The 71,375-nt window shown below is 42.5% G+C and overlaps 4 protein-coding genes across 15 annotated transcripts; 3 read left to right on the top strand and 1 right to left on the bottom strand.

The window, feature by feature from the left end:
* Positions 1–2,783: 2,783 nt before the first annotated feature.
* zmynd8 (zinc finger, MYND-type containing 8) lies at positions 2,784–19,050 on the top strand. Of its 12 annotated transcripts, none has more exons than XM_080495807.1 (20): positions 2,784–2,881; positions 7,763–7,836; positions 7,990–8,141; positions 10,844–11,065; positions 11,268–11,381; positions 12,073–12,165; positions 12,247–12,334; positions 12,505–12,560; positions 12,663–12,740; positions 12,849–12,964; positions 13,614–14,113; positions 15,107–15,199; positions 15,361–15,516; positions 15,852–16,385; positions 16,477–16,977; positions 17,139–17,329; positions 17,508–17,588; positions 17,667–17,769; positions 17,838–18,089; positions 18,234–19,050. In XM_080495807.1, exons 1-20 carry the CDS (start codon positions 2,868–2,870, stop codon positions 18,407–18,409), a joined length of 3,594 nt encoding a protein of 1,197 aa, XP_080351933.1. In that variant the 5' UTR covers positions 2,784–2,867; the 3' UTR covers positions 18,410–19,050. The 12 variants fall into 12 exon arrangements, with proteins under 12 accessions (XP_080351933.1, XP_080351934.1, XP_080351935.1 ...); XM_080495808.1 differs by having other exon boundaries at positions 17,838–18,077; XM_080495809.1 differs by having other exon boundaries at positions 17,691–17,769.
* Positions 19,051–19,891: 841 nt separating this feature from the next.
* On the top strand, positions 19,892–39,048 carry dido1 (death inducer-obliterator 1). Its single transcript, XM_080495871.1, has 16 exons — positions 19,892–19,992; positions 23,169–24,175; positions 24,708–25,119; positions 25,952–26,293; positions 28,086–28,299; positions 30,596–31,151; positions 31,244–31,403; positions 31,506–31,622; positions 31,712–31,873; positions 32,094–32,247; positions 32,355–32,871; positions 33,122–33,269; positions 33,393–33,482; positions 33,568–33,763; positions 34,707–37,799; positions 38,067–39,048. Exons 2-16 carry the CDS (start codon positions 23,319–23,321, stop codon positions 38,519–38,521), a joined length of 7,473 nt encoding a protein of 2,490 aa, XP_080351997.1. The 5' UTR covers positions 19,892–19,992; positions 23,169–23,318; the 3' UTR covers positions 38,522–39,048.
* An 823-nt stretch (positions 39,049–39,871) lies between these two features.
* LOC308129008 (opioid growth factor receptor-like) lies at positions 39,872–43,777 on the bottom strand. Its single transcript, XM_080494750.1, has 8 exons — positions 43,256–43,777; positions 42,091–42,153; positions 41,909–41,947; positions 41,754–41,808; positions 41,431–41,509; positions 41,290–41,356; positions 41,049–41,197; positions 39,872–40,850 (listed from the first exon to the last, which is right to left on the bottom strand). Exons 1-8 carry the CDS (start codon positions 43,751–43,753, stop codon positions 40,469–40,471), a joined length of 1,332 nt encoding a protein of 443 aa, XP_080350876.1. The 5' UTR covers positions 43,754–43,777; the 3' UTR covers positions 39,872–40,468.
* An 8,593-nt stretch (positions 43,778–52,370) lies between these two features.
* Positions 52,371–56,788, top strand: LOC308128739 (potassium channel subfamily K member 15-like; the record flags this gene model as incomplete). The annotated part of the gene is made up of 2 exons (XM_080494405.1): positions 52,371–52,653; positions 55,857–56,788. The coding sequence occupies 2 exons, from the start codon at positions 52,371–52,373 to the stop codon at positions 56,786–56,788; spliced, it is 1,215 nt and encodes a 404-aa protein (XP_080350531.1).
* Between the last annotated feature and the right edge of the window lie 14,587 nt (positions 56,789–71,375).

Genomic DNA, 71,375 nt, shown 5'->3' on the forward strand with positions numbered 1-71,375 from the left:
GGACCCCCCACGGTACTGCGCAAAATACCACTTTTTACATTAAATACGTTTTTTACGGACAGTGCACTATGATGTGCAAAGCAATTTTTTTAAAGTCAACGTTTGTGTTGAAAGCTCATGAGGCTAATTAGATACGTTCCATAGCTTTTTAATGCTAAAGATACGCACACCAAAAGTCTGTATATTGTAAATAATTAACAGATGAAATTTGTAATATGATTGAAACATATGTTCAATAGTTTTGTGCTCGCTTTTTAATTCCCTTCCTTTCACAACTCAGCGGCAGAGAAACAAGCTAAATAAAGCTACCTTTAACTTTTCTCTTTTCCAGGGTAGAGACTGTGATTGGTAAGCATACTATTATTATATTATTAGTTATTGTGATAATGATAGCGAAAATACAAACTCTATCTATCTATCTATCTATCTATCTATCTATCTATCTATCTTCCATCCATTCATCAGTCCATCACAGCTGGAACACACAGAGACAGACAACCACACACACTTACACCTTGGGACAATTTAGCGTGTGTCGGTGGGTTTCCTCCAACTATTCCAGTTTCCTCTCAACCCAAAAACATACATATGAGTTTAATTGATGACCCTAAATGACCCCGAGATGTGAATGTGAGTGTGTGTGATTGTGGTTGTCAGTCTCTCTGTGTTTGCCCTACGATGGACTGACCTGTCCAGAGTGTACCCTATCTTCACCTATAGCAAGCTGGGATTGACTTCAGTGCCCTGAACAGGATAAAATGTGGGATGGAAGATGGATGGATGTTGCACATGTTGATTATGAGATAATGACAAGTTTGTGAGGCTCAAATCTGGAACAATTTGCAGCGTTTCAGCTGGGGGGAGTTTATGTACTTGGGGCCCAATTGTCCAAACTGTCTGAAAGAGAGCATCGGCAGGGAGGGCTGGATGTAGACAACACGGTTCTGGGAGACACAGGTCCTGGTTATCTTGATAAGGGATATTCCCCGGCAGTGAGATGGGAGAGACATTAGAGGAGCGCCGCACATTGAACAGTTTAGTGGGAAAGCTGGGACTGAGATGGTTTGATCATTTATGTAGGAGAGAGGATAGATGTGTAGGATGCTAAGGCTGGAGCTGTCAGAAGAATAGAGAAGGAAGGATGTTAATGGAGGGAGGGTACAGGGGACAGAAGGTATCTGGTTAAGATGATCTGCTGTGTGCATCCCTCAACAGGAAAGTGCAAACAGGAAGAGATTTTATCTTCGTCTTTCTGAGGCAGTCCAATCGAGATAGTATAGACTGTATAATTACCAGACAAAGAAGTACAGGCTACATTAAAGAACGGTACAATAAACTGGACAGATGAAGTAGTTTTCAGTCATATGGTTGCTCTCAACAACATGACACTATGCTGTGATAAAGTTCCCCCACAAGAGGCCAGTGCTGTCTTTTTCCCATTGTAGAGGAAGCCACAGAACGCTAAATAATAACAGGCAGGTGATTTAAGCAGCTAAACAATCTTCAGTGTATGAATGTAATGTGTGTTCCTCTCACGCACACTGTGAAGTCATAGAGTAATAAAGCATAACTGTACCAAGTGGCCAATACCCTTATGGTGGATGCTTTGTTGTCCACTGAGTTACGTATCTCAGGTTTGTATCGCCAAGTGACTTTGGCTTTACAACTTCACAAAGCTTCACTGCACAGGACTGTGGAGTCAAGTGTGTATCCACTGATGTTGAAAGTAGGGATGCCATGTGAATTTCCTCATTAAAAAGAAAAGAAAATCCCTCAGGGAGACAGAATACACGGGAATCTAACAGAGCGATTTAAAAAGTTGTAGACAATTTTATTACCCTACATTATTCTTGCAAGTAGAGACAATGTCACAGTACAAGCTTTGTACGACTGTCCAGGAGTTTGTCTGACGATGCAGTTAGATAGTGCCTTCTTGAAGGCTGAATTGTTTTGAGAATGATCCTTGTGCTTCCTGTATTGAAGGTTTCCAAAAGTCACGAATCATCCTTGAAACTCAGAGTGTGATTCATTTACGACTGTGTTAAATGTTTAAGGAAATCCTTTGCTAATAACCCCTCCCATCCTCAGTTTGAGACAAACACACACCATTTAAATACAATTTACAACAGTAAAGTCAGTGGTGAGTGTTACTGCAGCATCATACATTTGTGTCTTGTTGAGTCAAGCTGTGTGGTTGAACAAAGCTGGAGAAAATGGACGTCAGTTTTTGTTTTAATCTTGAAGCATGCTGGCAATGTGGAGTCATTCCGGTTCAAAAGGCCAAAGTCAAATGCGTCACATGACTGTAATGTAGTCCGCATGATTCACATTGTTGATAAACGGTTTGGTATCAAATCAAGGTCCAGCGGACTACATTTCATTGAATGTTGCTTTCATTTAGATAACCTTTCTCGAACGTCAGGGTGAGACCATGTGGGGACCTGTGAGAACACACAGGCCTGTCTATTATTGTATTTTGTTGAACAGTGTACGCCTCTCCAACTCTGTACCAGTGGTCTCCCAAACAAGTTTTTGAACTAACAACAGTACGCGGCGTTTCCGGGCAGCTGATGTGCACACACACACGGCCGGATCATTTCGACGTAGTCCTCGCTCTCCTTGCTTCAAGTACTGCCTTCCAGTCCGCCTGTACTGAACAAAAGACAAGCAGCCAGGAAATGCAGAGGCCAATCAGCAGCTGCCTTACATTTTGACAGCATGTGGGGCCAGTCTCAGCGTGGCTTTTATCAGAGCGGTGGAGTTGGACAGCCTGGAGAGCCGTGGCTGTGCTCTGAGCAGGCTCAGGGCTGACAGGGCTGTCCTCCATGTTTTAATAAGCATTGACATATCACACTGAGTTTTTAACCATGCATCCACACAGGTAAGCCTTATCTTTATTCTTTTCCACATGCTACAGTGTTGATAAGGCACCAGCCACCGTGGTTGATCCGTGCCTGACTAACAATACAGGTTTGTCTGATCAGGCTGAGGGGGAGGGGGGAGAGCATTTGTCAACCCATAGCACAGGAGAGGAGCTGGGGAAGAGAGCATAGCATGGCACAGTGCAGTGGCAGCCTCTTTTTACTTGGGAGGGAAGGGGGGGGGGTTCTCTGCCACAGGGGGTCGCAGGTCAAGTGCAAAGTCATTGTGTCTTCATGAGTATACTGTTTGAGAAGACCTGCTTCCCTGGGTAAAGTTCATAAGAGAAGTGTGTGTGTGTGTGTGTGTGTGTGTGTGTGTGTGTGTGTGTGTGTGTGTGTGTGTGTGTGTGTGTGTGTGTGTGTGTGTGTGTGTGTGTGTGTGTGTGTGTGTGTGTGTGTCCCAGGCCTGTGCTGCCAAGATGACAGGCCTGGTGAGGGAAACGGGCAGGATGGGAGCGACAGGGAGCAGCAGAGGGGAGACCCCAGAGGAATTAACAGATGGTAAACTGACAGCACAGCAAGTTTAATTTAGGCCTCAAACTGGAATGAGAGCAAGGCAGCAGAGGACTGTTGTTAATTGTATTTAGAGGCTGACATGGCAACAAGGAAAAGACTAGATGGTCTAATCACCTGTTTTATTTTCAATCTTTTTTTAAAATCAAAAACCCAGTTTGTCTGACTCTTTTTTTTTCATTCTTGGGATATAAACAAAATGCAATGAAAGGGTCTAATCTATTACTAACCTGTTCAGGAGTGTTGTGAAATACCCATGATCTGGAAACAAAATGTGTTGTAGCAGCGTATTTATCAGCGGATTGGAGAAACTGCCTCAGCCTCATGGAGTGCGCTGCCTCCCAGTGTTGTTCTCTGCTGCCGAGTGTCAGCCATTTTAGAGAGCTTCCCCTTTCTGTCCCTCTGCTCCAAGCACACTGGGTATTTGTGTGTGAGGGAGAAGGAAAGAAGAAGGGAAGCACTTCCTCTGAACAGGCTCTGCATAGAAACCTCATCTCCTCCAGAGAGGCTTAAAAAAACCCAGGTTAGATCCACTTCTGTTTATATGCAATATTGTTGGTTTTCTGTGTGCATGGATCATATGAAGAATGCTACATTTATTCAGTGACTGTGTCTTTCTCTGCTTGCTCATCCATAATGTATTTTACAATTGTCAGGGATTTCATGTCGAATTTGTGATTTCTTTTTTTTTTTATTACTGGATGATGCCTGACAGACTGTTTGAAATACAACCAAGGAAGCTGCGGCCTGGGTAGAATGGTGCACACAGTGTTGCTTGACCAAGGTTCAGGAGCAGTTTTCATTGACTGAAACAGCAAATCCACCACTCAGTGCTTTGTGAATGGGGCCTGGTAATGCGTTTAATCCTCTCATTCCACCACGGACCGAGGATTGGTGCGGACACACTTAAATCTACATTACTCCCACACACACACACATCCTCTTCAGTGTGCCGTCTGTCTTTAAATGTCTTCACAGGGTAGTTTATATCTTTAGAATGACCTTGTCCTGAGAGTTTTTCCATCAGGATATTCTAAGTTATGGCAGCAGGTAAACACCTTAAATTTGTATTTTACTTGACTGTAGAAAAACATCCAGTTTTAGCAGGAGATGCAGGAAAACATCCATCCATCCATCCATCCATCCATCCATCTTCTATACCACTTAAAATGTATATTGTAGTGTCCTCTTGAAATCCCCTTGTTGTAAGTGCAGTTTCTCTCTTTTCGCATTGGAAAGTAAATTTGCATGGATCGTCTGCCAATCTTTGAATCTTTCTTCCATTGAAATACAAAAGTACTGTATGTCCATCTGAGTGTTCTTCAACGACCCATATTCCATGCTTCCATGGCTTCTATTGGTATCGGTATGTGTGTGTTCGTGAAAGTGACCAACATTAAAGCTGCTTGAGACTGCTGAAATGGGGAAAAAAATGGCAATGAATTTACCATTTAATCGAGTGATTCACAGTCAACCATAGAACAGTGAAAGTCAAGGACAGCTTTGCGTAATAGAGAGGCGCTCAAAAACCAAATAGTTCTGACCTAACTGTCCAAAACCTGGTAGATAATCTACGTGGCGGTCTGGAATCAATACCTTTTTTTAAAAAAACATTTTAAAAGGTAAATTGTGCTTCAAAATGGGTCCATGGTTGGGTTTCATGCTGCAATATCTTAGACTGCTGTAAATAATTTTTAACAAATTAGCCATAACCATCTACAGTCTGATTCTACCAAACTCTTCATATCTAGCCATATATTTGAATGTGAGTGGAGCATTACAAGGAGTCATTTTTGGTCTTGTTTGGGAGGTCGGTGTCATTTCCAGCCTCATCTCTGTGTCCACTATCAGGGCCCAGTGCTGCAGATCAGCATGCTGGGGGACATAATAAGCTGCATGTGGTCCTGTACAACAGATTTGACTGGTGCCGTGTGTACGTGCTGTGTGCAGTGCGCACACTGGACAGAGAGAGAGAGAGAGAGAGAGAGAGAGGGAGAGAGAGAGAGACAGACAGACACACACAGAGAGAGAGAGAGAGAGAGAGAGAGGCTTCAAAATGGACGCCATGCACAGAGCTGAGTGCAGAGCGAGAGGAGGAATGTGATCCTCTCCCTGTCAAGCCTGCAGGGCTGCATCATCCATGTCTGATAGAAGGTGAACGGGCAGTGTCTGTCTGCTCGGGGTTTTATGGCAATGGGGGACTTGGTTTTGCGGGAGTTTTTCAGTAACAAACAAGGATCAGTCCTCTCTGCATTGCAGCACTGTGGTTGAGGAGAGCGGGGAGAAGAGAGCCTGTGTGGCACATCGAGCTCGGCACCCAATCAGGCACCTCCGTGTGGTGCCCGAACCAATCGGCAGCTCGCAGCCGAGGTTAAAGATTGACAATTGCAGGAGAGAGCAGCAGGGAGAGAAGGCCTTCTGGGAAACCTGGACCCATCTTTTTTTCCCTCATCCCCCAACGTCCTCAATAATTGATAGAGATTAAAGAGTAGGCTGAAGAATCTGTGTGTGAATAAGGTATGCTGTTGATTTCCTACATCGAGGCATGATCGTTATGGCAGTGGTGGGTGTGGAGAGGGATGTATCAGCAGGTTGCAGCAGTCTGTGTTTGGGTGTTCTGTGGTCTGTGATTGAGAGATGTGTTTTTGTCATTGATTCTGCCTGTGTCCCTCTGTCTCTGTGTATCATGTTGCCGTGTTTCCTGGCCTGAACAGGGCAGCATGTTGCTCTGCTAAACTGTCTGAGGTTGTCTTGACAGGTTATATATGAAGTAGCCAGGAAAGCCATTTTACTACCCTCCTGACTTTGTCTGCAGATGTGCTGTGTGTCTGTCTGTGGGTCTGTGCCATCTCGCCAGTCTGTTATGACAGAGGAGGACGAAAGGTGTGGGGGTTGGTGAGCAAGGAAATTGTAAAGGAAGCAGCATTTTAGTTTTCAGTGCCTGCAAGCAGCACATTGATATGCAGCGTTCCTCAAGTGTGAGGGGAGGGAAAATGGTCAGAACTGAAGCCCTCTGAGCGTCGAGGCCCCAGCGTCTGTTGTGGCTTCAGAGAATTTGGTAACAACAACAACAACAGGATCGACAACAGGACGCCTGAAAGCCAAGGTGAATCATGTTGAACTGATACTTAGACAAACCTGTTGGGCAGATTTAGCATACGAGGTTGTTCAGCGTATACTGAAGCTTGCGTTACAAAATCTCCCCTTCACCCAGCTGTGGTGTTGCAGTGCTTTGAGATCAGTTGTGGGGCTATTAGCAATGGAATAGGTTTAGTAATGTAACTGTTTGATCTACTCGTCTTGTTGGGTATCAGAATGTTGAGGCATTACAGAATGTACTGTTGTGTGTTTTCATGTTGACTATTTTTAGACCTGCAGGCCGGCGGAGAAAGATGCCGGCTTTTTATATTCGGAGAATGACTCTACACATTGAGCTGCTGTTGCTCCAGTGTCGGTTCATTTTTTTTTTCTAATGTTCTTATGTCAAAAGACATGCTACATTGTCTTTAGGTTGTTAGTGTTTACTTGTCTGATGTCATTGTAATATTTCCTGGTTGACAGTCTGGAAAATTGCAAAAACAGCTTCTTATTTAGAAAAATAAAAGATGGCTGATTTAAAACCTGACATTATTTAGATGCAGATTATTTTGTCTGTATTCTTTTGGTATCTTTGCTGAATTAATGAAACCAAACAGGTCAAACAGTGAGACTGTTTGTTTATTGACTTTGTGAGACAAACTACAGTTAAGCATTTTACCAAGCCAGTTTGAATAAACTCAAAAACACAAATTATATGAACTTTGATTAAAACATACATTTTGAGAGTCATTTTCAATAAATACTGGGTTAGAGCCTTAAAAGGTGGTTTAAACATACATTTGTGACAAACGTATTTCCCAACTCTCACCAGAGTGAGATTACTGTAAAGGCAAGCCTGTTGGCTGGATTAAAGGTTCTTGTTTTGAATAACTGCATTAGATTAAGATAAGAGGAATGTGTTGAAGAGGGAGGTTGGACTATTATATAACAAACCTCTGTTGCAATATTTTACAGTCTTAACACGGTCAGTCTGAGTATTTACAGGCTGCAAATGAAACGTATGAGTGGAAGTCACAAATGTGAATGAAGTATAGGTTCCCTTGATTTATGGGGTAAAAAAATAAAATAATGGTTGCATATGTTACACCCAATAGAACCGATATCATTCTCCATAGGGTTGTTTATTTCTGACCTTTTTCATGATTATCTTAAAAATAAACACGATAAACCTTCAGATAAAGCAAGGTTACATTTGGCATGCATTGACTCTTGATTCCTTTGTGTTTCAGTGTGGGGGAGGAGGAGGATAACACAGAAAAGCAAACAGTAACAGATCAAATGGAGATTTCAACACGATCCAAAGGTAAGTAGAGGTTGTAAATAAGCTTTTTCTTTTTTTGTTTTTGTTTCAGCAGGTTCTTTAGATCTGCGAATGTGGTCTGTTTCCATGGATTACTGTAATTCTGTTTACCGGCTTCACTAAAAGGCAAAGACAAACTTTGGTTCTTTTCTGCAGTTTCAGACACGGGATCAACAGAGCGGATGGCCCCGAAACGAAAGATGCCCAGTCCGTCTCACTCATCCAACGGCCACTCCTCGACTGAAACCTCACCCTGCCCAGTAAAAAGGAAGAAAAAACCAGGTGCTGTTGGCAGCAACAAAGATCAGGTATCAAACAAAGACCTGACTCACTTCAAACCTTTATTAAAGCTGTGATCTTTGAATTGTCAGTCAAAGACAATTGATGCCTTGGGAAATTATTCAATGGGAAATCGAGGAAGTCCTGCTTTGCTATATAAGATCTAACCTTTATATTCCTGGTCCGACAGGATTGAGTGTTTCATACCCATAACTTCAAGATCTTGATAATTCAAAAAGTACCAGAAAGTGGAGAAATAGAGCTTTGCTTCCATATACTAGTCATTATGTGATCACTAGAACTCCTGCAACCCCACCATCCAATCGCAACATAATGTTAAACACACAATGTTAAACACACAATAATATTGAATAACTACTGCAATAATGTCTAAATAAATCCCGGCACCCTGGTAAAAGCTATAGTCACAAGAAGATTATACAAATCCCACATTTTTACAGGTGTTTGACATGAACTGTTGTGAAACAATTTGACCACGTCATCAATAATGTATAGCGTTTACCCTGCTTTTTAAAAAAAAGAATTGCTCATAAAACTGGACTATATAACACAGGGCTCAAAATATCGCAATTTTGCACATTCAGCCCTTTAAATGTGAGCGACTCCTACAGCACATTACAGGACCTCTGACAAAGCTCATATACTTCTCCAGCAGAAGTATGTTTTACATTCCAGCGATGCTTTTAATGACACAAGCCTCTTCCGCAGTGGAGACGAAGCAGTTACTCATGATTGTGTTCAGTCAATATTCCAAGGCCTGTATTTATTCATCGAGAACGAATGCTCGCTTGCAGGAACGCCCTGTTCCACATGCCACGCAGTTTAAACACATCTCGGGCTGGAAGCCGTCCAGTGTAACCACAGTCACAGTTGTTAGCCACTTAGCAGCTTCACTGGAGCAAATTGCAATGAATGCATGTGAGTTTTGTGTACCGACATGCAGTTGAAAAACCATACGATTGCTTTTCACTTTGATCGCTACTCTGCTGTCTCTTTGCTTTGGGTGAAGTTAAATTTACTTCTGCGTTTACCTTCTTATAAAAACAACATCAGGCACACTATTTTGGTGAGAATGTGCTCCCGAGGCATACATTCTTCTTAAACTGCACTTGAGTCACTTCAGACTTCCTAACTGAGAATGTCTTTCTTGGGGGGGGGGGGGGGGGGGGGTTGTAAGCGTTCCAGTTTTTCCTCCACATTCCAAATAAGACAACATTGTGAACATGTCCAGCAAAGCCGTTCAAGTGCTAACTCTGTCTGAATACAAGTTAAAAACTTTACACAGACGACTCTGAGGCAGAACTGCACTGCATGTTCAAGTCATTCAAACAATGGCAAAATTTCTATGTGCCATAAAAACTCCATAAATTTCACATTTGTGCTAATGCATCATTTCTGAAAGCTGAACTCAGTGCCTGGAATGCTGCAATGGGACACTCACATAAAATGGGGGGGGGGGGGGGGGCTTTTGTTCACTGGAGCTTCGAAACACAAAAGACAAAGAAAGACCAGCTGTGGACTGAGCAGTAGCCAAAATGAAGAATGTAATGTTGCTTTTTTAATCAGAGATATAATCCTGTTGTACGTAACTGAGTAAACCCTCCTTGGTTGTGCTAGTTTTCCATCCACCTTTTGGACCGCCTTATTCAGCTTACAGCTGACTGGGTGAAAGCAGGGTAAACCTTGGACAAGACCGTCAGTCCACGACGGGACAAACACAATAGATAGTTAACGCCTTCACATTCACACCTTGGGGCAAAGATACCAAATTACCTCCAGTAACCTGTTTTTTTTTTTTTTTTTTTTTTAACTGAGAATTCTACCCATGCACAGGGAGAACATGATAATTTCATGCAGAGGCATGGCCGGGAATCAAATCCATATTATTCTCACCATTAGGTGAGAGACCATGAGGCCTGTCTTTGTGCATGTGACCGTTTCATTCAGATTGAGAGATTCTGTGTGATTTTGCTCTGTGAAGTGTTTTATTTCAGTTGTGCCATTTGAAGCTGTTGGACGTAATTGACTGTCGATTACAAACTCTCGATCGTGTTTGTTGTTGTTCACATTAAAGTAATTACACAATCTTATACAATGTTGCAATCAGTCAGATTCTCACTTTGCATTGATCTATTTTGTTTTCTTAATACTCAGTGCAAGTGCTGAGCTTGAAAAAATAATACACGTGCTCTTCCATTGAAATTGTAATGAATGTTTACATGGTTGCCGATACTTTGATAAAACTACCTGCAATCAGAATCTAATCGTGTCATTAATCCTGGCTGACAATTTAGACTGCGTTGAATCTGCTCACGCCTTGCTTGAGCCAGTCTAAATGACTTAACATATTATGTTGACCTTTTATTAAGAGGGATATTTTCCTGATTCATCCAAGCCGTCCACACTGTTTACCCTCCTGATGAGGGCTGTGTTATATCAGACAGACTGAATGGGCTAGATGGCTTCTTAGGGTAAACACTGAGATCTATTGTTTGTTTATTGTGATTTCTGTCTTATGTTTCAAAAGAATTATGCTGACGAATAAAACTAATGAACTATCAGTTACTCTGTACCACATGGTGGCTCAGGGGAGTCTGTGTTTTGACCAGGAATTGTGTGACTTGTGTTGATTCTTTGCATGTCTGCTTGGCTTCTCTAATCTCTAACGTTGACCTTCCCCAACTTTGTGTTTCTTTTGCCTGCATTCCAGTCAGAACTAAGACATGGTCCCTTTTACTATGTGAAGCAGCCAGCACTCACCACAGACCCTGTTGATGTTGTACCGCAGGACGGCAGGAATGACTTCTACTGCTGGCTGTGCCACCGCGAGGGCCAGGTGCTCTGCTGTGAGCTCTGCCCCAGGGTGTACCACGCCAAGTGTCTCAAACTACCAGCCGAGCCCGAGGGCGACTGGTTCTGTCCGGAGTGTGAGGTACTCACCCAGGAATCTGAATAGTGTCATGGTGTTGCAAGATACGTGTAGTCAAAAGATATATCGTGTATACGTATACATAGTTGTGTAGGGCCGGACAGTAAGTATGGACGTGAATGGTACGCGTATGTCAAAATCTTGGTATGTTGTGTGCAATGATGGGATATAAACAAAGTGTTCATCTCCTTCTGATGTCTTGTAGAAAATAACAGTTGCCGAGTGTATAGAGACTCAGAGCAAAGCCATGATGATGCTAACTATAGACCAGCTGTCTTACCTACTAAAGTTTGCCCTGCAGAAGATGAAACAGCCAGGCGTAAGTATCCAGTGACCTCTGTCAGTGTGAGGAATTTACCAAACTGATAACACTGTGATGAAGCATATGTACGCTGTGAAAATGAGCTTGTTTATTCTTATTTGGAGGTTCTTTTGAAATAGACGTCACTTTAATATTGGCATGAGTTCCTCGTGGCCAGTCCTGATTTTCTACATTGCTTACGCAGCCTGAAGACCTTGTTCTCCTGTCAGTCGTGCTAGATGTGAACTTCCATCTCCTGAAAGCACTAAATATTAACACATCAGCCCAGCATGACGTAATATTGATTTGCATGTTGAATACTTTCTAATAAATAACAAATCAGCGCTCATTGCATTACAATGGCCCGACTGTGGCTGGAAACCATGAAAGCAAACGTGCTAGCTGGTGGTGAGGATACAGCTGCCCCTCTCGCTCTCTTTCAGGATCATCCCCGCTTGTCATCTCGCTCCCCCCATGCAGCTTCCACGCAGAGAAAGACTTTTAATTGGGTAATCAATTACACCACTAACAAGACCCCGTCATGATTTCTTCCTCCACTGGTTTTCCTCCTTTTGTTTGAAGCGGCTTCTAGAGCTTTCAGTAGTAGCATGGTTGGTAGCATGTTGGTGTGCATTACAGGGGACAGTGGTGTTTGGAGAGCAGATTTTAAGTTTGTCTACATTAATTTTTTATTTTTTTATTTTTTTAGACTGAACCCTTCCAGAAACCTGTATCCCTGGAACAGCATCCCGATTATGCTGAGTACATTTTTCATCCTATGGACCTTTGCACACTGGAGAAGGTAGAACGTTATCACACGACTGTTTGACACTTAAAGGACGGACAAAATAGATGGTTACATTGTGTATGTCTTTTTCCACAGAATATTAAAAAGAAAATGTACGGATGCACAGAGGCCTTTTTGGCAGATGCAAAATGGATTTTGCACAACTGTATCATATACAACGGAGGTAAGTTGCATATCGTATTTACAAAGTCTTTAGTTTAATACTTTTTTGAATATTCCTATAAATACCCTTGAGAAAATTGAGCAATAGTGCAATTTTTTTAACAACTAATAGGAACATCACTAACAGGTTGATATAAATTGTCAATTGACAATCATGTGCTCACATTCCAGGAAATCACAAACTCACAGCAACAGCTAAAGTGATTGTGAAAATCTGTGAACATGAGGTCAGTATGGCAACATTTGACGTTTTACTATAACTGACACTTACACTCTGACACCGAAATACATCGTACACGTTGTTTGATTCATCTCGCTCTGTTTTGCAGATGAATGAGATTGAAGTTTGTCCCGAGTGTTATCTCTCTGCTTGCCAAAAGAGAGACAACTGGTTCTGTGAGCCTTGTGTAAGCTTGCTGAGTTACTTGTCACTTTCTGTGAAGATGATTCTATCGGTATTTTTTTTTTTTTTTAATTTTGATATAGTTGATGAGAATACAACCGTATCTCCACAGAGTAATCCGCACCCACTAGTGTGGGCCAAACTTAAAGGATTTCCATTCTGGCCCGCGAAAGCTCTGCGGGACAAAGATGGACAAGTTGATGCTCGCTTCTTTGGTCAGCATGACAGGTATCAAACCTTTTGTGTGTCACGAGCTGCATTTACATGGGCACTTTTTTGGTCTGTCTGGTTAAATTCTTTCAAATTGAGAAATCATATTGATATATGAATATTTGATGAAGTGATCAGATCAATGTGCAGGTTCCCCTGCACCAACAATATCATCCCATTAGCTGTGCGGCTGGCAAACATGATTTCTCATTCAGTATTTCTTGGGAGCCAGTATTGGTGGTGGACATGTGATAGGTGGACTACTCAAGCTTCTTTTGCAACTTTAACACCTAAGAAATACTGACTTTTTGTGTGTGTCACCTGCATTGACCTGTTGTACATTGGCACAGATATCTTTTAGAATAACATTGTGCATGATGTATCATCGAATTATGTTATGTAACAGACATGCACACAAAGCTCTGATCTGGTGTGCTGTTTACATGGACTCAGGTCAGATCCGATATAAAGTTACACCACATACATTGATCCCATAGCAATCTCAATGGGATGGGGCTAGTCCAGTCAGATACACTTGTTTACATGCTGTTATTTCAATTGGCTCTGTGTTTAATTGGATGCTCCATGTAACCAGGGCTAGTGACTTAAAGCTCTATTTAAAGCTCTATTTGTCACGGCCATGATTTTGTTGATCTTTATCTTTCAGGGCTTGGGTTCCTTTAAACAATTGCTACCTCATGTCCAAAGAGATTCCCTTCTCTGTGAAGAAAACCAAAAGTATCTTCAATAGCGCAATGCAAGAGATGGAAGTCTATGTGGAAAATATGAGAAAGAAGTTTGGGGTGTTTAATTACGCCCCCTTTAGGACACCGTACACTCCCGACAATAACTACCAGATGTTGCTGGATCCCTCCAACCCTTCATCTACACCCATCAAACCTGATAAGCAGGACAAGATTAAACTGAGCTTTGATATGACGGCATCGCCCAAGATCCCCTTGACCAGGGCTGTGTTGTCTGGGACGGGGTTGGGCGTGAGCGCCGCAGGGCGACGGGTCCCTCTCACTGACATGCCTCGCTCGCCCATGAGCACCAACTCCTCTGCCCACACAGGTTCGGATGGGGAACAGGAAACAGCAGATAAATCCCAAACAAAAGCAGCAAACAGCCAGTACAGTGCAGGAGAGGAGTCCATGGACTGCACAGGTACACAGCATTTCAGTGTGTCTGTTTTACTTGAGTAACTATTTATGAGTCAGTGTGTTGGCGTTATTCTCATCTGGGATTCTCATTTCATCTACGAGTAGTGAGTTTTCAGGATCCAAGCCTAATGAACATTATATAATACACAGTAGGGAGTCTCTAACTTATTCCTGCAAAGTAGCAAAACCAGTGATAGATACTGTTGGGTTCAGTAAACATTCAATGTGTTTTTTCAGTGCTCCAAGACAGGGTGCATGATAACAGTACAGACAAGGGTTAAAGAATGATTCAGTTTTTGCTATTGTGCTTCTATAGCATAACTAAACTTATGGTCCTGGTGTGCTGGAACTGAAAGGTGCAACTATTATATGTGCTTTGTAAATATTCTACTACAACAGTAATTCTGTTGAAGATAAAATTAACTATTAATAATTTGCAAGAAACAGGAGGAAATGTGGTAAAAGGTTAATATATTGAAGGTTTAGTATAGCTACTGCATGATCCTACACTTTAAGAGCACTAAATATCATTGAAAAGTAGATTAAGAATGAAAAGTATGAAAAAGTAACCCATTTTAAAGGTGAGCAAACATTTGTTATCATAAACAAACATTTGGATGAACAAATATTTACACCACAGCCAACATGTCTAAAAAAGTTTAAAAACAAAACATGAATACTCTGCATCACACAAGTAGGATCTCACGATCACAGTGATTTCACTGATGAGCTACTCCGACCCTATATAACCAATTTTTTTCAGCTTCTCTATTAAACAGAACATTGAAGATGGCTTTTGTATCGACTGCAAAGTAATGTCTTAATCCTGTAAACTCATGTAAATTCAGTTTTATGAATTATCTGCTTAAACTACCCAAGACTAATCGTCATTGCACTTGCATTGTTGCATCACTTTTGTTTGCAAGTGACAACTTTAAATGTATAAATTAATATTTCCATGTAACCTCACCTGCCCATTTTCAACATGGTCCTGCAGGCAGCTCCTTGGACAGCCCTAGAACATTCCACTCCCAAGGTCCAAAGCAGGAGAAAGCTCCACAGACAGGAAGCATTTTGAACCTTAATCTGGGTGATTTTTTTTTTTTTAACATCTTTTTAATAATAAACTGTAATATGTGCTTGCATGTGTTGAACAATGTTATTTTACTGTGAGAAGTAAAACAGATCTTCAATATTATAGTTATTTATCTTACGTGAACATCGATAGAGTTCTCCGTTTTGTCTTATCAGACAGGAGTAAAGCAGAAATGGACCTCAAGGAGCTCAGTGAAACAGTTCAGCAGAAACAAGGAGCCACACCAGTCCTCACTTCTCCAAAGAGACAGATCAAGAGCCGTTTCCAGCTGAACTTGGATAAAACCATTGAGAGCTGCAAGGCACAGCTGGGTGAGGACACAACCGACTTGTGACGTGTTTCTGATTGACATTCAGTCAATAGGGTTTGGGTGCAAATATTCTCCACTCACAGTGATGTACCTAGTTTGTTGCCCAGAGGTGTGTGTGTCGTTATGTTTCTCTGTACTGAGGGTCCCCGTTACCCTTTAGTGAAGAGAGTTTTCAGTCTATTTGACCCTAACTTAATAATGTTTGTATAGAGGATGGATGAATGCATGGACATTCAGCTATTCTCAGAAAGTTGTTGAATGAAACCCACAGTGCATGTATTTTGAAGACATTTTGGTCGTAAAACTACAATGAAACAGCTGCTGTCTGTTTTGCAGGTATCAATGACATCTCTGTGGATGTGTATAAGGGTGTGGAGCATAGCGACTCAGAGGACTCGGATAAATCTGACTCCAGTGACAGTGAGTACGCAAGTGATGAGGAACAAAAGACAAAAGACGGCCAAGACACTGCAGCCGGTGAAGAGCCCCAGAAAGAACCACAAAAAAGTAAAGTCAAAGGCCAGCCTTGCCCGAGCCCAGACGGGGAGACCAAAGCTGATTTTCTTGCATTGTCCGAGTCCGTAGCAAGCAATGCTGGTGCAACTGTGTCTGAGTCTCCGACTAAGGAGAAATTAAACAGCGATTCAGACAAAGAAATCCCAGAGAAGACCAAAGCACCACCAGAATCACCGGTATCGAGGGAGAAGTCTCACGGTAAACAGGAGACGAAGCAAACTGTGCCAGTGGAGGACTCTGATTCAGAGAGGGAGCTGGTGATAGACCTTGGAGAGGATCAAGGGAGCAAGGACAGGAAAAGGAGCAAAAAAGACAGTGCAGCAATTAAAGAATCAGCTGCTGCGAAACCTGAAGGTGAGAGTTATACTTTATCTGCTGATCCACTGAATTGAACTGTCATTTTTCATCTGATAAATGCCGGTGATCCCCCCCTCCCCCTTTGTAGGTAAATCTCAGACCACGTCGACACTCCAATCTCAAACCAGCACGGCGCCATCCACCCCCTCCAGTGTGTCCACACAGTCCTCTGTGGCCATTCCTGTCACCATGGTCTCCTTCACTGCTCCCTCTCCCGCCACCATTAGCCTTACATCGGTGTCCAGTGCCACCGCAACCCCACCCCCTTCCTCATCTGCCTCCCCCACTCCCGCTTTGAAGAAACAGCGCCCCCTGCTGCCCAGAGAGACAGTGCCAGTCGTACAAAGAGCCGTGGTTTGGAATCCCGCCGCCAAGTTTCAAACCTCCTCTCAGAAGTGGCACATGCAGAAGGTGCAGCGGCAGCAGGAGAATCAGGAGCCGGCTTCGGCCACGCAGACGCAGCCATCGTCTCCGAGGCAAGGCCAGGCTCAAGTCCCAACCCAGACGCAAGCGACTGGAAATGGTTCTGCAGGAGGCCCCTCTTCTTCTTCACAAAGCACACGCTATCAGACCAGACAGGCTGTCAAAGGTGAACAACATGGCTGTGTTATTGTTCCACTTATTTGGCACATGTCAGGACGTTTAGCAAGATGAGTTCATTTGAGTTCAAGTTTTATTACCGTTATTACTATTTTACACTAATATATTATTTCTCTCCCCCCCCCCCCCCCCCCCCCCCACCCCACCTAGCTGTTCAACAAAAAGATGTCCCACTCAGCACCACAACATCAGCTGTCACCCTGGTGTCCAGTAGCCCCGTTGCCATCATGGCTGCGTCGAGTTTAGGCACCTCTGCTACGACTTCTCCGGTGGCAGCAGACCTGTACATTCCCACCGCTTCAGCAGATGTAGCTGCAGACATCGCCAAGTACACAAACAAAGTTAGTCATTCTACTGTTACGTTTGCTTGTGATGCTGTGAAACAACTCGACTCGGCTCTCACTTGATGGCTTTGGTGGTGGAAAGGATTTTCTTGGATGCTCCATTTGTGTTGGTTGCCGCTGTGCTCCAGCAACGAAACGTTTGTATGGAATGACTTCATGGTCTTCTCTCTTTCAGATAATGGATGCAATCAAAGGTACAATGACTGAAATCTACAATGACCTTTCAAAGAGCACTTCAGGGAACACAATAGCAGAGGTAAGAGTTCACTCTTGGTACTTTATTGGCTGCAATGTGTTCGCATCAGCGTTGCCAATATTTATTTTCTTATTCTAGCCTCCCCATGTGCTTTCCTCACAGATACGACGTCTGAGGATCGAAATAGAAAAATTGCAGTGGTTGCATCAACAGGAGTTGTCAGAAATGAAGCACAATCTCGGTGAGAAATTTATCAGTGACAGATTAATCGGCAATCTCCCTGAGTTCCACGTGTGTTCTTCTCACCAGAATTGACGATGGCTGAGATGAGGCAGAGTCTGGAGCAAGAGAGGGAGAGGTTGGTGACTGAGGTGAAGAAGCAGATGGAGGGGGAGAAGCAGCAGGCTGTGGATGAGACGAAGAAGAAACAGTGGTGCGCCAACTGCAGAAAAGAGGCCATCTTCTACTGCTGCTGGAACACGAGCTACTGTGACTACCCCTGTCAGCAAGCCCACTGGCCAGAACACATGAAGTCTTGCACGCAGTCAGGTAACAGTGTAGGTCCGTAGCATGCTGCCAATAACGCGTCAGACCTCAAACACTCCTGTCTTTTAAGCTGGTGTGGACGTCTTCAGTGATGTTTAAATCAACATCGCTGATGAGAGTTTCTTAAATGTGAAGTCTTTTTCTTTGTTCTGTCTGTAGCCACAGCACCACAGCAGGAACCAGAGACTGAACCAACTGCAGACCTCCCAAACAAAGCTTTAGGTCAGACTAGCAGTGGCCCAAACTCTCTCAGAGACCCGCCAGCCTCTGCACCACCAGACAAAGACTGTGAAGTGGACAAGAGCACTGACAGTGTTGCTGTGACTTTGTCGTAACCAAGCCCACCAGACTTGAAAGTGTAAATGTGTATATTGTTTTTTTTTTTTTTTTTTGCCCACTATGATACATAGTGGAATGAGTCTATGTAAATTGTTGGGTTCTGGAGATTGTTACAAATTAATAATTGAAATACTTTTTTATTTATTTTTATTTGCCTGTCTGAGCTCACATGCAGTACCTGCAGTGCACAGTGGGATAAAAAAAAAAAAGAGAGACTGAAAGCAGGTAACACTAACCATATATAGAGGGCAGTTCAAATCCATCGCGCATATTCACACTTTACCGATCTGTATAGAAAGCTGTTCGTATATCAATCTGAAGAGCATGCGACAGTATCACAAAACATAAACACCGTGTAATGGGCAACAGTTTACGACGGGAGAAATGTAACCGATGTTAATGGACCATCTCTGATATAGATCAGAGAAAATCTGACAGAAATGTCTGTATATTACTCTTTTTGTATGTTGTGTTAATTTATTTGTAATTGTAGTGTTGCTGGTTGTATACTGCAAAGATAATAACAAATACACATGTTTAAAACAAGCTGTGCTATGATTACACTGACGCCAGATAACCATCATGAATTGTTTGGCACAAACAGTGACACGCAAAGTCTTGGTGCTGTCTTTATATACAGTAGACGTCTAAAGATTTACCAGGATATTGTGTCTCTTGGTTTGATTTTGGTATTTGCCCACTGACTTTATTATTATAGAGACAAAGTGACGTGGTGGTCACAGCGAGAAGGTCATGCGTTGAGCCTGAGCCTTTCCGAGTGGAGTTTGCACGTTCTCATAGTGTGTGCTTGGCTTTCCTCCGGGGACTCCAGTTTCCTCCTGCAGTCCAACAACATGCATGAAAGGTTTAATACACTACCCTAAATTGTCCATTGGTGATGGTGTGATGATGTGTGATTGTTGGTCTTTGTGTTTGCTCTATGATGGATTAGTGACCTGTCCTTGCCCATAGTTTGCTTTGATTGGCTCCAGTACTCCACGATCCTGCACAGGATAAATGTGTCCTTTATCCAATATAGAGAATGGATGAATGGATGGATTATTTTTAGTATAACAGTAGAGTTGCAAATTATCATAAGGAGTATTTTATACATCAGAAGTTTTGAGATTAAAAAAACACATTCATATTTCTTTATGTTGTCTTACTGTCTGCAAATTGAAGTTTTCTATGAAAAGTTCAATTTTATTGATATAGTGCCAAAGACAAACAGTCATCTCAAGGCACGTTTAAAGAAAAAAAAACCCTATTATTTCAGTTTTAAGTATCATGCTTGCAGAAGCTGATTTTTTTGTTTTTTAAATGTACTTACATTTCTTGTTAAATACATTCCTTTTTCTGGATTTTAAAAAATGCACTTTCGGCCCTCAAAGCAAACAAACCATGTGTAGTTATTGAGCCTGCTCATTATTCCTCCTGGCCAGCGGGGGCGCTGTGGAGCGGAACAGTTTAGTGTGGACGGTCAGCCATCTGCCGCAGTCAGTTGAGTTAACGCGAACGGAAAATGGAGGATTGACCGGAGAAAGAGCGAGGGCATACCGTCGGTATTTCTAGTTATTCGGTGGGTAAAGTGCAAGTAGTTAATATTTCAAATGCATAGTGTTGTCCATTTGTTGTCAGTAATGCTGATGGTGTTGTTCCCGAGCAGGTAACTCAAGCAACTTATCTTAGTAATAACGTATCTCCTGTTACGTGAAACTAGACTTATTTTTCTTTTGGGCAAAAAAAGTTTCGTATTGGCACATATCACTTTCACATTGGTTTTATGTGCGAGGGATGCGTAAGAATTGCATTCAGGTCGGGATTGTCTTTAGCTTGCTCTCCGCATTTAACCATCGTTAGCTCTCGTGGGTTAGCTAGCTGCGCTGCAAGCTAACGAAGTCAGCTCAGCTCCTCGATAAAATGCTACATTTTTCACTAAAGACGGAAAATTTTGAGTTTTGATAGCTCTTCGTGGTTATATGACGTTCTCCGTTGGGCTTTTTAATCGACAATTTACCCGCTTGAGGAGGCACAGGGTTGAAATAAAGGGAATTGGCGCAATGTTGATTCGCGGTGTTTCGGATCAAGTGGCTTCCCTGTTACCTGGTGACCCGACTTACTTTTGTGGCCGTCGTTGTTGCGTCTCGAAATTGCGGATGTGTAAAACTCAGCAGAATTCCATAGCTTCTCCTGGCAACGACGTTTAAAACGCCTTTATACTGTAGCTTCGAAGCGTAGCCCCATTCGCAAGTGATATTTTAGCGTACGCTCCTACCGGACGCTAAATGATGTCGGTCACCAGTTACCAGGGAAGCCAGTTAATCCGAAACAGCGGCCATCGTCGACGGAGTCGGGAGTGCTTGAGGTACACTAACGCTATGCTGCCATTAGCTTCAGCTAACGTCAGATATTGGTATCGAGCGGGCTTTATTGCAAAACAATGATAGTTTAGATATGCAAAGTGTGGCTCGATCGTGCCCATAAAGGCCCATTTGTTGCTCCCCGGTTCAGATTTTAAGCTGCAACAACTGGGCCCGATTACGCCCCTTTCGCTCCGCTAACATGCGCATTCTGATATTAACCTTTGTTTTTACGGCGGCGAATCTACGTGTTTAGAAACAAGGAATGTGTTGCCCGCTTTTGATCTTCGTCGCGGCCTTCTTCCTTATTTCTTTGGCAACAGTTATCCTTTCATTCACGTGGCACGTTGTCGTGACTGCACTCACGTTGTTGGCGGTCCTCGTGCGTTTTCCCTCGATGTTGTCGGTGAAGATACCCCGCGTGCGCTATTTTAGCAATATCGCTTCACTAAATGATTTAAACCATTCTCGGATTTGCTTATGTACAGTCTGGATTTAGTGGAAACGCTCCGCCCGTGTGTTCTCAAGTCCATTTCATTTGTGCGTTGGTGTTTATGTAAAGCGCTTTTGGGCGATTTGCGCGAATAATGGATCAGGCATTTCCGCAAAGGTCCATCAATCGCTAATCCTAACCGACCCACGAGCTGCGCAATCAGCCAATATGTGCGCTAAATAAGATAAATTATTTGCGCAGCGCAATCGGTAGATCACGCCCATCACCCCAAAACCCCAGACATTTATTTAGATCCTTGTCTGCATTAATTTCCCGATGCTTAAGAAGCTTAAAACTTTGGTTAGGATGAGCAAACTGATGAATTGACACTCCTTTTATTTCTATAATAATTTCAATACATTTATTTTGTGTTCTTCTAAAGTGCAGAGTACTTTGATCTTAACTTGCATTTTCGTCTTTCTGGCAGAGCCTTTAACCTGTACCAAAACTGATGAGAGGTCTTTGTTTTTTCTAAGGAAGAGCTAAGCTTCAGGTACAAATGTTGTCTTTTTTCAGTATGTTTTGCATGAATGAATGGCAGCTAAACTGAGGAGATGCATTTGATTAAAACCCAAGACTGATTCTGCATCTTGGGCCACAAAAGACGACGTAATCCTGGATACAGATAAAGGTCATTTGGCAGGGATTCTTGATTCGCATGACAAATTTTAAGCATAATTTGAGGCGTCTTTATTCAAGCTTGTTGTTTGGGTTCAGGAGATGCGTTTACACACAAAATTTCAACGTAGGAACTTTATTTTTTCAGTTTGTCTTTTTCAATCATCACAATATTGTTGCTGTATTCATTTTGCCAAGAAGCTCAGTGCTATTGGGATCAGATGAAATGAGGCCACTGTATACCTTCGCAGAGAATGTATAGCATTTCAATATAAAACACTTTTTAGTCAGTGGTGTTATCTATCCTGAGGGTATTGGATATGATTGAAGTCGACCCGGACACAGTAACCTTCAATTATTATTATTTGAAATAAAGACTCAGTCTTTCTCTTGTACGTTTAAATGTACACAATCTGTTTTCTCAAAGTATCTTGAATGAGCTTTACCCACACCACCAGATAAGACTTACGTTTTGGGCAACAATTCAGATGAAGGTTCTCAATTGGTTTTTTTTAAGGGATTCATAATGAGTGAAGCGTTGGTCAAGGATCGATGTATGTCGAGCTGGTCTTTTTTAATGTATTTTATTGAAAAACCATACGAACCTGATCTTTGGTGTTGGTATTGTTGGTGTAGATCTGTTAGATCGGTTTTGTTGCATTATTTGGTCACTTTGTGGCTGTAATTTGACACATGCAGAGGGCATAGGTGACAGGAAGGGGGCTGCACACATTGTCAACAGACCAGCAGACAAAGATGTACATGTGTATGGGAAACCCCGAGAATTTTCATCTGTGCTATCATGAACTGAACTGCAAGTAGGTTGGGCTGTAAATTTAGTTTTTTGAGTTTGCCTGGATTACTCTTGCTCCACCTGTGCAGTCATGGCAATAACCACACATTGGGATATCAAACAATTGTCATTATAGCTAGTTTGGTCACTGTCCCATTAGAAAGTTGATTTTACCTCACTTTTATTTGCTCTTTGCTGCACCTGTCAGAATTATTACTTTTGACGACGCTATTCAGTCCGATATGGAAAAGAATCATTAGTTGAATTTCTAGTTCTCAGTATCATCACATGCATTTATGACTGCTTTCTGATTCTTTATGCTGGCGTATTAGCTGTTAATTATTGCATTTTCTAGCCACACATACAGCCCTGAAAAACCTTTTCAACACACTATAATGTACTTGTATTCATTTTAGAAATATTTGTCACTCCATTTTTACTGGAAGTTTAATCCTAAATGGATCAATCTCGATGTTCTTGTATGTTTCCAGGATTTGGCAAGGACAATGGGCATAAGGACCAGTCTGAAACTGATGTGAAACAGAAGAATGTGCCTAAAACGTTTCTAGAGGAAGCAGAAAAATCTTCAAAATCCGTGAAGACAACTTGGGTTTTCTGTCCGTCTGCTGTTGCAAACAGAGATGCCCGTGGAAGTGACAGACAACTCAGAAAGCCGCTGTCCTGTCCGACGAAGTGGCAGACAGCCCAAGCGTACTGACAAGCTCGAAGAATTTCTCTTGACCACCAAGAGGGGGACGAGACGAAGCGCCCCGCCCAGCATTGAAAGTGGAGATCCACCTTCCCAAACCCCAACTGATGCAGAAACCGCCTCGGAGGCCAGCTTTGATGGGGACGCCGCGGTTTCAGATGACAAAGTAGATTACCCAGCAGAGAGGAGGACGAGAAGTAGCACACGAAGTCAGACTCAAATGAAAACCCGAGGTGGTAGGCTGACCAGGGGACGCAGTCGAGCTGCTGCCAAAGATGATGGGAGTTCCGAGAACGAGGACGACGGCAGAAATGTTGTCAAAAAGGAGATCGGCAAGGGGAATGAAGACATGGAGGGTGACCCCAGTTCTGAAGAAGGCAACGACGCCCCACAGACTCGGTTAGAAAAGAACTCGGAGAAGAAAGAAGCCGCCGAGGAGGAGAACCAATGTGAAAGTAATGATAAAGACGACGTGAAGGTGGAGCCTGATGATCAGACGAGGGCTGCCACAACGCCGGTGAAAAGTGGACCAATAAAGACGTACATTAACAAAAAAAGAGTACTGAGGAACACCACCCCAGCGGCTTCGTCTCCGGTTACGGAAACAAAACATAGGGCTAACCAGAGTTCTGTCAAGATGCGCAAGCCGCAGGCCCAAGACGACGAAGACGATGAAGACGACGATGACGATTCTTCAACGTCTTCCTCTTCCTCTTCAACCGAGTCCGATGATGGAGGCTACGACCCCAATGCACTTTACTGCATCTGTCGTCAGAAACACAACAAACGGTATGTTCCACTGTGCTTTATGGATTATGAAGAGGTGATGGGACTTCACAGATGTGTCTTATTGTGTCATTCAGTGGATGGGAAATGTGGGGGAAATATTGGGCAAATTTGTTAGAAAACGGGGGAAAAGGGCATTTTGAATTGACTTCAGGGCAGGTTGCAGCTCGTGTGGGGGGGTTTCCCAGTCTGCAGGCGTTTCTTTATCAAAAGTGGTCTAAAGACAAAACAGGTGGTGACTTGGCGGCTTTTAGCTCACCCACTCATTCATGTGTGAAGTTGAGGCAAGCCTCTGGTAAAATCCAGTAGAAAAGCCACCGTAGCTCCAATTAGTGTCCCTAGTTTTAAGTAAGAAAAGTGCCGAAATGCACAGTGTGTCAGTTTGCTGCTGAACACTCATGATTGTAAGAGCTTCCACTAAACTATGACCGCTGTTGGATACGTTGGGATTTCGTGCTCGAGTGTAAATGTAAAAGTCGTGCTGGCCAAAAAAGTTTGATGACCATTACATGTGTGAAATTCCTGCACTTTGTAGGTTCATGATCTGCTGTGACCGCTGTGAGGAATGGTTCCACGGCGACTGTGTGGGCATCACCGAGGCTCGAGGACGTCTGATGGAGAGAAATGGGGAAGACTACGTCTGCCCCAACTGCACCGCTAAGAAAAACCAGGTGGTCAGGCCCGCCACGTCTTTCCTCTCCACCAACTCGGACGTTGGGAAGCCCAAAGCTGATTCCACAGGCAGTGCTGCTGCTTCTGTAGTCGCTCCTTCTACTGCTGAGAAGACAAGCGGAGCGGGGTCCAGTTTGTCGGCTGTTCAGGTCGTAGCAGCTGCCTTGACGTCGGCCGGACCTGAAGAGAAGACTTCCGAGGACATGGGCATCAAAGGCAGGATAGAGAAAGCGACCAATCCAACTGGGAAAAAGAAGATCAAGATCTTTCAGCCGGTAGGTCTTAGCAACTGGTATGAAATCTCTTTCTATTCATTTCACAGTTGTTCTCTCACTCGCCATTTAATAGCTGTTACATGTCTTCGTAACAGCCAAAAGGATTTATACGGTTGTTGTGCTTCGGGTCTGTTCAGAACATGGATAATGGTACAAAACTTTGTGACCCTATTGGCTCCTTAACACACATTTAGAGATAAACTATCAGTCAGAACAGTTTTCAACATACCATAACCGGTATGGTAATTTGTGGGGGGAAATGGATCAGATTTGGTATCATATCGAACTTTATGCCACCGATAAGTGGTTGCAGATGGAAGGGAAATATCTGCTTTTACTTGTGTGCAAAGAGCATTTCCTGTAGCCGCTTCACAATAAAAGCCTCTGGCTAGTTTTGTTTTCAGCAAGTGTTTAATATGACAGAGACCAGTTTGTTTCGTCATTGACCACTGTGATTTTTGATGTTCACAGTATTTGGTACATGCTGACAAAGTATACATGTGTGTAATAAATTACTAGCTTGTGCTGCGTCAGCTTTTTTTTTTTTTTTGATTATTCTCTTCAAATGTTGGTGAAGATATTTCCTAATAAATGCAAAGCTTGAGGAACCGAATCTCTATAAGGTGAAGCAAATTGATACAATGCAGGGCAAAAGATGGTCGACCACTCCTTGAACCTGAAAGCTTCACCAGTAAAGTTGTGTCCATTTGACAATGAGTAGAAGGGAACAGTGAAGTCAGTCGAATATTGTGAATCGGGGCAGTGCTGCTGCAGTCAGCAAAATGACCGTGATAAGCAGTAGCTGTTAATGTTATTTTGTACCGACTTGAAGCAGGCAATGCAGCAGCCAGCTGAGCCTCCTGCAGACCCGAAGGCTGCGGCGGCAGCGGAAAAGAAGCCCACGTCTTCGTCGGAGCAGAGACCCGCGGCAGACGCGGAGCAGAAGATCGCTTCCGACGTGGAGGTGAAAACCACGTCGGGGGAAGTCGCCGAGGAGGAGTCCTCTCTCCCCAAGTGCATCGGGCCCGGCTGCGACAACGACGCCCAGCCCGACTCGGTGTACTGTGGAAATGACTGCATCTTGAGACACGCCGCAGCAGCCATGAAGTCCATCACTGATGTCAAAGAGCCTCAGCAGAAGACCAGCGCTCAGAAAAACAAGTCCACATCACAGGTAACATGGACGCCTGAAACGATTTCATAACGTGACTTGACACCGTTCACCCCATGTGCAAACTTGTACAATGTCGCGCGCACAGAACATTTAGCATGTAGCATTTTGTCTTAAGAACGGGTCAGTCAGTATTTAATTTGTTACAAAGTGTAGGCAGGTGGACAAAAAAGGCTAAAGCGAAATGTAAATTGGTCAAAAAGATAAAGGTGTTACCGAGAGTTACATAGAATGTCTCCATAGAAGCAATGGACGAAATTAGAGTAGAATATTTTCTTTTGTGGCGAAGAACTGGTAAATGAAAGTTTGAACCTGCGAGCTGAAGCGCCACCAGACGACCGGAGACGGTGTGTAACCCCGGAGAGGTTATCCCCAGAGAAAAACAACTTTTGGTTACGGACTATAACAAGGGAACGTCCATTTCACGTGGAGCGTAACCAGGCTACTTCAACTTTATTCTTGTGTGTAATTGTACATGCTGTGGTGGAGGGGTCACCTGAGTCTACAGTGGTACAAAAAAAATTGAAGCCCTCAACAGAGTTGTAAACCACTGGGTCAGAGGTTCCCCTGCTCTAATGCACCTAAATCAGACGAAGGACCGAATCTTTGCCCAAAGTCTTGACAACAAGCCGTTCATTTCAATCTGGCATGTCGGACCAGGAAACGACGCGACTCCTGCTGTGCAGGTTTGACGTCACTGCTCGGCTTCCTCCTCAGCTCACTGCATACTGTAACCACAAATGTGAGTCAATTAAGGCTAATGACGAGCCCCAGCATTCTTAGATTTGAGGTGAGTTGTTCCAGTGATGGATTTTGCAAATGCTGCTCTAAAAATAAAACATGTCGATTGTTTGTCATGGGTTCCCATGCTTGCTCAACAATGTGGCGATAGTTGTGCTTTTCTTGACGGCAGTGGAGCGGGACATCTTAATGGGTTTATTTTATAATTTTTTTTCCCCATTCAAAGACTCCCTGTGCCAGATTTAGAAATGACAGAGCATCAGAAAATGTTAATGGTGCATCATAGCCTAAACTGTTATGTTGTTTTGATTCCTTCACGTATCCACAGTGAGCACATTTTCTGTTCACAGCCCACCACAGAACACAAGCTTAACATAGACTCAGCATGAGGCACTTTGACCTCAGTCCCAATCAGGGGTCTGATAGATTTCTAGTTGGCTTGTTTGCCTTCTTTTTTTTTTTTTCCAATGGTCATTTTAGAAGTTTGTGTCGTGTTAGCCTGAAGAGTCTTTTTTTTAAAAAAACAAACTGATATAAATGGGTATTAAAATAAAAAAAAATCATTTTAATGTAATGAGATGAAAATTGTTGTAACAGCCAATATTCAGGAAGCTTCACCGAGCCAATATTGAATAACGGAAGCATGTGTTTCCAGACCCCTGGCCTGAACATTTGAATACAGATGATTTGCAGCACAGTTTTGGGTGAAAGGTCCACCAAGTTCCACATTTTCCAAGTTGTCTGATATTTCATTGTTGAGGGCAATGATTTTCATTGGGCTGAAAAGTGACCTGGTTAACGCTGGGTACTGCAGTGCTGTTGAACTCATTTAAAGGGCTGCCAAGAACGGCTCCGATAAGGTTTATAGAAATTCAATGGGGCCGAGAGTCCCCCAGATGAAGACTGCTGCAAAAGCGATGATTTGTTTGCTGTCCGCACTGCAAACAGCCCTGAAAATAGAAGACTGTTGGAGGTATTGATTTGTTTGACAATTGTCCAACTTCAATACTTGAAGTCACCGAAAGGCCTCAATTTCCCTCGCTTCTTTCCCCAGAGGAGTGGTGCTGGCGGCAAGAGGGCACAGAAGACGGCCCGGGAGGAGTCGGACAGCGAGGAAGACCAGAGTCCCGACGAGGACGACGAAGACGAGCACGCCGTGGAACACCCGCCCCCGCCGGCCACTGCATCCTGGTCCAGCGACCATAATTACATTGCAGTAACACCAGAAAAGACTACACCCATATCATCAACCGTGTTAAACAAAAAGTGTATGTATCTCTTTGAAGGTTTTGAGCAGTTCCTACCACAGTGCTGCCCTTGTGCTTATAAATGTAGTTCTCTGTCATCGCTAACACTCTTGGGGGAGGAAAAAGCTTGATGAACTTTTTGTGCACACTAGTTTTTTTCCACCTCATCTGCGAAGGTTTGTGAACATTGCAGAAAGTGAATGTTAATGAGTTCCTGGCAGCTGGAGGAAAAAGGTAAGTTTGGTAAGTATTCAGCGGTTCATAGAGCTTTTATGTTGAGCGCTCTGTCGACGACACACAAGATCATTTCATTTGTGCTTTTATGTGGCTCCAGATCAAGAACGACATTCATTGTTCTTTTAAATAAGGATCATCTCTGCACCTTTAAACTTGGGAGACTTTTCTGGCAGCGGTTAATAAGGTGTATGATATTCTAGCGGCCAGCAGATGACTGAAATAAGCAGTTTAAGTCAATCGGGAGCCACAGTGTGGCGTCAAAGCCTGAAGTGAATGTCTTTGAATCCAGAAAGTTTTAAATCCAGTGCTCATGAAAAAAAACCCAAAACAAAATTGAAAGCTGTGTGGACGGATCCGAATGGAATGGGCTTGTGTGCGCGTGTGTCTGGGGCAAAAAAATGACCTGCTTCATTTACTTGCACGAGTTCCTCAACTTCCCGGGTTCATCACCTCAGCTGTTGGTGACAGAAAAGACCCCCCCCTCCCCTCCCCCACATTTCTTCAGCAGGTAGGTGTCCGAGTCTAATGTTCATGAGGGTGATGGACATGGATCATTTCTGCTGTTCATTTTAAGATGCCCTTCATTTTGTCGCTGTCAAAGCTGTTTTTGACGCACACTGAAAATGATTCATCACTTAAAACGAAACTGGCTTTTTAAATAAAAGGTGATAAACAGATTTTTGGATGGCTCAATTGATTGTCAGCAGTGTTGGCTTGCTGTGGGACATCCTTATCAGTTCAGTGCGACATACAGAAGTGTTAGACGTGCACATATACCCGGACGCGTGGCGGCCTCTCGAGTGGCGAGAAGAACCCTCTGCTGTGAAGACCTGAATGCAGCAGATGTCCAGAAGGCCACCGCTGGATAAAGAGGCTGAAGAGCTGAACTTGGGAGACGACAACCAGAGAGGAGATCCAGTTTCAGATTTTTTTTCACTACACATTTGGCACCTGATGAGTTTGGGAACTGGGATTAGTGGAATTAGGTTTAAGTGGATGATTTGATTTCTTACAGCTCTAATTTTGAAGAAGGAAAAAAAGAGCAATTGAAGAAAAGTCCAGATGTTCTCTCTGATAAGTTAAATAGGGAAATCCTTGTTATTTCAAATCTCTTAACTTCTGGTCATTTGGGACTTTGAGTGATAGTTTGATACTTGCTCCTTTTTTTTTTTTTTTTAGATTATATTGATTGCTTTTGCTGCCTTGTTGCTTTGCACAACCTGTGGCTTAGACATTAAGCGGAGTTAATGCAACCATAATGAGTGAAGCTTTGAGCGTTTGCAAGTGATTGTTTCAAAGATCTTTGCCAGGTGTTATGTGAAGAGAGTTGCAATTGATTTTACTGTTGCTGTTGAAGTCGGAGCAGATGAGACCTTTTTTTTTTTTTGCTCTTTAGGTCAGAGATCATCCCATTAGTGAGTGTTCCTGTATCTTGTTTGAAAAAGACAAGTACTCTACATGACATGAAAAATTATAGTGCTAAATTGAAATTACTTGCATGTTGAATTTTTTTTAAACTGTCCATTGTTTAATGATGCATAGTTGTGGCATTAAGGCAGCTTTTTTAGCTGTCATCTCTTGCATTCAGATGAAATGGACTCACTATGTACCCTCCACCCCCAGGTTATTATTACTAATGGGTTCATTGGGAGTTTCCACAAGGTGGCTTGTGGCTGAGTAGATGTAAAAGAATGCAAATCGGTCAACCTGTCGTACATGGTGGTTCTGTGTTCTTCTGGAGGGGGAGACGGAGGCTCCTCAAAGAGCCCGAATGAGCAGCGCAATATATCTGCGGTCATGGATTCCTATAAAGAAGAGTGCTTTCCATTTGTTAACTGTTTATTCTACACTGCATAACTACGACTGTCACTGTTCTGGTTTTGATAAACGTTGCATTGCAAACTTTCCTCAGCAGGTGCTGCTTTTCCCTCAGACATGCGGGCAGTGATATGTGGCTGCTATTTTAAGTGACATTACTGATGGTGTCTAATCCAGCAACATGATACCAGCCCGTCTGTCATTGCTGATATAGGAAAAGCTGGCATTTCCCTAAATGTTGGCTCTCGTTTTTCCTTTCCAGCATCTCCCAAAGAAGAGAAGCCAAGTGAGAAGGAGAAGGACCCAACCCCGCCCCCTGGAAGGCCCTCCTTGAGATCTTCATCACAGGCCAAAGCAAACAAGAAGCCCCCACCTGTGAAGCCAGCCAAGGTTTCTCCAAAGGGCAAGAAGCCCCCCCCTCAAACCGCCCCCTCGAAGACACCCCCCAAAAAACCTGCTTCAGCTTCGACTCCAAACGCAGCGAAGTCTAAAAAAACAGCCCCGGCACCGGCCCATGCCTCATCCCCCTTCCCTGCTGGCCCCATCCATGCCACAGGAGCACTCAGGGTCCAGAAGTCCAACTTCACCATTCCGAAGAAGCAGCCCCAACCAAAAGAATCAAGCAGCACCAGCCAGTCCGGTTCATCACCTCGGGTACCGTCGGCTCCAGTTTCCTCGGCTCCCCCCAGCCACTCCTCTTCCTCCAGACCTTCACATCCAGCAGTTTCAGTACCTCACGTTCCCCCTATGCCGCCTCCACACAACAAACAGATGAGGACAAACATCCGTCGCTCACTGACAGACATCCTCTACAAAAGGTAAGCGCCCCACAAAGCACACCTTACAAAAACGTGGCAAGTAGAATATCGGCTGAATATCTTTATAAATGCTTTTTTGTTTTTGCCTCAAGGGTGAGTGACAGTGATGATCTGAAAATGACAGAGAATGAGGTGGCAAAGCTGGCATTCGCCATTGAGAAGGAGATGTTTAACCTCTGCCTCAGCACAGACAGCAAGTACAAGAACAAATACCGATCCCTCATGTTCAACCTGAAGGATCCCAAAAACAAAGTGAGTCAATGCAGATGCGAAAGCGCTCAAATGAGCAGTTAAGTGGTGTTATGAAGCTTGTTTTGGTGATCTTAATAGACGTTCCCTTGTGTTTCTGTGTAGGGCTTGTTCTACAGGGTTATAGGTGGGGAGGTTAGTCCCTTCAGACTCGTGAGACTAAGCGCCGAGGAGTTGCTTTCCAAAGAGATCTCCGAGTGGAAAAAACCTGAAGCCGCTGAGGTAAGTGTCGCGAGTGCAAGTCAGAGTGATGACTGAAACTTTGGGATCTTCTGCATGGTAGCAATTGTTGACATCCTCTCCGTGTGCAGACTCAGTCTCCTGGCACCAGGGCCCATGCAGGCCAGGCAAAAATTGGCAACAGGAACGATTTCAGCTCCCACAGTGTTGATATGGACGATGCTCCACCAACGTCTGATGCTGATGTATGTATCACTGGCACTACTTCGTCTTCTCACGTGGCTTCTGCTACAGTAAGTTGTGGCAAGCTGCTTTTTCCGAACTTTCTCATCTTTCTTTCCAAATCTGCATGGAGCTCTAATTTTAGTAATGCTGCCGGCATGCAATCTAACCTGTCCTTTACACTTCCTTTCTTTCTTAAACTTTAATCTTGGGTTGTGGTTGTTCCACTGCAGATTGCTATCCATTGTAAGATTAGCTCATGTGTAAAATCTGAAATCTTTGTGTTCACAGGACCAGGATGACTCCGGCTCCACACCTTCAGCTCAGTCCTCCACTGAGCCAAAGAGTGGAAACAGCATGCCAGACATTTTCAGCAACATGCTTAAAGACACCACTTCTGAGCACAAAGCTCATCTGTTTGACCTTAACTGTAAAATATGCACAGGTAAGTGACTTGCTGGTTTGAGGTGTCTGACCAAAACACTTCCGGGGTATTTAAATCTCTTTTGTACCTACTTAAATGTTGTATTAAATGCTTATCTTGCACTTTAGGGCAGAAAATGGAAGATGATCCTGCAGCTAAGAAAGCCAGAGTCGTTAAAAAGCCCGAATCCAAGCCTTCAGGACAAGACTCCCTTTCATCCAGGTCAGGGGACGTTTCTCCTGTCAGCCATTCCCAAGTTTCTGCAGCATACCAGCACCAAGAGCCATCTGCACACCCGGCTTCAGCCTCATCACCCTACCAGTCCAATGTGGAGCCGGCTGTTCCAGAATCCCAGCCACAGCATTTTCAGGAGAACCTCAACATGATGGCTCCTCCAGCTCAGGCCCCTGCGCTCGTCGCCCCCGCCGTCTCCTCTGTCACCATCACCCGCAGAGATCCTCGAATGGCTCGGCACAGTTCCGCCGTGACCGTCAGCTTCCCTGCCCCAGAAAAACCCACCAGCACTGCAGCCGAGGCGCCTCCAGCTGCAGTGACGGCTTCACCTGAGGTTGGACCAAAAGGCCCCTTGCCGTTGCCCCCGGCTCCTCCGCCTCCAGCGGCCACAACCAAACTATCAAAATCAAGGTGCTTAATCTTCTCCTAGTTAGATCTTTCTAACAGTTGTAGAAAACTAGCACTTTTCTCAGTTTTTTTTTTTAACACTAGAGTACAAATCCATTGGATATCACTTATGACATGGTTGAAAAACACACTGTTGGGTTCATTCATGCTCTGCTCTTGACAGAAACCTACTGCACATGAGTCAGTTATGCATCGATTGTTAGGATTTAGTGTCAGTGCATGTCTAAAATGAAAACGATTGTGCTTTCCTCAGTTCATCTGAGCCTCCTCCCGAGGGGGAAACCGCAATCTTCCTCCATGGTCAAGAGAAAATCTGGAAAGGTTTCATCAACATGCCGTTAGTCGCAAAGTTTGTGACTAAGGCGTACCTCGTCTCCGGATCCTTTGAATACCTGAAAGAGGTAACTTTTTTGCCAACGCATCCAGAGTTTCCTTTTCCAGTTTGAAGTTCAGCCGTAGACTTTGTCAATAGCAAAGCTTTTAGATATAAATACATGACTTAAAGTCTTCTTGATGTCCTACAGGACTTGCCCGACACGATTCAAGTCGGAGGGAGGATTCCGCCGAACACAGTGTGGGACTACGTTGGGAAGCTAAAAACATCTCTTTCCAAGGTTCGTTTTCACAAATGTGACTGGGTGGTTTACATTTAAATGCCTTATGTTGCCTAAATACATTTTTTCCCCCTCCACCTTGCAGGAGCTATGTTTGATCCGTTTCCACCCAGCGACAGAGGAAGAGGAGGTGGCATATGTCTCTCTTTTTTCATACTTTAGCAGCAGGAAGCGATTTGGTGTGGTGGAAAAAAACAACCGCCGTATCAAAGACCTCTATCTCATCCCACTGGGCTCAAAGGACCCATTACCCTCCAAATTATTACCATTTGATGGGCCAGGTAAGGATTTAGATGATTACACAAAAGCAAATTCTTACTTTAGTGTAATTTGGTTTGTTTGGTTGTTTTTGTCTCTACTTGTGGTGAGTATGACTATCATGAGGTTATTAAGGAGTTGAACTGTAGAGGGCGCTGGTGCCCCTTGTTCTGACTGCATGTAACAGCTCCTTTGTCCTGTGTTATGTATCTGACTTGTATCACACATTTCTAATAAATAAAGTTTGAATAGAAGGTTGGTGCCATTTCAGTCCGGTCTCAGCCTGTTGTTTCTCCAGACTTGACCAATAGAAATGTTGAATGCATTTTTAGTCAATACATCTCTCTGAATTAAGTTGTCAGTCACTGAGCTGCTGTTCATGAAGGAACTTACTGCACCACTAAGGTATAAACCAATGTTCCTCCACCTTTCCTCGCACCTGAAGTGTCAAGGACCACTCTGTAGCCTACAATTTACAGACCCACATCACCAGTGCAGCTGTGGAAGGTTAAAAGGTTGTTCATCGCTCAGAATGGCAAATACCACGAGATGTCTGCCTAAGAAGATCCCTACGTTTATGTCCGGGCAGGATGATTGCGAGATCCCACAGTTGCAGTCTGTCTTCAATGCACTGTTTCTCAGTTGATGTTTTGGTGCAGCGTCATTAGCATTTGGCTACATTTGCGCAAAAAACGCAAGCCTTTGGGTGTAACGGATCTTGGCAAATTTCAACAACTGCATACTTATTATTTTTAAAGGAAACATAGAAACTTACTGCACTGTCATTGTATTGGTGAATGAGGTAATTGGTTAGATAGTTGAAATGGCAGCAAAATTTTGATTTCCCCCCCATGTACCTGAATTCTTTGTCCTCTCTTCACAACGCTGCCATTTTTTTAAATGAAAAAAATGGTTTCTATTTTCAAAATGTTACTCAATATTTTTTCACTTCTTTTCTGTTTACAGGACTCGAACCAGCTCGTCCCAACCTCCTCCTGGGGCTGCTGATCTGCCAGAAGGACAGAAAGCGGGCAGGTGCTCCCATCGAAACTGAGGAAAAGCGGTCCAGGATTCTGACAATGGATGTAGATGAAACTGGTCTTCCAAAAGTTCCTCTCTCACTCAAAGCAGAAAGAAGCTCAAGGCAGAGCCTTGAAGTCCCCTTCAGTACGACTCCTCCAGGGTCGCCTCCATCCAGCTCCTCTGAGATTTCTAGCAGCACTGTCGGCACCGCCTCTGTTCTTTCCCTGTTATCCTCTATCAAAGCTCCAGTCTCATCCGCTGCCACAGGAAAGGACTCCCCAACAACGTCCACCTCGTCCGTGGCCTCTTCTGCAGCCAATGCCAGTCCTCTTCAGACCATTCTCAAGACTCTTTTTTGGAAGAAAAACTCAGATGCTTCCAACTCTCCGTCCGATCAAGGTGCAGAACAATCTGCTCCAACCTCTACATTGTTAGATCCCATTGTGAGACAGTTTGCACAGATTTCTAAAGAGACGTCAGTGGATGAAGATGAAGATGATAGACCATACGACCCAGAAGAGGAATATGATCCCAGCCGGGGCTATAATGAGCCGAAGAGGTCTACTGAAACAGTAACCAAAGCTACAGTTTCTCTGCAGCCTGAGGTTGGAGCAAGTGAAGCAGACGATGTGGCATATGACCCAGAAGATGACTCTATATTTGAAGAGGTCAAAATGATAGTTCCAGGTCAAGTCAAGGAGGCACCAGAATTAATAAGCGATCCACAAAAAATTCTAGAGCGCCTTAAACAGATTGGGGACCAAACTTCACAGAAACAAGGAGAGCAGCAAATCTCTTCCACCCAACCCACTAAATCCCTTTTGGTGAACACTCAGCTACTACAGCTCGGCAAAAAGGTTGAAGAACTCGTTAAATCCTCATCAGTTGCGCCCATAATCAGCCAACGGAGAGATCCCAGGCAGACCAGGGATCCTCGCCAGACTGACGACAGCAGGAAGTCATCTGAGGAGAAAGACGAGACATCTGTTTCGTCAACAGAACCCGTTTCTCTGTCGCAGCCTGTGGTTGAAGAGTCCAAGCTGCCTGACACAGCTGAAGTGACAGAGGTGTCACAAGACATGGAGACATCACTGACTCAAGAGGAAAAGAAAAGCGAGACGTCACTGTTCCTGGACTCGGACAAGACGGAGGTCTCCATTCCTTTATTAGGAGAGGAGGTAGATCCTGATATGGAGGTCAGCTATATGGATGAAAAAGAAGTAAAAGCTGAGAAAGATGAGCCAGTTGAAGCTGAAACAGAGCTGGATAAGTACAGTATTTGGCCTAATGCTGCCAGTATTTTAAAAGTTGCGGAAGACTCTGAGTATGATGAGAACAGCCAAGATACACCAGCTAAAAGCTATTTTAATGAACCTATAAATACTTCCACAATAACGTCTACAATCCCAGTACTTGCTCAGAGCACGATAGCCGACATCCATTCACATCACATGACACATCAAATGTCAGCGTCAGGCTATGACAAGGAGTACAGGCCATCAGTTGACATTCCTTCACACTCCAACTTCCCCCCTTCCCATTCCATGCAGGGACAAGCCCTGAGAATGAGGCCTCCACTAGCATCTATGGTGCCACGCATGCAGGGTCTTCCCCCAATGTCAGCCCCCGTTTCAATGCAGGGTCCTCCCCCACCCATACGTGTCCCTCTCCCTGGACACGGTCGTCCTCCCATGCATGGTGACGGCAGTCAGCAGTATGGCTCACTTCCTTCTTCATACACTCCTTATCAGAATCAGTGGCCAGGAACTCAACCACAGCTGCAGCAGCCTCCTGGACCATCACCTCAGAATATTGTGCCACCCAGAGGGCCACCCCCATTCTCTTCAATAGCTCAAAGAGGTCCCCCTCCTCAAATGTTTGAACCTTCCATTCCCCCACAGCACATTGGACAACAAGGGCCACATCCATCCCTTCCCCTACCTCCTAGTCTGGCCGGACAGGCCAACTTGCGTCCTCCAAGATTCGGTAGTCCACTGCCACCTTTTAATTTTCCGGCCAACCGAGGCCCTCCACCACATTTTACAGCACTGCCACCTGGTCACTTTGATAATAAGCTTCCCCCTCCAACCCTTTTCCCTGGTTCCAGAGGTCCCCCTCCATCCATCTATGGTGACCATGGGACTCGGCCTCCTATGGGTGATCAATCTCAAGGACCTGCAGACCAATATAACAAAGATTCCCCAAATATCTCCTTGCAGATGAACATGGATCAGAATCCTAACGCTCCCCATATCTTTAAAGATAGTCAGGGTGATCCACCAGGTCAACTCTATCGGGTACCTCTACCTAACCAGTATGAGGAAAGAAGAGGGCCACCTCACAGTGGGGAGGTAACTGGACAGCTCTTCAGTCCTCATAATCAGTACGGGGCCTCCAGATTGTCATCCTCGCCTCCACACCGAGGATTGTACGAGGAGCACAGAGGTCTTCTGCCTCAGGAAAACAGACCTCTCTCTTCTCAGCCCTTCAGAGGATCGGAGGTATATCGCTTCGATAGACACCCTGATGAGAATAGACCAGTCCGTCACAGTGGGCCACTGCTGCCAACCCCAGCAGATTCTCCACTTGGTCCCCCGAGTCGCATTGGCACCCATAGCTCAGACCTACACAGGGAGGACCGCTGGCGTCGCCACTCTCCTGAAATGAGGAGAAGGAGTAGCTCTACCGGTGTGGACTCTGAACCTCGCAGTGGAGAGCGTTTCAGCCGCTTTGACGTAGGAAACCGCGAATTGGGTCCTGGTTCCTTGCAGCCTTCTGAAGAGAGACAGAGGGAGGTATCTGAGGACCGCCATAGAGACAAAGAGAGGGAAGGCCCTCATGGAGTAAGGCCCTCATGGGACAGGGGGCAGGGGACGCGCTGGAGCCGAGAGCGAGAGTGGGACAGAGGCAGAGAGCGTGAAAGGGAACGGGATCAGGAGCGGAGTCGAGAGAGAGACCGCAGCCGGGGTCGGGATGGTGAGAGGCGCAGGGAGGGTGAGGGCGAGCGGCGGAGGGAGACAGAGAGCGAGCGACGGCGTGAGACGGAGGGCGAGCGACGGCGTGAGACGGACGGTGAGCGACGGAGGGAGCCGGAGGGCGAGCGGCCCAGGGAGGCGGAGGGCGAGCGGCGCAGGGATGGCGATGGCGAGAGGCGCAGGGAGGGCGATAGCGAGAGGCGGAGGGAGGGCGAGAGGCGGAGGGAGGGCGAGGGTGAGGGCGAGAGGCGCAGGGAGGGTGAGGGCGAGCGGCGCAAGGAGACCGAGGTAGAGCGGCACAAGGATCAGGACACAGACAAAAGGAGAGACAATCGGGACAGAGATAGGGAAAGAACAAGGGACTCGGACAGGAGAGACAGCGACCGTGACAGAGCCAGGAATCGTGACCGAGATCGGGAACGCGATCGCGACAGGAAACGAGACCGATCCAGAAGCAGAGAACGAGACCGTGACAGGGACCGTGGGAAAGACCGAGGTAGGGATAGGGACAGGGACAGGGACAGGGACCGAGAAAGAGATCGGGACAGAGACAAGGAGAAGGAGAAGGAGAAAGAGAAGGAGAAGGAGAAGGAGCGAGATCGGGACAAAGACCGGGAGAGGGACAGAGACAGGAACAGAGACAGGGAGAGAGATCGAGACAAAAACAAAGATCGTCGAGAAAAAAGCAGAAGCAGGGAAAAGAAAGAAGAGAAAAAGGACCATAAACACGATACCCACAAGGAGAGTGGCAAACCTGCAGAGAATGTGAAAAAGGACTCATAGCTGCTCTTCTTGGACATTGTGGCTATAAAACATTTTTTCCAGTTGAAAACAATATTGTAAATGTGGACGTTCAGTATTTGGTAAAATGTCACACGTGTTCCTACCAGAACAAAACACATTTTGACTGTATTTTTTTTTGTCACTTGAGGCTTTCTAAGTTAATCATAGTTTGAAGCGCAAAGAACCACAAGATTTTAGTTGCTTGTGTTCAAACTTATGGGCTACTCAGTCCAAATTTGTCTGTTGCTGCATCATTTTTTTTTAAGAAAACGGCAATCTAATTGATTAACACACTATTTGCTATGTGTAAATATGATTGTATTTGTGTATATACTGATGTTTTTAATAATACTTTTCTAAGTAGAGAAAAAAAGCCATATATCTCAAATGCGATGGTTAAGGCAACACTGTCAAGACACACGTGTTTGTGTGTGTGTGTATGTTGAGGAGTTTTGAGTTGAAGGACTTCTACATATTTACAGAATACACCCCGTAAATGGTTGTTGATGAATCTCTTAATTTTGTTTCGGCTCAAACGATTAAACCTGTTTGATGAAGTTCTTTGCTTTTTTTTGTACGTGGTTCTATATTACTGTGCTTCCCAACCTTTTCACCCAAAGAAACCACTGCGATTTTCTGTTTTTGGAATGGCTGCAGACGTTACAGTAAAGCCAATTATGTTTATACCGACCGTCACCAATCTACTAACAATTAAGCAGTGTCCCGTATCTGCTCTATGTTCTTGTGTCCGATTATAATTGTTGGTGCTCCTTGATGGGTACAGGCTTGAAACCAGTTGTCTAATTCAATGGCTTTTATATTGTTTTGATCCTAGAATTTTCAAGAAAACTGGGTGTTTAATAAACGCTTCCAAAATACTTATATTACGCCTAATTTCAAAATAAAAGACTCTGTTGGCAATTTCAACGTGTTAAGTCTTGAAAAATTATGTTGTGATAATACAAGGCTCAAAAGCAAAATGTTGATAAGTATGAAATGTTGCCAATAGTTTCGCCCAGTTAAATTGATCCGATGTGGGAATGTCAAATTGGCAGTTATCTGAGGAATTTTATTAAATCTCCACATACTTCCTTTATCCAAGTTAGGCTTGTAGTGGAAGCTCGCCACACTCACTTATACCAACATGTCATTTAGAACCATCAGTCACAACTTTGACAGTTTTGTATCGTCACACTTCCAGGATGATCCCAAGCTGTAAATCTGTTGTTCGATAACAGCAACACAGTCTGGTTGGTAAAAGTATCGAAATAAATAATAAAAACACAAATTTCAAAATAAAAGGACAAACAAATTAAAAGTTGTGTACAATTTTCTTTTTTAATTGTCAATTTCTACGAATCGCTCAGACAATCTGCCACTTTTGACTTGAAAACCAAAAAATGCAATATTGAAATACAACTTGAAGTTCAAGACTCAAACAGAATACTGGGGTGTGAATAGATTTTTTTTTCATAGCTTACTGTGCTACTTGAAGTGCTAACCTGATAAGGCAGGGTTTAAACTACAGTAGGGCTTTGAATGCACAGAAGCACAAAAAAATTTTTTTTTAATTAAAATACATTTGGACTAGACTCTCAAGATGTGTACGACAAACTGACTTAGCTTGTAAACTGACTCGCTTGTTCGGGCCAAATTATTATTAAAAATATTTTTTATTATTCCTTATTTCGAACATACAAGTAGGAAGAAAACCAAACAAACAACACAGCACACTTGATCTACATTTGCATGATCGAGAAGGAGTCGGAAGAAATAAAACACTTGTTTAATTCTTCCCCTCAAACAATACAAAATAAACCCAAAAAAGACTTTTTGGATGAAAAACTCAAAACGGTCTGATCTTGATCTGGTTACAACTCACTCATGAATCGAAACTGACTGTGGCTGCAGGCATCAATCACCAAGCTACTAATGTCCTCCTCAGATTTATGACAAAGATTTAGTGTCGTCCTCACCTGGACCTTTAGTGTTTTGGCTCAATGAGCCCCGTGAGGGACTGGCCTCACGGGCACCTCCAACATTTGTTTGCTTTTGCGACCACGTGGTCTGAATTTTCTTTGGGCACCACACAAACTCATCTCTATGATCGTATTTGGAAAAGGCAAACTTGATGAGCTCCCTGCGCTCTCTCTTATCAAGGACGGCAAACACAAAGTAGCTGAGGACACTCTCCTTGACCCTCGGAAGCTCTCCTTTGATGAGCGTCTCTTCCAGGAAGAAGCGGACCAGGGGGACCTGATAGTCCTTGAATCCCAGGGTTCCCAGGCACTTCAGTATGCGGGTGATGCGCAGGTTGTTGTGTGTGTGGCTGCCACGTGATAAAAGGGAGAGGTGACAGGATTATTACTCAACGTCGCGGGTGTCAAAGTCCTTTCAGTTCAGAGTTTAGCGTCTTGGATTTAAGCAGTGAGAAAATAAAACCGTGCCACTGGATCAGTCGCGCTGCACCAAATAAGAAAAATACATATTTAGAAACTTTAAGCTGTCCATGAACTTTGTTACCAACCGGTTCAAGTTGTCGAATCTGTCTTTCCAGTTTTTAGCTCTTTTCACTTTCCCCGTTTTCAGGTTGCACAACTCGATACCGTAGAAGTCCAACATGAGCTTGTAGGAGTTCAGCAGATTTGCCTTTGCCTCCTCACTTTTACAAAATTCCTGGAAATAAAAACACGACTCCCGTCAAGAGGGGGGAGAAAAAAAAACTTTCTCCAGGAGCTTTGCCTCAGGAGATTTTTTTACCACTTTACCTCAACTTCTTCTGGTGTGAGTGGACGAGCCTGGAAGTTCATCCCTGGCTCCTGCAGAGGGAACAACCTTCGACAGACACATCTGGTTACACATCTGGAGTGAAGGCTTTCCAATGGCTTTCAGATGAGCAGACGACTTACCATTGAATGAAGGTGTGCACACGTTCCAGTTGTTCATACCTTCCTCTCCATTGAGTGTGGAAGTCCGAAATGAAAATATCTAGTTCATAAGAAAATTGAGAGTCATATTTGCTTCGGTGGAGCTGAAGTTATAATATTATTCTTCTATGGTCATGTATGTTCTTTTACAGAACACATAAACTTCTTAAGAACCTTAAAGTTGTACCTTGAACCATCAAACAGGGGACGACACACAGCCATCCCCTTTGTACAACCTCACGTACAACCCCCCAAAAACCTAAAACGATCGACTCCTTGATATCATTATAGTGTTTAAAACCTACTATCTGGTTGCGAGGCTGCCTCTCCACGATAAAACTTCAGATTCGGCATGTCGTCCTATTCCAGGTAAAAAAAAAAAAAAAAGAAAATTAAATAGGACAGATTTTTCATTTTTGGAGAACGCAGTCATAGAAATGGCTCACTGCTGTTTACTCACGTGCTTGCTGCTTCTCCAGTGCCTCTCCCTGCCTAGATTCTGTTGGAGAACACAAAGATGAAGATCTGCAGTGTACACAGGCTGTGTGTGTGTGTGTGTGTGTGTGTGTGTGTGTGTGTGTGTGTGTGTGTGTGTGTGTGTGTGTGTGTGTGTGTGTGTGTGTGTGTGTGTGTGTGTCTTACAAGGTACTTGTGCCTGAAATTCTGCATGTCTTTTGCAGCTCTCTCAAAATCCCTGAACCTGTACTGAAAAACAAAAACAAAAAAACAAAACCTTTCAGAATGAGACAATTAATTAAAGGGAAAGTTGCAGTTTGAGACGACCTCAGTACAGGTGTTACTGTGAATTTCTGTTTTAGAAGAATTTCGCATTTACACGGAAACGGTGAATGTCCACTATAAAACTACCAAGTCCCAGAAGAATCTGGACTGGGAGTCACGACACTCTTGTTGTTACTGCCCGTCTTCTCCTCCTGCATGTGCAGAGGCACTATTTGCTACGGCCGTGGTCGTGCAGAGTCGCAGACTTTCAGAAAAGTTGCTTTTCTCCCATTTACACAAAGATGTACTCAGAGCAATAAAAAAAAAAAACTGTTTTAAAAACTGCAAAGAAGCATTTTCTTTGAAATGTTGACACTTTGCTTGGTGGTTTAGCCGGATTGGAGCATCTGGTGGGCTGGTTTTGGCCGATGGGCCTTATGTTTGACACCCCTGCTTTAGGCACAGTTTGAATAATAACTTCAGTATTTATATATTGACATCATCCTGTGTCTTCACTCATACAGTAGTTCATTTAGGAAAGAACTGGAGAACTATATTCTATATAAAACAACACATAAAGTCAGTGTTGGAGGGAAAAACATTCTTGCTTATTTTGAATCTAATACCAACAAACTATGTATAGTTGTCAATCTGTATATTTTATTCGGGATATTTTAAATACATTAATGTACATTTCAAATTCTACTTAAGTTAATTACAAATAAAAACAATGTACATCAATGATCAATATCCACCCATAGGAATTCAACAATTAAGACTGTCGCTGACATAATTCTCATTTTACAAGAAATATAACAAGGAACCCTGCCACGCCAATATATTCTCGTATTATTTTTTGAGGTATTTCCTTTATCTCTATTTTACTGTCATAACATTTATTAGAAACCGTGTTTACGTTTGTATGTCACAAACTCCAAATAAAGTAAAACAAAAAAAAACATTTAATCGCGCGCGCGCACGCACTCTCCCCCGAAGGCCATGCAGAACTCTCCATAACACCTGTTGTTCAGAACCGAAAGTATCCACGTCGGACGGTGCGGCCCTCGGTCAGAGCTCTTCAACTCACGCTCCTGGGGCTCCTCCGTGGTCTGGACCTCCTGCGCGGTTTCTCCTCACTCTCATCCTCCCACGTTGAGTCGTAGTCGCAGTAAAACTCGTCGCTGGGGTCCACTTCTCCCGGGTGCTCTTCGTCCTCGGCCCACGTTAAGACTTCGTCCCCGTGGGGGGCCGCGGCCCTCTTCACCGCCGCAGCCCCGCTGTGAGAGGCCTCCACGTCCTCCACGACCTCCACGACTGGTTCGGTATCCGAGTCTCGGTCGCCCGTCTCGGGCTCACTTCCTCCTTGCTCTTTCCGGTCGGGCAGCGCCGGTCTGACGACCAGGCCCAATGCACTGAAGCAGAACCGGGTGAGGCAGCGCCACAGCAGTCCCAGTACGCGGCAGGTCCAGGTCCACGAGCGACACAGCACCGTGGAGCCGAACCAGGCCATCTCCCGCGTGCCCAGGCGATACAGCGCGCACACTGGTCTCATGACGGGGCGAAGGAGCCCCGCGAGAGTCACCATGTTTTACTTTCACTTCGAGGCACTCCATGAAAACGAAACCTCACCGACCACAACTGACTCGCACTTGTTCCGTGAAAGGATACCTGGCCTGAAATAAATAAACTCGGCTTAAAGATGCCTTTTGGAAGTGTAATTATAAAACCTGCCCCGTGTGTATGTGTAGAAATAAAGCTAGAGCTGTACTATCCTATTCAACATTAACCTCCTCATGTTCAAACTGAGCAGCTCCACCAAGCACTGTCCTGTGTGGCTGCTGGAGTTGGGTCAATTTGGGAAGGAATTTCACCTCTGGGAATTAATACAGTATAAAACAGCTGTTAAATAAATATATTTTAAAAAAAATCACGTTTCTTTGGGAATTAATACAGTATAAAATGCTATAAAAATAAGTTTTTTTTTACGATTCTTTACACACTAAAATAAAAATCTGCACACAATTTTCGAAATTCTACTCCAAGGAGCAAAACACCTCCACAGATTTGCACAACATTACACACAATGTCTGCTTCACCCTTTTTGCAAAACATTACACACAGTGATTTGTAAAACTCTACACACATTTTCACACCTTAGACACAGATAAGGATTGTGAGGTTACTTCCTTGTCATTACAAAGCCCCGGATTGCCAATGACCACACAAATGAACAAATTGGATAATCACATCCACCAGGTGTGGAAGCACACTTGTGCTAATTTGAAAACGCAGCACTCAGGCCAAGTGTATGTACTTTATGCAGTCGTTTTTATTTGTCTACAGATTTCATTTGTTTCATTGATTTCATTGTTGGTTGATTACTGTAACTGATTATGATAAGAAATACTGTAAAAGTATTGAAATAAACACTTGAAATATTCAGTCTGCAGCATCAGTGTTGTGCAGTGCCTGGTAAGTTTATAGTAGGCCTATTTGTGTACATTCTCCCTATATCTCAAACTACTCATGAAGAATGTTGTGGGTTTGTCACTATTTTTTTTGACATCTCAATTATCCGTTACATAACAATGTCTGGCCAAAAATCTAGCACATGCTATTTCCTAAAATTAGCTTTTTTACAAATGTGTTTTTTATTTATCCCAGCAGTGTGAAACTGGCTGCAATAGTGTCTAATCATTGAGGACTGTTTGGTTAAATGAAAACTAATAGCATTTTCACAAATATGTGTATATGTTTTGACCGAAGTGTGTATGTTTTGACTGAAGTGTGTCATTTTGCAAACAATCTAGGAATTATGCAAATTGAGTGTGGTGTTTTGATAATTGTGATCATATTTTGAAAAAAAGAACCCGGTTTTCAAAATTGCATGTAAACAATTGGAAAAAAACTGTAAAACTGCTAATAAAATCCCTGTCAGGATTAATACAGTGTAAACAGCTGTAAAAATTACAATCAAATAAAAAAAATGGGACTTGGCCATGAATTCACCGTCAGTGCTAATGCATATTCTCCTGGGACTTGGTAGTTTTATAGTTGAGAGTCACCTGGAGCAACAATCCAATTGGGTTGTCTGTCCATACAAATGACTGTGCATTCGCCATTATTAATGTTTGTCGCGTATGGTTTCATTACAGAAATAAACAACGGCACCCACTGGTGGCCCAACATCAAGATGACTTCATTTTCATCGTTTCTGCCTTTTATGTAAATGGAATCGCTTTCAAAACGTTGTCATCTCAAAGCGAGATGTTTACGAAATGAAAATGGAACAATGATGCATTTTCACTGGAAACACTGTCATGTAAATGGAGCCTAATACAAAGACTAAAAATGTATTGTTGATTACACGCTCATATGAACACGACACGGTTCAGGGTGTTATCAGATGCAGTACAAAAACAAATCAGCCTGAAAATGATCATATTCCAGTTCGTTCTATTCACAGCTGTGATTCTACCGTGTATCTTTCTGTGGCTGTGACATATCACAATTAGTCAAAAGGGTATGGACATTGTTAAGAAGGCTCAGAGGACTTTTCACATTATCTATAAAGTCACAGCCACAAAAGTTACACTGTTTACATAAAACTTTCCTTTTCCATATTGTAAGGTTTTTTTTTTTTTTTTTTTAAATCCATACAACACCAATCTGCTGAATCTCTGAGGTATATGATCGGTATAACCACCCTCCTAATCTCCATCACTGCCAGCCGCTCTTATCAGGGCGGCGATAGCATCATATTTGCTGTATATTTCTCGGGCTCATTTCAAACAGGAACGGCACTTAGACAGATGAGTGTCTCAACTTCATGCAGTCCGCGAACATCCTGCTCTTAATGTCTTCCTGTGGAAGATAAAGAGATGCCTGAAACATCCTGCAGGGCAAAGAGATATGAGATGAGTACATCAGATAGGGCAGCGACATTATCTCATTGAGAAGACTTGTTAAAACCACAGGCGCTTTTACATAAGAGTCGCGTCTATTGCGGCGGCGGCACACTGAGCTTCTAAATTGATGCATCTGTTCATGACTGTATGCAGTCATTATTTGTTTTCTACAATGCAAAACCTACACAGGAAATTGATCTTGAATAGCGGTGATGTAAAGACTCTGCACTCCCTAAGATATGTCTGGCAAAACTCTTGTCTCTCAGGGAATCCTTTCAAAAGCAGATAATTACTCTAAATGCTTGTGCGAGGAAATCGAGGCCTGCTTATATTCTGCTTTGTTCACATCTTCTCAGCAATACATCCACTTGTGCTTGCTAAGGCAGGTTAAAGTCCTGTACTGTCTGTGGAAGATAACAGCGCAGCATAAAGATAGCCATATGTTCTGCGGGGAATGAAGGCCGTAAATGTGGGTTTTAATGACAGATTTCAGGCTCTTTATGGCCTCCTTCAGCGCATGAATAGTTTCCACAAATTGGAATGCCCTCGTGAAATGGATGGGAACTTCACGCGGAATATGAAACTGAAATAACCTGCAGCACGGAGCCATACAGCAGTCAGCCTATTTTCTGGTTGCACTGCCTTGAACCCAATTAGTGCGACGCTGAGCGAAAACCCAGCAGATGCCACAGGAAAAAAAAAAAAAAAAACACAAACTCAGCCAGACTCCAGGAGAGCGGCCTCCACACTCTTTGACTGATGCGTGCACACACACGTCGTCTCACTCCCTCGCTCGATCTGCACATTGGGACTTTTAGTTAAATGACGATGGCTCGGTGGTGGATCACCCAGCAACTAAGTGTGCTTGATAAAGGTCACTGCGGCCGCCAGCTAATGCTTCACCGCTCTGAGTAATACTTTAGCCGAGCGTAGTGTGAACGCTCTGCACATGAACGCTTCGCGGGGCAAAGCAATCAGGAGAGTAGAGTCTGGAGAGGCCAGCTGTTTCTGCTGTGAGGCCGACAGAGACACAACGCTCGCAGGCGCCTCTGCAAACACACAGCGTCCGTGATGAACGGCTACTAATGTTTCCAGAAAAAAGATTTTCACGAACTGGGACAATATGAAAAAAACCCCCCCAAAAACTGGCACATATTTCTTTTGCAGAAAATATGTTGCAGTACAAACAGTACATCATACAAATATGACTGCACTTGTAGATTATTCTTCCTGATGGCATTGATCTTGTAGTTTTGGTTGATGTTGATGTTCACGTACGGCTGAGTTTGATCTCAATGGGCTTGAAGCAGCCATACGAAGAGGATTAAAGGAAGTGAAAATACAGACAATGCTCCACACTCACACCCATGGTTTGCTGATGCTATTTCACAAGTATGGTTTGGGCAGTGCAACTATTTGTATTCAGTTCTGTATTGAATCGCCACCCCCAGTGGACAACTCGGGAATAGCAGGCTCTATGTGCTCGCTTTATATGGCCTTATGTTTGACACAAGTGCTTTCCATGAAGAGAGATATTTTGGGTATCTGACACTCAAACAAACAAACAAACAAACACAAAGTTTTTTGTTTATACAAGTGTCTCAACAGTGTTTTTTTTAGTCTTTTCTATAATCTTGTGAAGACTTTCAAAGAGTTAAATAAACAGTCTGGGCTGCCTCGTGGTGGATTGGAGCTGTCCCCTCAGTATGACATCTCCAGCATGTGTGGATTTCCGAGGGGAGTCTTCATTTTCTCCCCGTCCATACATGGGTTTTCTCTTGTCTTTCCGGCTAAATCTGAAAACATACAGTGGCTGGCAAAAGTATTCATACTTGAACTTTTCCACATGTTGTCACATTGCAACCACACGTGTTTATGTATTTTATTGGGATTTTATGTGATAAACCAACACAACATGCTGAATAATTGTGAAGTGGAAGGAAAATGATGCATGAGTTAATTGTTATCTTTTAAATAGAAAAACTGAAAAGTGTGGTAGGTAAAAGTATTGAAAGTAAAAGTATTGTCTTCAAGTACTTTGCAGAACCACCTTTACCTGTATTCACAGCCACAGGTCTTTTGGGGTTCGTCTCTGCCAGCATTGCTCATGGAGAGATCGGAATTTCTCCCCATTCTTATTTTCAAAATAGATTAAATTCAGTCAGATTGGATGGAGAGTGTCTATGAACAGCGATTTGTACGTCCTGGCAGAGAATTTCAAATGTATGAAGGTCTGGACTCTGACTTGTCCATTCTATCACATGAAGGTACGTTGATTGAACCAGTCCATTGTCGCTCTGGCTGGACGTTTAGGCTCATTGTCCTGCTGGAAGGGGAACCTCTATCCCAATCTCAATTCTTTTACATACTTTACAGGTTTTCCTCCAACATTGCCCTGTATTTGGCCCAATAACTCTGAGCAGCCTCCCGGTGCCTCTCATGAAGTAAAGGATCCCGACAGCATGATTCTGCCACCACCATACGCAGTGGGGATGGTGTGTTCAGCTTTATGTGCAGTGCTGATTTTCTGCCACACATAGTACTTTGCATTCAGTCCAAAAAGTTACATTTGGTCTCATCTGACCAAACCATGTTCCTCCACATAACCCTGCTTTCACTTCTCCACAACTTTCTCCCCAACCTGTCCGGTGTGTTCCGCAGTCTTCAGGATGCAGTTTGTTCACAAAGGTTCACCAATGAATGTCTGAGGCCTTCACAGAGCAGCTGGATTTATACTGAGATTAGATTGCACAATTAGCTGACTTCTGAACGAACTTGGTTGCACTGGAAAAAAGAGGGGATGAATATTTTGCATGACACACTTAGTTTTTTAAAAAAATGTATATAAAAAAAACAGAACACTATATATAATTGTCCTTCCACTTCATGCTATGTTTGCCCATCACACAAAATCCCAATCAAAAACATTTACATTTATGGTTGTAATGTGAGAAAAAGTGGAAAAGTTGAAGGTGTATCAATACTATTGTAAGCCACTGTAGATGTTAAGTTGACTATAGGGCACTTACGAAAATACCTAAAGAATGAGAACATACAATGATGATTTTTAACAAATTGAAGATAATCATTTGTTTGATATAACTTGATATAGGTTTAATGTGTTCATTGGAAAAAAAATACTAAACATGTATTACCTTTTGGAGGATTCGGATGTTTGTTTGGAAGATAAACATACTGCAACTTCAACTAGTTTTATGAGCATAAATAAGGTGTCAAAGGGACCAAACACAGGAGTCTTAACGTTATGAGAATTGTTTAAGGAAAAGTATTATCACAATACTATTATCTCAGTGTGCAACACTTTAATGAGCGTATTGTTCATTGTAAGGTTATAGGAAGAAGTGTGGGATATATATGGTCACTTGTCCGATAAGGGGTTAATTGGCAACTCTATATTGTGGTGTGATTGTGTGCGTGATAGACTGGCGACCTTTCCAAAGTGTGCTCTGCCTTCCACCCACAGTCAGCTCTGATGAGCTTCAGCCTCACAGAAAGTTGTGGGTGGGTGCAGATGATGAATGACCTATGGTTTCCAATTGTAGTCATTTCCCACAGTGGCTCACTAGTTCTGCCTGCGTGCTACCACATGCCATCCAAGGTTTTTGCACAAGTATAATCATTAAAAATTAATATAAACTGCAGGCAAGAACAGTTAGACTAAATAAAAACTGAATGCAATACAAGTATTTGAGGTCGACTGATTGCTTTATAAAGAGGCAGCAGCAAATGTTGAAAACTATGGATAAAATGCTAATATATATATATATATATATATATATATATATATATATATATATATATATATATATATATATATATATATATATATATAGGTGCACTTTAGCTATGACAGGGTCCGTGTTCACAGGAGTTTTTACACAAGTTTTATTCTGTTTATTGTGTTTTAAGTTGGTGGGTTGCCCCTGAAGGCAACACTGACACTGAGCAAACCCAAGCAGCAGTCAACCAATTAACCAACAAGCAGCAGGTGTCACTCCAGAAGATTAAAGGAGGGAGCAGGATGCCACAAACGGAGATTCTGGGGAACAGAGGCAGAGAAGGAGGGCAGTGCAGCACGGTAGACGAAAGGGCAGCCGGCATCGATTGACTCACCAACATTGACCTCAAGGACTTGTCAGACTCCTTTTTTTTTTTTTTAAATGATCATTTCTTGCAAGAAACTTGTAATTGTTTATCCTTGTTTTTTTATTTATTTTTTAAAACTCTGCTCCCTTGATTGTTAACGACCGCATGATGTTTGAGGGTCTTAGGCCTCTGTGAATCCAGAAATGGTGCCGTTGGCCTTTAAAACCTTTTATATCCATTAAAACATTTTGATTATCTTAGAGTGCCTTTTAAGTGATAGTCTTTATTGTTATTTTTAAGGAGCCGAGCATGCGGGTTCAGATTATCTCAAGGCCACGTAGCCTTTTGAGCAATGTGACACTCTGGAGTGTACTGTTGCGCTGAAATTGAGTTGGAGACAAGCTCAGTGCCAAAGATTATTACAGACAGCTGTGGTGTTATTCAGTACGATACTTTTGGTGGACAGCAATAAAAAAAAAAAAACTATGATTCATTTGTTTTAATTGTGTGTTATCACAAAAGAAATAAATTAAAAGATCCTGGGGGATTTTTCTTGCACAAAGCTTCATGGATACTGTAACTTCAACATTATTCACTGCTCTAACAAAAATACAGAACACAAATAAAACATCCTCGATCTCAATTAATGAATTATTGAGATGAAAGTTGAAAGTCTTTATTCAATATATAGCAGAGTGTGTTGAGAACAAAATAACATAAAAATTATCAATGCAAATCAAAATCATTATTCAATGGAGGTCTGGATTTGGAACGAATACTCAAAACACAAGTGGACAATCACATTAGAGGCTGATCCAACGTCAGTGAAAATTCCTCAAGACAAGTCAAAATGAGGCTCAGTCGTGTGTGTGTGTGTGTGTGTGTGTGTGTGTGTGTGTGTGTGTGTGTGTGTGTGTGTGTGTGTATGGCCTCCAACGTGTCACATGAGGCCTGGCATTGTCCTGCATCAGAAGGAACCCAGGTTCCAAAGCACCAGCATCTGGTTTCACAATGGGTCTGAGGATCTCTGTCTCCTGGTATCTCCTCCATGCTCTGGGAGACACAGTTCAGGGAGATACAGCAAACCTTCTTGCCACAAGAGCTGCACAACCTGAGCAACTTGTGTTGGTTGTCGACACGCGACATCTTTTTTTGTAAAAGATGTGGCAAATATGACTCCCTGGAGAAGATGCTTGACCCCCATCAGCTCCATGGAGTGCCTTGATATTAGTGGTAGAAATATGTATATTTGGATCAATCCAAATATAGATAATATCAATACCTACATTGTTATGGAAATGGTACGATACCAGTGCAATGACATAAATATTTAGTTTCAGTTTCTCTCATGCACGCTGCTCCACCCTGAAGTCTGTAACTTAAATAATGATTTGTTCAGGAGGGACTTTGTTTAGTTCAGAACAATCCATACATTACAATGTATGGGAGAAAATTGTTTTGTTACTGTTGTTTGAACAAAAGTTTTTATCATGAAAGTATTTGAAGTATATGAAGTATTTTCTGTTTATTTATAAATTTTCCCAAATTCTGTTCTCGTTTTTAACAAATTAATAAACCACAGGGGGAAAAAACCCCACATTATAACACTTAATGGTCATGAAAATGCATCCAGATCTAGCAGTTTGATGATGATGCATTGACTTTGAATATTAGAAAGTGTCAGTGTCTGATATGCGCCCGGTATTTTCTGGGTATCAGAGACAAAATCTTGCTGCACCTCTGCAACCATGGAAATATTATTGCTCAATGTGGAAAAAAATTGAATGAGATTAATAAAGTATGATTAGTTTAGTGAGTGCCATGGATGGATTTCAAACCAGGAGGTGTTCAGGTGTCAGAATGAATGCACACGAGTGAGCGAGCACCTTTTACAAATCATGTGAGCATCCTGTAGTGGAGGTGGTGCGAGATGATGCCGTTTTTTTTTTTTTTTGGTGCTATTCGATCTCACTACTGCAGTCTTCAATTTCAACCCACTGACACTGGAATCCAAGCAGGCCTGAGGGGCCACCAGTCAGACAGAATGCTTCTGTGTCCACCTCTTGGAGTGTGTCCCTCAGAGGATCAGGAGCAGGAGCAGGAGCAGGAGCAGGAGCATCCTCCTCCTCCTCCTCCTCCTCCTCCTCCTCCCACCCCCTGCTCCCTCTCGGCGCCCCGGACTCGAGGATGAAGCTGCAGAACATCAGGACCCTCTCGCTGATCCTCTCCACCGTTTTCTACCTGCTGGTCGGAGCCGCGGTCTTCGACGCGCTGGAGTCTGAGAGCGAGTCCTCCAGGAGGGAGTCGCTGGAGCAGACGCTGGACGAGCTGAAGAGAAAGTACGGCCTGGACGAGACGGATTACGCAGCGATCGAGCGGGCGGTCGTGCAGTCCGAGCCGCACCGCGCCGGGACGCAGTGGAAGTTCGCCGGATCGTTTTACTTTGCCATCACTGTTATCACCACCATTGGCAAGTAGTACACACGATAGGTGACAGTTTCTCACTGACTTGGTTACAAAAGCACCGTCATTATTGCGCGTTAAGTGTGCGTAAACCCTGTGCGTAAGAGACAATTAACCCATTAAGTGGCACTTCTGGAAACGTAAAACCGGGGGAAAAAGTAACAACCAGTATGGTAATGCCTGCCAATAATGTCATAATGTTGGCCCTTTTCAATGATATGAAGCCAATGAACTTGTCAATAGTGTAATAAAAATATTTGATCTATTATCAAATCAAATATGATCATGTCAAGAATGTAATGATGAGCATGCTATTGCACTAAAAATCAGCCAATACTGTAATAATACATAAATATAGGAAATAAACGCCTTTGTGCAGTTTGCCTTAGAATAATAGGATTAAGTAGACGGGATGGTCATTCATTCAATACATACACTCTCTCAATCATGGTTCTAAAACATCTATTATATTCTTAAATTATTTGCAAGTTATTACTTGCAAATAATACAATACATAATACAAACAATACAGGACTGATTGTCCTGTATTGTCCACTTATGTATGATGTAACCTGTCAAAGAGTATCTAGACCAGGATCACACTTAATTGCCAATTCAAGTTAAAATAAACTCTAAATTTAAATTTTGTCCACCTATTACAGACCACTGTCCTGCTTTAAAACGTGAAATAAAATATAGTAAATATAACCTGACAGAAGCACTGGGCATATATTTGGAAAATTGCCATACTGTTATTGCATCAGTTTATGTGGATCGCATTTATGTTCAAACCTACTTTTTGGATTTAATCTCAAAATTTGAGTTGCTTTTCCAAAGCAGGGGGCAAAACACAACATACCAGCTTTTATCTCCGTGCCCAGCTGTTTTTATATGAACACATTATATGAAGTTAATCAATTTACTGGAAGAAACAAGAAGAAATGTGGAATTGACTTTCCCAATAAAGGGTTAAGCTGTATCCATCACGTCTGTTCATTAAAAAAGACCTAGCACCATTGAAAGGTTAAGTATAACTTTCCCACCTGTAAAAAACATTTTTAGCATAGTTATAGAAGTAACACACACTCTGAGGTGGAATGTTGCAGTTTGATTGCTTCAGTTGTACTCAGTCACAAGTAAATGTGCATTTAAATATGAATAAAGAAAAAGTAATCTTTTCAAATACAATTCTTTAAATGCATTTTATTGCAGTGACAATAGCACAACAATAGAATTAGATTTTTAAAAAGATAAAGCTGGAATTTCCTCTGTTACAATTTTCAACTTGTTGGCTCCAAAATGCAGAACTAAAGTTTGAATATTCAAACAGTAAGAGTGTGAAGTAGAAACATTTACTTCCGAATTCAAGTAATTTACTTCATATAGATTGTACTCAAATATGCATTTTCTTGGCACTTAAGCTAAACCTGCACACCTCAGCGTATAAAATAGTATAGAACTATTCCACCATACATGCTGATTTCATCAAGGTGACATTGCATAGTTTCTTTTGATTTGTTTATAAGCTAAATGTTTTTTAGAGGGCGATGATGTATTTTCTCTGTATGGCTTCACTGCAATGTTTTGTCACGTCATACAATGAAGAGGGATTCACAGTTTACTTGACATAAACAGCTTAAGATTTAAAGTAAAATCTGCCAAGTGATTCATATCCAGCTCTGCTTTTCTTCCCCGAGACAGCAGTTTACATCTCATTTTACAGCATGTCGGACATGTATCTGTCTTAAATTGGACACTGCTGCTATGCACTTAATGGAAAAGGCGACTCACCATGTTCTATGAACATATTTGACACTATAAATGCACTTATGCATTCTGTGGCTAAAGCAAGTGTGGAGGTGTGTTGTGACACAATACGAGTGTCCACAAACCAGTGACTGAGTGATGGAGGTGACAGTGTTGTTTAGCCAAAAGCCATGACTTCCTGTTTGAGTCTTAGATTAAACCCCCCCCCAAAACCTGGTCAAGTTCCATCCATCCATCCATCCATCCATCCATAATTTCCCAAAATTGAGCTGCTATTGTGTTGGCTGACAACATGATTTTGTCACGACATTTGACATTATTGCTTTGATAATGTTTTTATAAACTCTTTCAAATCTATCCCAAAGTTACATAACATGCGGTGCAATTGGGGCAAATAATGTTTATAGTTTCACATATGTGCATAAGGTGGTGTATCCCCCAGATTTCTCTGTGTAGTTTGCATGTTCTCATGCATTTTAAGCTTGTTTTTCACATTAACTGTTCTCTCCAGACTTCCCATAAGCTTCCTCCACAGTCAGCTGGTATCGACTCTCGTCTCCGATTAGTTTAAGTCAGATCTCGCAGTAAAGAGGACATGGCTGAAGACACCTTCACACCCCCAAACTAACAAACAAACTAAAAAAAAACTATCATGCTGCCTATCAAGCCCATAATAACAGTAACCTTAAGTAAAACAGATTCTCCGGTAATTCCTGCTGCTTCAGTCATACTTTTTGCAATATAAAACAATTCATAACTAGATTTTTAAATATAAAAAAAGCCAATAATATAATAACATTTTGCCAATAATTAAATAAGTTATTACATTGCTGGCTAGTTTGTTATATTAAGTCGCATTATTAAAAAATCATTTGAAAAATAGTTTAATAACTGGAACCAATAATATTCATGTTTCGATGAAGCGCAAATCTTGGAATTAGAACTTTTTTGCAGGTTTTGCGCAGTTTGCTTATCAAAACTCAGCATAGTGGAGGGTATAATTGTCATATTAATTCATTGCATACATAATATGCAGCTCTCGCTCAGTTACTATTTATAGCTCCTTGTCAAGTTATTACATTCTTGGCTTTATCACAACAAAACATATTATGTTATTTGGCAGGCATTATGGTATTGTTCTTTAGCACACATGGATTTGCTACAACATATGTGACTATTTTCACTGAGCACATTGTCATTTCACCTTAATGGTGAAATTTTGATTTGTGCAGCTAAAGCGATAAACAGCCACATTCAATTTTGCAGGCGTTGTGTGGTGATTCTTCTAAAAAACAAACATTGGTGCTGCACTCCTCAGTGATACATTACTGTAATATGTTCTGATTCTTTGATGTTTGATGCATCTTTATAGATGGAGATAAAGCTCACAGTGTGGTGCATTTGTTTTATACATCATGTCACCTTTAATATATGTCTGCGTAGGTTATGGCCACGTGGTTCCTCGCACCGATGCTGGAAAAGCCTTCTGTATGTGTTATGCAGTCCTGGGAATCCCTCTGACACTGGTCATGTTCCAGAGCCTGGGCGAAAGGATAAATACCTTCGTCCGATACCTCCTTCACAGAGCCAGGCAGAGCCTGGGCTTAAGGAAGACGGAGGTGTCCATGGGGAACATGGTCCTCATGGGTCTGCTGTCCTGCATGAGCACCCTCTGCCTTGGAGCTGCAGCCTTCTCCCATTTTGAGGACTGGACCTTCTTCAATGCCTACTACTACTGCTTCATCACGCTCACCACCATTGGCTTTGGGGATTTTGTGGCCTTGCAGAAGAAAGGTGCCCTGCAGAGGCGACCCCCATACGTGGCCTTTAGCTTCATGTACATTTTGGTTGGTCTGACAGTCATTGGAGCTTTTCTTAATTTGCTGGTGTTGCGGTTTCTGACTGTGAGCTCCAATGAGTCTGATGTGAGGGCCGAGGGAGAAGGAGAGCAAGGATCGCCGCCCGGAGAGGACAGAGAGGTGTCGGACACTGAGGCCAGGAGTAAAGTCACGACCGACGGACACAGCAGCTGGAGCAATGTCACGCTTCACATTGACGAAGGCACCAGCTGCCTCAGCCTCCTCCCTTCTCCTGCAGAGGAACGCAGACTCATTAAGTCTGAGCGTGGAGAACCCAGCAGACTCAGAACATTGCTTTCTTGCATGTGCTGCAGCGCGGACACGTACAGCAGGACTGATGAGCGTTGCTGCAATCAAACGAATGGCCTTAGTAACCCTGTCTTTTACAACTCCATCTCCTACCGGGTGGAGCGGGCCTCTTGTAGCTCCTGCACTCTGTCGTCGCAGGCCTCGCCCGCCAGCACAGCTCCATGTCTGGGCAAGAACAGTCTGCACATCAGGCGGAAGTCTCTCTGACCGTGAAAATGTTGATTCTTTGTAAATAGGACTAAAGGGATTGTAGTGTCCCGATGTCGGAAGAGGACGAAACGATTCACCTTACAGCCTAAAATGCCACCAAGTGAGATAAAAGTCTTCTGATTTTCTGTTTGACGGGACAGTTTAGCCACGACTCAATGAGGTGTGACTGCAGCACATATCCACATTTTTATCTAGTTTAGTTACATTTTCTAAATACAGCAAAGGAAGGGAATGTTGGTTGACAGGTGTTGCGACAATAAATGATTAACTATTAGAAATGTGTATTTTCCTTGTCAATTGGGCCACATTTGTATGGAGTCTGCAAGTGTGGGATGAGTCGCAGAGCTGAATGTGTGTGTAAATCTACTTTGCCAATCTCAAACAGCTTATTTAGATTGAGTATTAACATACAGTATATCATGTGCATAGCCAACACATATAGCTTTGCTGCGCACCCCACAAATGCATGTTTTTCACAAAATGTCTCAAATTGAAAGAGAAAGAAAGACATTTTCTGTAAAAAAAAAAAAAGTTTAATTTGGCAAGAAGCATGCGCAGGTAAACAACCAAATACAACTTTCCTTCGATTTGTGCTATGATTAAATGGCATAAAAGTAAGTTCAGATCCTTCAGCATCAGCAAGCTATAGAATCTTCAATATTGCTGCCCATTGTGTGAAACTTGTAAAAAAAAAAAAAAAGTGTGATCATGCGGCAGAATGTGTTCTCTGACCGGTGCCTAAGTGAGGTGGGGGTCACCTGCATGAATGTTCCAGCTGGCATGCTTTCCACAGCGATGCCACTTGTGACCTTCGGTTATTTACAGTCAGTAATCATTGCTGTTTTCTATGAGGCCGGCTCGCTCCATCACTCCGACCCGTTCCCTTGGTAACGTCACCACCAGCGTTAGTCGACGTTGCGGAAACCAAGAGACGGACGTGTGCAATGCGACTCGGCGGCGACCGTCTGCAGGCAACAGACAGTCGGCGCTGTGATTGCCAGACCGCGGCATCTGTGATGAATGAGTATGTCAACAAAGGATGGGAAATGAGCGGTTGCAGTAAAATGCTGGCAAATTAGAAATATCTCCAAATGAGTGTTTGATTGCCTTAAATGTGCATTTGTTGTTATGACTCTAATTAGATTTTCATACAAACTGCTGAGACAAAAAGTGCTTTTAATCCCATCTCTTTCATATCAGGAACAAAAGTGTTTTGTTTGTTCAACATAAACAAGGCCTTTTTCTGAGAGTTATTAACTTAAGTGGCACTTCGCTGGTGCTTTTTCGCTTGCAGTTTATTTCACTTGTCTCGAGGAGTAATGATCACCGGCTGCATGAGGTGTTTTCTGTGTGTCTGAAGGGGCTTCCCTTTAAAATAGCTCATGTTGCTAACTGGAGGTGTTCAGGCTGAAGACAGCAGGAGAGGGTTTCATAAAGTTATGCGACAAATAGGACTGCAAAGAAAAGTAAAACTACATAAATCACCACAAAATGAAGACAGACCAACACAGCAAGATCAAATGACACATCAACACAACCTCAAATATGCTACAATTGTTAAATATGCAAAACAATTTATTTGAGGCACAAAATGAAAGTTGCAATATGAAAAGCCCATCTGCAACATGCATTAATGTAACAATTACAAATTACATTTGCATTTGTTTCTTTTTAGGCAGAGTGGACAGTTTTCTTTCTGCGTCTCCTACCGGGGGATCTTTCTGTCTCTAATTGTCCGCTGCCAGTATTTCTTTTCAGTTTATCACTAAACTTTGATTTCACTGTCATGTTTGTTCAAGACAGGCATGAAATTGAAAAGAAAAGAAAAAAAACAAGTTGTTTTCTTTAGTTTGATCTGAGATGTGTAAAAATGTAATTAACAGTTTGTCATGTCATCTGTGGCCTCGCATTGATTTCTCCCCTCAGTTTGGGATTGAACTCAGCAGGGTGACGCACTATTCAGAGTTTTCAAAGGCTTAACCTCAATTACAAGAGTCCTGTTGATTTCTATTTCAGCAAATCACTCAGTAATTTGCCATGAACACTGAAAGCTGCACCAGAAAAACCAAGTGGAGGAACTGCTAACTCAGGAGCTGCCCATTAGTGGGAGGAGCCGTGGTGATAATGGCAAACATCTGCCCCATTAAGCACTGCAGAGAAAAGACACCATGGTGAGCTGCATCTAAACTTTGAATCAAAACGGCTTCGTTTGAAATTTCAATTTGACATCTCACCCTCACTCTTATATTCTGCGGTTTGGATTGCACTCTGCACTCTGGTGACTGTCAGCTTGAGGAATACTCACGTTTTGCATTACATTATATTGATCTGAGTATTGTAGCAATGACTTCAACTTCCTGTTGCTCACACTAGGGAGCAGCATTACTCCACAGAAAACACATCTGTAGCGACTCACTAAAACACCGAAACATACTGGGTCTGTATGGCCGGAGATACATGAATCATGACTCTGGCAATTGGAGTAAGTGTGTGTTTCACCAAAAAACACCACCCTTAGTGCTGTGCTGAAAATCAGTACTTCAACTGCTACTGGTTACTGCTTGAAAAAAGTGTTTCACTAGTAGTTACATTGGAAAGCAAGTATTGCCCCACTCGCAAACTGTCTCCTTCATATCTATACACTTTAGTGTCACGTGTTACTTTTGCCATTGGTCAGTGTAAAAACTGAGTGTTCACACTGAGAGGGTGTCAAGCTCATTTTAGTTGAGGGGCCACATACATCCCAGTTTATCTGGAGCGGCTGCAACTGTTTAAATGGTGCTCTAATAACCTTTCAATTGGAGTTTTTCTTTTATTGTGTCGTAAAGTACACATGATGAAAATTTCTATATTTTCACAAAACCAAACATTGACTAACGGAAATGCCTCCAATCTCAAAATAAAGCCAATTTTAATGATGCTTTCTGGGACAAAGTATAGTCAAATGTCCCAAAAAACAAAATGTTGCCTGTCGCTGCTGCATTATGCATATTTTTTACAAACGCACCCTGACAGCTTGACTTTGAAGCTACGAGGTAGCGAGCTTTCATCGCAGCATCGCCGATATCTCAGCACGGGGTCTCAGTTCACTGTTGCGTCTGCTACATTTGGAAAAGTTGGAAAAATCTATGCTTTCATTGACATTTTTTCACCATTCACTCAGTGGGTGGATGGGTTGCAGCCTCTTGCAGGGCAGTTCTGGCCCACAGGCCTTATGTTTGACACCCATGTATTAAGTTCAGCTAAACTTTGACCATGAAGTTAGAGGAAGTTGCTCTAAGTTCTGAATGTTAGTGGTTCTTGAAGATAATTGTAATGATGATCTAATGAAGACCAGGAGAAGAACTTGAGATGATTAACGGACATGCAGACAGGAGCATGCAGCCTTTATAAGTATACAGGCTAAAACAATACTTATATTTGGATATTTGTTTTAGGTTACACAACAAAATCCAATTGGTTCTGGATTTATCATGTGCTTCTCCCACTGTAAACAGCAGTTTAGAGAAATAGCAACTGTATTGGCTGAAACTAACAAATATAAATCAGTATACAAGATAGAGGCCAACTGTTTTCTCATGTATAATAAAAAATGCTAAAAGATGAAACTTTTGCATCACTAATTACTATTGCCAAGGACATAATAATATTGCCGTATATTTATCTGTCTGTCTGTATGTCTGTTAGCAAGATACATAAAAACTACTGCACAATTTATTGACATTTTCACCATAGACAGATATTAGGCCATGAAACATTCCATTAATTTTGGAGGTGATCTGGATCCAGATTTTGGAACCAGATTTCATTTTATAAGCTTTTAAGGATTCCGTCAAAACTACATGACAGATTTTCACCAAATTTTGGCAGATGTCATATATCTCTGATTGCTCTTGGATCATTATCACTATTTCAAGCCATTTACTATTGCATTGCTATTAAAAGTGTAATACAGCACAATACAGTAACGTGCTCCTCACAAAAAGGGCTCTCACCAGCAGTTGTGTGATGAAAAAAAGAAGAGAAAAGAAAAGTTGTCATCTGACAGTATGAACTATTACATTGATTCAGTCTGTGGGAATAGACTTTCGGATACTTGATAAGTGAGTTTGAGCTTCTCGGTCCAGTGGCCCCGACTTGTACTCGGCTTCCAGCTTTATCTGACTCTGATTTAGAAAGATATCTGTGAGCCAGCAGAAAGGAGAAGTCTGCACAATGAGCTGGGGGGCAGAAGGATCGCTTTTCACCATGTGTGAGGGATGAAAGTTGGTTGTCTCATTTGCATAATTACTCCATTAATATTGCAAGTGGTGTTTTACTTCCTATTTGTTTACTTCCTCCGATGCCTTCCCACATCTGTGACTGTCACTGCTGGGAAGCTTCTGTCGTGAAAGTCTTGGAAAGTGTCCGCACAGACCACCGACCTAATAGTGAAACATGCAAATGGGAAATGAGGGTTAAAAAAAAAAAAAAAAAAAAAGAATACGACTCAGAGTGAGTAGCTTCACTACAAAACAAAGACCCTTAGTGGAAATGTTCTGCTGTTATGTCACCTTATGTATGACTGTGAAGAAAACTGTCACCCCTGGCAGTTCTTTTTAAAAGGAGAAATTACAGTGTAGTGTTTTATGTGCACGCAATGGATTTTACAGGTACTGAGCTGAAGGTGGGGGTAGTGATCTGTTTGAAACACACCGTCTTTTCCCTCCCAGAGCAGGAGGCTCCAGGTGACTCCACACTCACTCACATCTGCTCACACTTTATGGGAATGCAGTTCTGTGGGAAGTCCATTGGTTTTGGTATTATGGTTTGTTTTTTTAATTATGACTTTTCACAGAGGCACCTCAATAAACTCTGCTCTGCTGGAGAGAAAAAGACTGCAAATCTATAAACTTGTAATATGGAATGTTAATATACGCACAGCAGTGCTTAAGCCCATTAAAAAGAATAATCCAAAACAATGATAACTTTCTATTAACCTCACCATCCATTGATTACAGCACTGAGTTCCAGTATCGGGCCTGCACACACTCTCATCCAGAGCTGTAGTGGCCTGGGAGAGAAAGTGGGTGAATAATTCATTACATTGTTAGATATTTCTCTTTGTGAACACACCCTGTTAAGTCATTACAGCTGCATGCTGAAGGGCCTTTCATGTGCAGTCGCATGGCAGGGGACACAAGATTAAATCGGAAACAAGCCGCCGGTTCAACCCGAGTGCGACTCGACTTTTTTGAAAGGGTAAATAGCTTTAATATTTGAAAAATATGAGCAGGAGACTCATAATAGAAGCTGTATGCAAATGAAATATTTATGAATGTACAAATATACTGAACCAATAGTGGTCGGCGTGTTTTGATTATGGAGAAATGCACTCGTCTGAGCATACTGTAGACACGTTCTTTCAGGAGGAGCAGTAAGTTTATGAGTTCCTGGATGAATGCAGGGCGCCTTCTCCGTGGCTCGTGGTGAAGACAATGAAAGATTAGGCAAGTAAAAACAAGTGTCATATTTATTCACTTTAATTAAATCAGTAGGAATTGGGATTCGGTTGGGGAGCATTGAGAAAACAGGCATTAATAGCAGTTCATTGGTGGGATAATTACTCATTAGTTTTAATTTCCAGTCAATTTGTTGCTTGTCGAACTGGGTGAAAAGGCTGTTTTTACACAGTGGTTATCTCCTCCAATCAGAGAATACGTTTGACATACTGTGTCTCTTTGACATTTCGTGTCAAAGAGATCACACAGCTTCATTAATTGCAGTTTAAATTAAGCCTTAAAGGGGAGCTTGAATCAGTCCTTAATCAGGTAGAAGAGAGGAGAGAAATCTAAAATTACTACATCCTGGTCTGACATTTCACCCACACTAGCAAACAAGCAAAATAAATAATAACCATATTATTGACTGTGTTTTCCCTAAAAAGAGCTGGCAGAGCAGCTCAAGGAGCCACTTGTGACCTTAGCAGGTCAAACACCATGCTGTTTAACGTTCCGTCTTCTTCCCATTATAATGTAAAATCACTCACATTGCTCATGCCCGGCCATGATATAAAAATCCATCTCTATCTCATTTTACCACTGATCATAACCTGTCACGAGGGATCCATCCATCCAGTTCAGGTTCGCGGGGTCCTGGAGCCGATCCCAGCCTACTGTGGGCGAGGCCAGGGTACACCCTGGACTGGTCGCCCGTCTGTCACAGGGCAAACACATATCGACAACCACTGTGTCACTGCACCACCGTGCCGCCTCTGTCACCATGTCGTCAATATTCAATGAAGGAACCAATCAAGCGTTCTTTGTGTGGCACTTCTATATCAAAGGTTCACAGTTGAGTGGCGAGCCATTAAGCCTTAATAGTAAAATACTGTATTCCAGTGGAGAAAAGAAGAAGAAGAAGAAGAAGCTTTATTTATATAGCACCTTTCACAGATAAAAATCACAAGGTGCTTCACAGAGGCATAAAAATAATAAAATAGTACAGACATAATAAAATAGTGCGGACACAGTAAAATAGTATGGTCACAATAAAATAATAAAATAGTACCATGTAAAAGTGACCATGTGACATAGAATTTATGACAATTTATTCCGTTATTTTAACAAAGTGACATAAATCTGGGAAAACAAACAAGGACAGAAGACAATTGTACCTACATAAACAAAGGCAAGACGTAAGCACAACAAGACACCATAGTACTTATTCATTCATTCATCATTCATCAAGTACTTATTTATTAAACACAAAAGTAGTGTAGTGCAGTGTAGTGTGAGCCACAGTGCCAATCCCAATGCCGCTCCACCATTGTTTGACCGCCACTGGGCTGTCAGCGGAGAAAATGAGCCAAAACTGTAAAGACCAAGGGCATCATCAATGTGCAGGGTCAAAAGAGTGGCACGCTTCCCCTCTCGCACCAATTCAATAGAATTCAATTCAGTTTGATTTGTAAAGTGCCAATTAAAACATACGCATCTCATGGGACTTTGCTTTCAAAAACAATAGAATAGAATTTTTTTTTTTTTTTTTTTTACAGGAAGAAAAGCTCTGAAAGGCAAAGACTCAAACACCGTTTCCAAATGTGTCTCTGTATATGATCCAGTTGACGGTGTAGTAAATGTACAATTACAGAGATGCAGTTTTGAAAAAGTTCCATTTTGAGTGACCCCCCCAAGCAACAAAGGTTTGCCGTCTTCACTTGAAAATGTTGCGTAAACACGGGGCCTCGGTTGTGGCGGCTTTCCGCTCGTGTCAGTTGGAATTAGGGGAAAGCGAGGGAGAACAGGAAAGGACAGAATAACAAACAAGATGAAATCAGAAAGCAAGTTAATCCACATCCTGCAAGACCTGACGGAGGTAGACGACACAGATAAAAAAGAAAATGTCCGGTTGCACTGTTGGAGATCGTGCAGGATGGTACAGAGAGGGAGGATAGAGAGGAAACAGCTTTGACCACAGGAGAGAAACTCGCTCAGTTAATGGCATGCAGCGTTGAGCAGGGGAGAGAAACTCACCATATTAAAACAAGGTCTCCCAGTGGTCTAAACCTACAACAGCTTTAATAGAAAAATGGTCCATGAAGACCTGTGTGAGCACTCTTAAATATATGAAATAATAACTTATGAAAGTGTGTCGGAAAAAGTTGAGAGAGAGTTGAAACAATGCTAAAACCAAAAGTGAAAAGGAGAACTTTATTTTCTGGAATATAAGTGTAAATTGCATCTGTCTAAAAAAAACCCCCAAAAAACATTAAATCGCACTTCTGTATAAAACCAATGTATTTTTCTATCAAGAAATGAACCACACCCTCAGTAATTCTTTTTACACCATCTTTGCATTCATTATTACAGTTTAATTAGTTTTCTCCATTATGGGAACAGTTTATCTGCTTCTTCACTTCCTCACAGGTTGTTCTCTCTGAACTCGCCTCCTGCTGCTCTGTTTCTGTTTTCTACTTTGTCTATTTTTATTTTAAATCCTGCTTTTGATTTTTGATGGTGCTATGTTGTGGACCATTTCGGTACTGGTATATTGTTTGATATGGAAGTCACGTCTTAATATAAGTTACATGACGATATATATATATATAAAAATTCCCCTCTCGCCCTCCGCGTTTTTCTATTCCAAGCTCGGGTCCTCTACCAGAGGCCTGGGAGCTTGAGGGTCCTGCGCAGTATCTTTGCTGTTCCAAGTACTGCACTTTTCTGGACTGAGATGTCCGAGGTTGTTCCAGGGATCTGCTGTAGCCACTCCTCCAGTTTGGGGGTTACTGCCCCGAGTGCTCCGATTACCACGGGCACTACTGTCACCTTCACCTTCCAAGCCCACTCCAGCTCCTCTCTGAGCCCTTGGTATTTCTCAAGTTCCTCATGTTCCTTCTTTCTGATATATATATATATATATATACACATACAGTATGTATATATCTGTGTGTGGATGTGTGTCTGTGTCTGTCTGTGTCTGTGTGTATATGGGTTAAGAGTTTCTGTTCCACTTACGACTGTATCTGGTGTCTTGAGTCATTCTCTGAGCCAAACTTAGGTAAATGTACATTAGTAGAACCCACTTCTGTAGATGAACTTGTCCCAGGAGCATCTGTTTCCCGAGAGGAGACGCTCGTGAGCAGAGTTTAGGCAGTTCCAATCTGCTGACGCCAACCCAGTTAGCTTTTACCTCAGCCTATGTGTCATCACCCCTCCATTTGTACAAACAAATCCTCGCACAGACATCAAAGCAGACTTTGGGATACAGGTACCTTTTTACTTTTGCATTTAAAATCTATTCCCATTCCAGAGGGAAATGTGTTTACTTTGTACTCCAGCAGCTTTCCACAGGATCATTAAAGATGAAAACCAACCATTCAGTTTTCTGGTGTTTTACAAAATGGAAAGGTTAAACAGGTCAGCTTTTAAAAATCAAGTTAGCAGCTTCATCAAATAATATTCTCTCTCCTGGACTCCTCATATGGTGCAATTCTGATCAATGTTCCAATCATCCAAAAACTCAACTGTATGTAAAACATTAAAGTTTTATCTTTAGTCTTCGGTGTATGGAGGTCAAACTAACTTGTAGACTGTGAAATAGTTTCTATTATCCTCTTATTACTTTTTTAATTGAATATTCGATGCTTATTTGTTATCTGCAAGCCTCCTATCACTTGTTCCCAAGACTTTAGTTTGTCACAGTCACACATAAATCGGTGATGGAATAAGCATGATTGTCAAGACTTATATTAAAATAATAATTTTCACAGCAAAGAGTATTATGTTCTTCAATGAATAGCATGAATGATGTGCAGTTATCCAAACATGTGTCAACATTTTCTAAATGAAAAATTAGCTCGATTACAGATCTATAGAATTAGTCCCACCAGTGAGAATTCTGCATATATATCTTCAGCATCTTGCAAAGAATACTTGTCTAAATTCCTTCAGCCTGCCACAGCATTTGAATAAATCGGGATGAGATAGAGAATTATGAACCAATCAGAGGCCTCCTTTCAAAACAACCCCCAACGTGGTATCATTTGACCAATCAGGTGGCATATTACAGGGCATAATACTAAACCTGACCTCAGTTGCTAGTTGTTTACTCAAGCTGGTAATTCGCTATATTTTGGCGGAAAAAGATTAATTTAGACACGGTGAAAAGTAGCGGTGGCCATTATACACATATTTTAAATGGCTTTGAAGAGCCTGTCCGCTATTTTTTTGGCCGTCTTTTCCAAAAATTGAACATCCAAATGACGGCTGGAGGGCTCGCTGCCTAAAACCATGGTCTATTTAGTACTTTATCTACATTTGTAATGGATCAGACATGACAGACTGTTTTCATATTTCATATTCATATTGGTACTTCAATAAACTGATAAATATCTAAATAGCTCTTTTAATTTAGCTATATTCATTCAAATTAATTAATCGTTTGGTGAATCTTAATCTCACTATGGGTTTTTAGTTCAGACTAACTTGTCCTGATTGAATCAAAGCCCCCCCCCCCCTTAGGTAAGGGAGGGAGGGGGCACGGTCAGTCTGCTGGCTCGCTGTGAGGCTAGTAGCTCATGCTTTCCAATTTTTTTTTGTACATGTTTTGGGAAAACACAAAGATCAATACATTTTTGGAAATGTCAAACTGCCACCTTGGTCTTTTTAAATCTTACACCCCATCCAAGCGAACTACATCCCGAGGTGGGGTGACCATTCTGTTGCTCACAGAATTGAATAGCTTATCCTAAATTTACAGTATTAATAGAGGATGAGTTCAGTCAACACGGATGCTCCCCACCTGCATGCAGAAAGGAAATAAACACATTTGGTAAATAATTTCTTTGTTGTGAATTTGGGAAGACAATTTTAAGCTTTATTCAGTCTTTTTTTTTTTTTAAATGGTTCCACATTTTTAAGTGACATTTTGAATGAGCAGCAGAGCTGAGGGAGTCCATAAGGAACTGGTCAAATCGTCTTTGCCAAACAGATTGAGGACTTTTTTTTCATTGGCGCAACTGACATACTCAGTGATGCTGTTCATGCCACACATACATAAGTGCATATGTATTCCTCATAGCATAAATATGGCACAATTTAGAATGAGAATAATCAGGTTTTCCAATGGTATATATAGTAAAAACAACAGAAAGATCTACCAAAGCACTACCACCTGGATGATTACTCGAATGCTTTGCCCCTATATTTTTCCTAAATGGCTAATTCTGCGACTTCAATAACAACTCAAGTGAACTGTCTGGTGTCCACAAGAATTGTACTATATTTACAGCCAAATACCTCATAAATCATCATAGGATCTACAGTTTCTTTGTGAGGCATATTAACTGCAAACATGGTAACTTCTACTGGCTGAATATCAGTGTTAATATTGTGAGTGTTTATGTCTCAGTGTGTTCCAGATATCCTACACAGATCAGAGTCACATTAGTTTTCTCTTTGTAAGTCACCATCTCAAAGCGCTGCGGTCTCCCAGGAAAGCCGTAGTGTCTGTTGACTTTATTGCTGTTTCTTGTTTAATTGTACATTTGAGATAAATGTGAAATCTATAAAAGGCACTGCAGCACCAGAGCAGCGTAAGACGAGAGCTTTCGAAGAGAATCCTTCCCAGTGATTTAGTCCTTTGTTGGAAGCAAGGGATGTAAAATTATCAAGGTTGTCAGCTTTCCATTTCCTCCGCGATTGTACCATCTCGCAAGAAAACAGCTTCTCAGAGCACACAACTTCCTGTCTGAGCAGTGGCTGGGAGATGGAGTGTGGCATGATAGAAATTGTTCGAGTAATAGGCAGTGAAAAGTGTAGCTCTTACTGTTGTATTCCTGTGACCATGAAGCCAATGCTGGAACCAGTGGCGGATTCATGTTTGTGGGAAAGGGTCCTCATCCAGCCTGAGTGATCTCCTGTTAGACGACACGCTGTAAAAAGTGGAATTCAAAAGCTTATCGTGACAGTAATGGCGTGCAAAGGTCCCGGCAATGTAGAACAACACAGATGTTGGTCTGTGTTACTAAATCAATGGCTTGTAGTCTGGCAGTGTGGCGTCAGGTCACACTTATCGCCTGTCCAGCAGTTTTTCACCGTATGTGCAGCTCTGCAAAGAACTTCCAGTAACTGGAATCCTCCTGTAAGAAGAATGATTCTAAAGTTGCTGTTCGAGCAGAATTTGAATGAGTGAAGATAAGGCAACAGAGAGAGAGAGAGAGAGAGAGAGAGAGAGAGAGAGAGAGAGAGAGAGAGAGAGAGAGAGAGAGAGAGAGAGAGAGAGAGAGAGAGAGAGAGAGAGAGAGAGAGAGAGAGAGAGCGAGAGCGAGAGACAGAAATGCAACACAATGGCCCGCCGTGCCGTTAGATAACAAATGTATCCTCTTTTTTTTTATTTTTTTTTAGATGGACTGTGGAGGGAAGAAAGGAACAGAGGACCCTCATAAAGAATAGTTCCCACTGGAGATATGAAGCCCAATTTATTCATAGTTCTGTAGCTGAGCAGAGGAAAAGATTGACAACAGAGTGATTTGCCACATCTGTTAATCTTCCTAAATGAGCAAGTAGTCAGATCTTTTGCATGGCCCCTACACTGAATAATTTACAATACTACACTTCAGTTTTATACAATTTCTGCCTTTTTTTTCTCCCCCTCTTTCCTGTCAGCTATGAGCAGCCCCAAGCACCACTACTGTATCAGGAGGCACCGCTCCATTTTCTCTCATATATATCGTCGACAAACACAAAACGATCTATAAGAAAAAAGTATCAGACATTGACTCTTTTGAATAATATGGTGGCATGAAAGTTGTGAGTTTTTACTGTAAAAGCACCACCAGCGTGTGCATATGTCCCTCTATTAAGCCCTCATTGAGCCTCACAACCAATTAAAGTAACCATCTACTTCAGTGAGAAAATTCATTGTCCAACAGCAAACAGCCATCTCTTTCAACCTTCACAGGGGAATATGAGTGATGACCAAAGCAGCGATTGAAAAAATCCCAGTCCGGAAAAAAAAAAAAAAAGGATCCCTTTGAACAATCACTGCTGTTTATCGCAGCACCAATTCCTGCCTGCAACGCTCTCATTTTATTCTTCAATCTCAGATATAATGATTTTAATATTCCATAGACTATGTCTTTGCTGGTCTACTGAGCAGGAAGCAGACGTTTCCATCAGCAGAGCTGCGCCTGGCATTCATCATCAAAGGTCTGCCCAGGAAAGAGACAGCTTTATGCTCATCTGCATCTGCTTGGTATGCCAACCGGGTGAACATCCACATCATCCTACCCACACTGTTATTCCTGATTAGCATATAATGCATCAATTACTTCACTTTCGCTAAAGAGAACAGCTACCACAAGTTTTGTTTCCAAGGCAACTATGAAGAGTGCTGGCGGCAGGAGTAAATTAGTTTGGCAGCTGAAGTTGTATTTGCGATGGCAAGCGCTGAACACGGGGCAACAATTGTTGTCCATCACTGCTGATCCCAACATATGGGATGTGATAAGGGAGAGCACCAAGTACGGAGCAGTTTAACTAGACAAAAAGGAGGTAGATAAACACACAAACAAGCGCAGCAGCCTGAAGACAATCGACTGATTATAGCTGGGAAAAAGGCTGGGTGGGTAAAAGTCAAACAGGCAAACAATCGCACCTTCGACAGTCTGAGGTACCTTCTTGACATTTCTGTGTCTAAAATGTCAGTGAGTTTATTACATTACATCATCCCATTTTAACGTTTTTATAATGGACGTGACTTGCAGGCATTTTGTTCCTCTCAATGTGTTTCATTACTGCATGCAATTGCTTCTTTAATGCTTTAATGTGTTAGTTTCTCAATTATTTCACAAAAAGAAAGTACATTTCTACCAGATCTCTCTCTTGCAGATTAGAAAGCTATATAGTGTAGTGCTTGTATATCATATTCATAATTGAGTATGTTATTTGAGCACATATTTCCATGATAATGTGATGGGTTAATAGTTATTCAACATACACTGTAACATTATGGTGACTGACAGATGTAAATAATGGTCCTGGTGGTTTTGGGTTTATAGTGTATCTCTCTTCCTATTTTTCATGGTTTGTTTCCACCTTCTTTCTCGTGGTTTCTTTTCTTGTTCCTGTTGTTATTAAACAAGCTTGACTGATTGGCCCATGGGCAGGGGCGTGATGACGCTCTGTTATTATCCGCTATTCTGAAAAAGTGATGGCGGCGACTTTAACAGCAAGATCGGACGGTACTATAGCGGACCTGCTTCGGGGGTCTTTTTCAAAGCGCCCGTTTGCAGAAGAAATGGAAATTGTGAGTAGAGGAAGACCGACACCAGAAATGGATGAGCTGACTCAGACCAACGAAGGTTTTGTGCAGCAATTTACAGCAGGAGTGATTTAATCTACAAGTGATGGTTGAGCACTCGTTTTTTTTTTGTTTTTTTTTTTACTTTCTCTGGATTACATTGGCACTGCTGTTGGCATTTGGTGCTGTTTTGATAATAAAGTGGTGTTTCCCATATAATCGTGCACATAGACAGACAAGCACGCATGCACGACAGTAGTACACGAGATTCGCATGGTCCGAACGCTATTTTGTTACTGCTGGCCCTGACTGAAACACCACCGCACACTACTGGTTAGTTCTGATTAAAGGTATCAAATTATACTGTTAATCACAACTTACTACATGTGGGAGGCAAAAGTGGCTGCTTCTAATTTTAGGCAATGTTTAACATTGCATATTTCAGATAATTCATTATCGGATGCATCCATAGTCGATAAGATAGTATGAAATAAAAGAGTGCATTGTGGATACGGTGAAAAAGAAACTCAAACATTCTTGTGGCAGGGAGGTGATTAAGCCTCTGATGTGGATCAGGTGTGCCGCCTCACCTCTCTGCCCATAAAGGAGGAGCCGCCCAGACGCACGGTGTGACAGATGGGAGACACAGACAGTGTCTGTGTGACTTTTCAGTTTTGCTTTGTGGTTTTTTTATTTATTTAAATAAAAGTTGTGGTTTTGGAAAATTCCCAACTCCGTGTCGCTGTAGGTGAACTCGCCAGTGGCGTACTCTACTGCCGCAGTTATGAAATGAGGGGGG

This window comes from Blennius ocellaris (assembly GCF_963422515.1).
Source record: "Blennius ocellaris genome assembly, chromosome: 4".
NCBI lineage: Eukaryota > Metazoa > Chordata > Actinopteri > Blenniiformes > Blenniidae > Blennius > Blennius ocellaris.

Bases quoted from the DNA above. Each gene is read 5' to 3' on its own strand.
- zmynd8 (XM_080495807.1), top strand. The intron at 11,066-11,267 runs GTACTCACCCAG...GATGTCTTGTAG, and splicing joins GGTTCTGTCCGGAGTGTGAG to AAAATAACAGTTGCCGAGTG. The intron at 11,382-12,072 runs GTAAGTATCCAG...TTATTTTTTTAG, and splicing joins AGAAGATGAAACAGCCAGGC to ACTGAACCCTTCCAGAAACC.
- dido1 (XM_080495871.1), top strand. From the start codon at position 23,319: ATGCCCGTGGAAGTGACAGACAACTCAGAAAGCCGCTGTCCTGTCCGA. The intron at 31,152-31,243 runs GTAAGCGCCCCA...TTTTGCCTCAAG, and splicing joins ACAGACATCCTCTACAAAAG to GGTGAGTGACAGTGATGATC. The intron at 32,248-32,354 runs GTAAGTGACTTG...CTTGCACTTTAG, and splicing joins TAACTGTAAAATATGCACAG to GGCAGAAAATGGAAGATGAT.
- LOC308129008 (XM_080494750.1), bottom strand. From the start codon at position 43,753: ATGGTGACTCTCGCGGGGCTCCTTCGCCCCGTCATGAGACCAGTGTGC. The intron at 42,154-43,255 runs GTGAGTTGAAGA...TTTGTTTTTCAG, and splicing joins CACGGAGGAGCCCCAGGAGC to TACAGGTTCAGGGATTTTGA. The intron at 41,198-41,289 runs GTAAAGTGGTAA...TTTTATTTCCAG, and splicing joins TCACACCAGAAGAAGTTGAG to GAATTTTGTAAAAGTGAGGA.